Raw genomic sequence first — 72,089 nt, 5'->3', positions numbered from 1 at the left:
AAACAAAAGTTCTTCCAATATTCCACCTCATTCAATTTGGCTTTGACTTGTTCAGTATTCTGTTCAATTTCTTCCAAGTTTTGTAAATGAACTTGTAAAATTTCAGCTATTTTTTCTATCTAAAAAGAAAACTAATATTAAAAACTTTCAAACAACTAAATCTATTCTAATACATATATACAAATCAATGGAGACTAAAGATTTGTTATATATCTTAGTCTAGAAACAAAAAATATTAATTTATGTCAGTATTGACCATATTAACGTTAAATAAATTGCCTTACCCCAGGACTGGCTACAGAATTTTGTTGAATTTGGCTTGAAATCTGATCCAAACCTTGCTGTAGATTTGTTATAGTCACCTCAGTATTTTCTACTAACTTATACCTATAATACATAACTTCTGTTAGTGTATTCAAGACTTTTTGTAGGTATTATAAGAATTTGTACGTGTCCTGTCTATATAAATCAGTAAGAGCGTTTTTCATTCGTTTACAACATTCCATTTTCGGGCATTGTGCTTCAGCATTACCAATCATATCCTCGATACAACAAAGATTACATTTTACTTGGTGCAATATTAAATCGGTTTGTTTTTGAAAACTGTTTAAATTCTCTATCTTTTCTTGTAAGAGCCTTAACTGAAAATTCGGCATTAGTATATGTAGGATATAATAAAAATGGTGTGAATACTTTTTCTTGAATCCTGAGCGTTTTTGATATCAATCGGTTGGATTCTTTAGCTTGTAAACCAAACACATTTTCGTTGTCTCGAAGATTCAGTGCGTAAATATCTACGATATTATCTAAGTCACGGAATTTTAAAGTGTTAGATTTCATTAAAATAGATTTAAATTAACTGGAAATTTTAAACTATTAACTGACAATAAACGGGCTTGTCAAAATATATTTTATTCTCTTGATTTCACAGGAATTGTTTTATAATTATTTATCATAGAACTGTATTTTATTTCTAAAACTCATTTTTGCCTCTTAATAATTGAGTTAATTAGCGTTTTTGCCCATTTTTATAATTATAATAATATTTTGAATTATTTATTTACTATTGCTGTACTTGTTTGTTTTTGTTTTAGTTGTCTTTGTCTAATAATTAACCATAGATTATAGTTTAGAGTTTCTCATTTTGATTATTTTTTTCAGGACATTGGCCAAATGACCTCTATGAATTCAAGCCACTTAAAAAAATTGAAGAAGAAATAATCTTTGTCGAATCTGTGGGTGGCTATACATCGATCCATAAATATGAAAAGAAGAAGAACGTTACTCTTATTCTGTGGTTACGTTTGGCGCCATTGTGGAAAAAGTGAGAAAATTTTGAACTAAAAATGAAAATTTATTGTCAATATGTTTTGTTATGTCGCTCTTGAAATTTTTCTGATTTTTTAATGGAAAAATTGATTTTTCTGTACACGATTTGAGTGTATTCGGTTCCTTAAGGCCTGTTTAACCTCTTGAAAATGTAAGTACCCAGTATTTTGCCTGTTTTCTATAGATTTTTTCACTTGCAAATATTTCAATTACATCATCATTAAAGGCTGATACATTTTTCCTATTTTCATAATTTTCCTTTTTGAAAATCGAGTATATGGAAATAGAGATACTTTCCTTGAGGTCCCTATTGTATATTAAAGGTATAGTTACTAACAAGATTGCTCAATATTTAGAGATATTTGGTATGTTTTGAACAATTTTTTTTGTTATAGGTAAAGATGCTTTTTGTTGAATTTTTTTCCTAAATGTGGTTTTTACGTGTTTATTTGTACAGTCAAACAAGTTTTCTACGTCTTTAGGAACGAGTGAATGTTAAATATACCTAAAGGGTCCCATTCTCAATATTTATAATACTTTTAGATAAAAGAAAATAGTTTCTCGTCATTTTTTAGTTCATAATTTTGCATTGTTTTAATATATATAATGCTTTAATTATAATTTTCTTTTTAGGGGCATCATTAATAATACACCTCAGACTCCAGCGCATAGGAACCTTCCAAAAGAAGAGACCTGGATCACCGCTTGTATAATCCTGATGTTTAGCTACCATTCCGGTTTACAAAATTGATTGTTTATTATCTAATTAACAGTAAGTTTTTAAATTATTATTTAAAAATAATTTTAATAAATTTATTAAATGTTTATGAACAGACTAACCATAGTTTTTAAGATATATTTAATCTTAATATGAAACAAAAATATATAAACACAGTTGTTATAGCAAAATTATTAATAAAATGTAATGAAGGGAAGGTATTGTGAAAATCACCTTTACTCGTCTATTTTTTCTTTTTCCCATTTAAGCCTCCTGCTTTTTCTCACAGAAATATGAAGCTAAAAGAAAAATAGAAATAAAAGAGGAGAGCCAACGTCGACGACTTCTCAAGATGGAGCCACTATTTACTTTCCGGATTTATTTTTCATAACTTTGGGCTGTTTATTTAAGCGAGGGGGAAAAATCAATGGCATCAAGTCGTATGTAGTCTTATTGCAAGTTTGTTTGCACATAAAATATCTCCCTTTCCGGAATATGCACTCTTGGGTATCGATGGACTTCTTTAAAGAAAAATTCAAAGAGTTCCGCAAATCAAAAAGATGTATTTTCAAATATCTAAGTCAATATATGGACTGTCGATATTGAAAAAGTCGCTGGAAAATTTCTGAGTTTAGCAAACTTATTTGAATTGCATCGAAAGTTTTTAAAAGGGAAACGGTAATATTAATTTATACAGCAAGACATTCAGATATACAGGGTGTCCCAGGCTGAGCGTGCATTAAAAGTTTCTAGAGAACTATACTCTGTTTTTGTCTCAGGTAAGATTTCGACAGACGATGACAGAAAAAAAGCAGATGACTTCCATACCAATCCATTTATTTCACTAAAAAAAATTTCTAATATTTTTTAAGTTAACTATGGATGGGTTTATAAGTAAATACGTCATGCGTCGTCTCTTGTTGTTTTTAACCAGTCTTATTGGTTTATTTCAAAAACGACAGATCATATTTCAATATTGTTGGTTTGACGCAACGATGAACGACAAACGGACTCCGATGCGTATGAACTCGACTTAAGATTTTTGAGAGTTGTCAACTCTTGCCAGATTATAGGTTATAATTTTGTGTCAAATTATGTCAAATAGAAATGATAAATATTTTGCATTTTGCATTTTGGACTGTGTCGTTACTTGTGTTTCGTATTTTTTAGAATTAAGTGGAGGAAAACTCGAGGGAAAATTGAGTGTTGACCCAGACCATAGTTTACAGTTAATATTCGTTGTCCAGAGACCGCCAGAAACACAGTTTGCCAGAGACTATGGCCAGAGAGTTGTATTAGCCACAAATAAAATTGTATACCATTTCGTATACAATGGTACCTTTGAATAAGAAGACTAAGGAAGGAGCATATCAAAAATCTTAGGTCCACCGCGATGGGCCTCAAATATGGCCGACTTAAATTCCGGTTTATCAGTGCCGTTCTAATTTTATTTAAAAAATGTAAAACTATGATGTAGGGTAGACGTGGGGTAGACCCAATATTTTTTTTTATTTTACGTTGTGAATAAATGTTGGTAGTTATTAAAATTGTTATAAAGATATAAAATTCTAATAAAGATAGTTAAGTTATAATAATTATTTATAACCATAAACATCCTATACGCTACTGAAGCAGGTAAGTCAAATTGGCGTATCTAAATTCTTTGACATCTAATCTTTGACAAGTAGTAAATAAAAGCAAAAATGCAAGAAAAAATATATAATTAGTTAATTTAAGTGAATTTCATAAATGATCGGTTTACTACACGTATGTATATTATATAGTCACTTGCTAGCGAAAAGTTGTTCCATTATTTCACACAATTTTTGCTGAGATCTACCGCACCCTACACAATCCAACTATTTTAGAGTCTTTTTTCGATAAATCGCGATAGTGTCACTGTTAATTTAAGTTCTGCCACAATTTCCATCTAGATTTACTACCTTCATACAACTATCAGTAGTAGAATAAATAATAAATAACATAAAATAAGCTCCGTAAAGACTGACAAATCCACAAAATTTCAAATCAAATTCAAATGTGTCAAATGAGTCGTCAAACAGAACTGTCAAGGATCCCCACCCTAGAGTGCTTTTTCCGTCCACCATGCCTGAATACATGGATAGCATTATACTCCTTCCTTAGTCTTCTTATTCAAAGAATGGTACCAAAAACTGGAGTATCTGTAAAATAACATCCCACGATAGGTAAATAATACATTTTAGTACTGGCAGAAAAAATTAAGATTAAAGTTAATTAACCAAGATTTGATTTTTTCAGTTTTATACTTTAACGATACGATAGCCAAAGGGGTGCTGGGCCGGGCCGGGGGGAATTGTAATATACACTTTTTTATTTTAATTATTTTTATTCCCTATTTGCAATTTTATTTTTAAAACATATTATGTGAAACAATCACATAATATGTCTTAAAAATAAAATTACAAACGGAAACAAAAGGAATTAAATAATCTGAAAATCTACAAAGTTTATTGATAAAAAAGTTATGCTATGCAAATTGATATATTAAGTATAACCTCTTTGGTATAACATTGTTAAACAAACATTAACAAATCATAACATATCAGATCATAGAACTAAAAAAAGTACTATTACATAAAAACAGGTGATACAATACTTCAAAATTAATTTTAACATAATATCAAAACCGAAAAATCAAACTGCACACACAACCACACTTATCACAACAGAAATTAACACACAGACACACAGACTTCCACGGCATATGTCCAAGAAAGACTGATCATTCTGATTGGTCCTGGTCCGGTCGTAGCTCTCGTCGTATTGTCGGTAAGCAAAATCCTTGTACAAAAATTTTGACGATCAGCGCCATCACCCGTCATAATTGGGAAACTTTTGCTGGAACCATTTTTAATATTTCACTTACATGGCCCTGATTGTACTGTTTAAACTTCGTTTCATTCTACTCAACGCTGTTGCCAATCAGCGCCACTAACGAACATCTACAACAAATTAATCAGCGCCAAATAATTACCGAAACGACGATTGTTCCTGAAGTATCAAAAGCCGCGTCGCTTCATTAGCTCAATTTAGCCTAAACATGATTCGCCATTAGCGTATAACACTTGCGACGCTCCAGTTTACGAAGCCAATTGTAGCTGGGTCGCCGCCTGCAGTTGCCGTTTGTCGAATGCACTTTACGCCACTCTCGACAAAACAGGCTTTAATGAGATGCATTTAGAGTGGAGTAGATGGAAACGAGGGAGAGGAGTGAGGAAATTCACTTAGCAGGACGCGAAGGAGTTGTTATTTCGTGACGTGTCTGTCTTTTGTCACGACGAGTTACCTAGTTTCAAAAAGCGTCATTTAATTTTACAGTTTTAACAACTAAGATTTAAAATATTTTATAATCATCAGAAAGTTTAAAGCTTTTTTTTAAAGTAGTCGTCGAGTATAATAAGCTTAAATTGCCTTACATCTTAATTAACAAATTGCAATACTATGGTTTCAGGGGAGTGCCGCTTGAATGGCTTAAGCAAAGCTTAAGTCATATCTTGGCAACAGAAGGCAGCTTGTGAGGATTGATACGTCTATGTCTTCTTGTAAGCCTATCGAATGTGGTGTCCCTCAGGGTTCAGTACTTGGCCCTATTTTGTTTCTGGTGTTTATCAACGACATTGCAAATGTAGACATTAGCGGTGAAATCTGCCTCTTTGCGAACGATACTAGTTTCACTTGGAGCGACCCAGATCTTTCGGCACTATATGATACTATATCCAGTGACTTACGCACCATTAAATCTTGGTGCGATTCTAATCTCCTATGCCTCAACCTATCAAAAACTAAAGTTTTGTCATATAAAAGTACTATACAACCTTTTGTACTTAATAACACCACTATTGACGTGGACTCTGTGAAATTCTTAGGACTTGTAGACAACTCGTTAAAATGGGACTTTCACACCGAAGTCTGGCGAAGTCAAGCTCTAAACGTCCTTTACTGACATTTTTATATTATTAATTTTCCACATTCAGAGTTCCTTTCAAGGTAAATTTAAATCTAGCATTAATGCTGCCACTACTATACCTGCTACTACTCCTTCTAGACCATAGAGAAAGTTAATAGTTTAGAGAGTGGTGAATCGCGTGGTAAAATGTTGGGAGATTGCGCTTTTAGCGCCCTCTACTTGGCTACAGGTACGAACTATGAAAGAGTGGGAGATTTAAATTATTATTATACTTATTTTTTTAAGGCAACGCGCTGTTGCTAATCAGTGCCCTTAACCAACAACAGTGATATAAATGGAGATACCTACTCAAATTTTATATTATCATGATACTAAAGGATATAAATACAGCATTTATAATCCTTTTACCCTTTTATTCAAGTCTTACACGCTAATATAAAATTTGACTATCTCCAGTTTATTTCACTATTTTTGGTTAAGGGCACTCTTAATTTTAATTTTTCCCTTTTTATGGAAAAACGATTAAATGGGAAGCAATTAAGAATGGGAATGGAAAAGAATGACCAATTATTGTATTGTATTAATTTATAATACCCCTATTCTACTAAATATCTAGCTTCATTGTACTTACAGTTAAATAGCTACATTGTACTAGTTATATACATATTTACAATTTTATGATGGCTATTATTTCTTTTTCATCGTGCTATCAATTGATTCGCTCCGACTTGAGTACTATACCCTCGAGATGGCTCCAGAATTATTTACCTTTACAGGCCTAGAATATGAAAAATTCACAGTAGAATTTTTGGTTTTACTGCCTATTAGAAACAAACCTACCCCCCTACATCAAGGGACATACAATAAAGCTGCCTTGTTCTCGGCCATGATATTCCTTCCATTATATATCCAACATCCAACTTAGCAGACCTTCTGGTTCACAAATTGCCTAGACTGGTCGGATGATATTTTAATAGAATAGCCCATGATTATCTCTTTTCACACTTTCATTTTAATAATTAAATAGGAGGGCTGATGGTCTAATCTTCTTGAAAGAATAGCCAGTGAAATAAAAACTTAGAGTATGGACAGTACCTTTCTTACCTTTGTCTGCTATTTTTTAATAAAAAACAAATGTTTAGTTTGCAGAAAAATAAAATTAACAATCAAAAATTTCTTAAAAAATGATCAAACCTTGTATAGTGTGACCAACGGATCTGTAGCTACGGGGTATCGGCAGGGGAACGCAGTTGTAAACAAAACACGCCCAATTTCATTCATAAAATAGGCATGGGCGTACGGTGTTATATGAAAATAATGTGTATCATAAATATAATACTCAGATTAAAAATTTTTTGAAAAAACTTTATGCTGTTTGAATCGTTACTGTTGAGTTAGCAGATAAACACACTAAAAGTTTTTATTAAAGCTCCCTTAAATATTTTGAATCATTTTATTATTATGTGTTGTTAATATAATAGAAGAAATAATTACAGCTGGGGGTTGGAACCTTTGGTCTTACACAGCAAAATAAAACACTAAATCAGTACAATACACCAAAACACTTTTAATTTTACAGTGAACGCACGTTTCGCTAACCATATCTGCCATCAGCAGATGATCAAGACAGAGTCTTGAGGTATATTTATTTATATATCTGTACTAACTATATTTTTTTTCTATTATACATAATTTTAGATATAACTATTTCCAGCAAAAAAAAATCTTGAAAATAGTTAACTTTGGAAGCGCAAACAAAACATAATTTTACTCACCAGTAGATCCAATATTTTCTATTACACCAGATATGGTTCGCTCCGCCAGCACTTTTTAAAGGTTAGGTCATTGTCGACCCATATGTTTCATCCAAATAGATAATACTTGGCTATATTTTCGAATTTCGCGTATATATTTATATCTCTCTCTGCAATTTAATGGGCCGCTCCATTAATATTTATCTGTTATTTTAACATTTACGCCAAAAAAAAATCATTTGATTTTAATAACCCCTAAGCGTTTCCCTGCCAAAGAAAAATTCGATTCTTCCTGCAATTTTTTGCAAAACTTTCTAATTGTGGGGACGAGTTTGAATTCGAGATAAAATCTATTTATCAAATTCCTGACCACTTCGAAAAAAGTCGTTGAGCTTTTCGACAGCAGTCTCACGTGGTCGTTTCTTTCAGAGAATATCATTTATCGGGGTTAGTTTACAGTTCACTTTTTTTATCTTCTGTGTGAATTTTTTTATAGCCGATACGCTAACTCGGTATAAAGAAATATCCGCTCAAGTTTACGTTTAAGCGGCAACTCAAGCGAACTCTCTGTAGCTTCTTCGATAGCAAAACCTCTTATGAACACCTGAGGAAATAAGCCAAATGAGATTTCATCCACGTTTATTTATATTTTATTTTAGGCCCAGCTTCAAATATTTAGGTAAAATGGTGCTGCTTTCATTTGGCAATATTTAATTTTGAGATTTCATCCACGTTATTATTAACTTACCTATATAAATTAGCTATTATTTCTCTCTTGTCTGACTATGTAGCGTCTTACCCTTAACAAATTTATTCGTTTTAAAACACAAATATACGATCAAACTTGATATTAATAATTAAAACTACGAACGAAAAACATTATAACAAGATAACAAAACAATAAAACACAACTTAACTATCAAATATACTAAAAAATATAGGAATAAAGTTTAGGATAACCGGTATAAAATAATGAAATAAAGTAATAATGATCAAAAAGAATGACACCGCCACTGGATATTTCAATAGTATTCAATATTCCTACTCTTTTCAGAAGAGACCGTGAAGTTGGGGATAAAGCAAGCGAATAGGAAAGGCGTAAAAGCCATGACAACCGCGTGGTAACAAATCCTGTGACGTACTCTCGCCAATCATGTTCGATGAATAGGCGGCCATGCGCGCAAGCGATGCCGGTTTGCCAATGATATCGTTGAAAATCTTCAACTTTCATAATAGGCAGATTATACAGAATGAAAGAAATAAGTTATTAAATAAAACATATCGAACAATATGAACTACGTTAAAATTCCTTAGTAATATACGTCAGAATATATGCTAAACACATTGTATATAATAAAAATATATTAAATTTATAGTTCATGTCTGGCAATTTTGCAATTTTATAGATAAACGTGGCAATATCGATTTTTTTTTCTCGCATTCCTTCCGTAGCTACAGATCCGCTGGTCAAACAGTACTACGCCGCGTGCCGCTTTTTGAACAAACAACAAACAAAAGAATGAGGTTAGCGGCGTTGCCAATGTCAATTTTCTAAACTACCCAAAAATCTAAATAAAATTCGCCAATTTGGGGAGAAAAATGTCCCGATTCACCAAAAATTCCCCATATGATTATTTTAACAAAAAAAAAATAATTTTAATAAAAATACAATATTTATTATATATATGTTAGAGAGATTAAACTGTAAATTACCTCCTTGTTTTTTAATCCCTTCCCTAGTAGTCATTAAATAATTTGAGGTCACTAAATTTTCTTTCAACTGAAGCATTTGCAAAGGGAAGCACAAGTAAAAAGCAGATTATAATTTTTAAGTTGGGAAAGATATATCGTCTCGCTCCGTTTTTAAAGCTAAAAATTTTACGCCATTTTCAATCAGCAATAAAATGTTGAAACTCCCCTTATTTTCGCCCCCTATTGCTAAAATCCCCACAAAACTTCGTGGGCTCTGGATTCCCCAAAATTTGAGGGAATTCCCCACAAATTGGCAAATGGGAGTGTTAGCGTGTTCTTTTCTGAATATGCTAAGACTAACGGACTAGTGTCGAAACACAGATAGCTAGATGGACGTATTTCGGCACTTGCGTCGATGCGCTACAGGTACATTTGCCTGCGCGTCGTATGTCTTCTGGCAGTCTTTTAATTTTTCTGTTTGTCTATGTTCTAGACTCAATCTCAATACACAGCTCAGTATCTAGATGCGACACTGTCTATACCTTTTGTCTGTCATTTTATAAACATTTTCTTATCTTATTATTCTAGGAATTAAAAAATCTAAAGGAATATTTTATTTATATTTTAATTTTTTTTTTAACTGATTATATTGTCTTCATAGCCGAGCCGATTGATTCGACGTTGCCAATGTTTTCATATTTCTTCAATACACACACAAATTTTGGCAATTAATATAGCTAAAATGGCTATTAATTCAAATATAATAATGGCGTTATTATAATCATAATTATCTTTTTTGTTCTAAGAATATCAATAAACAAAAAGAATGTATTTTAGGTATTTTTAGAATTGAAATAATAATGCTAACATAAACAATATTAACAAACAACTATTAAAATTATACAATGTTCTTTATTAAAATGACAACATTAAGCAAAAATCTCTTTACAGTTCTTTAATATTTCATAACTTCAATTACAATTCTGTTTTATTTTATAATGATAGTAGTAGTAGTAAATGGGAGGTACAAGAAATGGTGTAGATTATATTAACTTTATTCAAACAAAATGTGAGTAAAATTAATAAAACTAATTTTAAAGGTTTTTAGTTTAATAAAATAGGTATTTTATTTTTACTTAAAAACTGTTATTGGATAGAAAAAAATAATTAGTATATGTAAAACCGACAACACCGCCAGAAGAATTCCCTTTGCTAGTTGCCGGCCTAGAAGAGATGTAGGGACGTATTTTATAGAAAATTATCGATATTATTTTCTTTATTTTCATATTAAAAAATTAATAGGGATTGCATTACCGGTTTACCGGGTAAAATATGCTAAAATCGCGGTAAAATATTACCGGTAAATCGTCTTTTTATACCGGAAAGTTTGGAAATCGTTAAAAAACGTACCCTTTTTTCATAAATTCCATTCAAATTTTGAACTGTCCAATTATTGGCTCCTCTATTAATTTTACAGCTTAAGTTTTTTTAAGGTTAGCCTTAAATAGGTTTTTAAATGTGCTGTTTTTTAAAAGTATGCTGAGAGATAACTAATGCAGTAAAACTAAGTAAAACTGCATCTATTTTGAAATAAAACTGAACAGGTATCAATTCAAAACCAATCAAATATCATAATATCAACATACCTTAAGTTGTCAACCTATGATTGAATGTAATTTGCTGTGCTGTTTACACTACTACATTTTAGTACCTACGCTTAGTGTCCCCGAAAGTATTTATGAAATTAAAACTGGTATTTTATAAACGTTATATGCAAATGCCTATAACGTTTAGAAAATACAATTTAACATTGACAAAATTATAGGATGACAACTTACAGTATGTTGGCATTTGTCTGGTTTTGCATTATTAAATGTTCAGTTTCAATTTAAAAATAACAGCGCTTTTAGATGGAGCGGAGCGTCCGTCGTGTTTTTTCAAGATAGCCGTCGACGAACTCATCCGGACGGAGCATATGCGACCCATGTGAAATTGTTCATACCGTGCTGGCAACTGTTACTTTTGGGTCGGCATTTATATGTGTGGAAGTAATTCGCATAGGGATCTTATTAAGTCGGAGTGAGAGAAATGCGACGGTGTGCTGTTGCGGCGTTGCCGGTACGCCTTTCTCTATCAAGTAAAGTAAAATCACGATCGCAAACCGCTTATTTTTAAAATACTTTTTTTTCAAGAGATAACTAGATAAAATCATTAGACATGTTTCTGAGCATCTGCAATGGAATTATAAGGATATCGTCAGGGTGTCATTTTTTTATAACGAGAAAACCTAGTAATGGCGATAATTTAAAAACTCGCCTTTTTAACACACAGGCCATAACTCAAAAATCACTTTAGATATTGAAACTTTTTTTTTATTTTGAAGATCGGATATTTTACAATATGTTTACATAAGAAAAAATTCGATAAGGTTGTTTTTTCCATTGAAAAGTTGTAAACAATCCAGTCATTTACTTTTAGAGCCTAGCAATTTTCAGCAATCGTGTAATTTTTTTATTGATAAAGATTTTCACATACTGTTTACGAAGAAAATACAGCAGAAATATTAACAAAGTTCTTGAAAAAACTACAATCTATTATTTCTAATAGATTTCGAGATATCGATTTTTGAATTCAGAGTTCTAATAGCGCGACCACTATCGAACACCAACTCAATTCCACTTATTTTTACCAAAAATGCAAGTGTTTCTAACTTGCACTTAAAAAAATTCAAGCTATAGGGAAAATTACGACTCGTTAATAAATAAACAAATTAAGTATCACGAGACGTAATTAAATCGTGAAGCTGAACGCATGATGTACACCTTTCCCTAGAACTTTAAGTACTGACAGAGGTATTGATTGGGTCGACCGGTCAACTGCGAGAAATCTGCTTCCACGTCTCTTAGCGATGTGCACAGTTTCTCGGTTTATTTCATACGTTTGGCAACGTGTTTACTGTCCTCTCTTTGTTCAGTACATTATAAACGCATTGTACTCTTCTTACATACGGAAATCTCGACCCAAGACTAACCTTTGCCAGCACTTAGTATAAACTCATAGTATTTGCTCGAAGTCGCGGATGGTCCGTCGCGGTCGCTTCGCTCCCTCTGAAAGCGCTGTTACAACTTCGCTGGAAAATCAATAGGGGAGCCAATATTTGTATAGTTTAAAATTTGCGTGGGATTTCCTATGTTTCCAACACCGATGCACCACCCGATAGAAAAGAATTGTGTCAGATTTCTACATATTTTTCAGGTCCAACCAAACCTAGATTTTTAGTCTCGGCCGAGACCGAGACCAAGACCGAGAGAAATTTAATTCATATAATTTATTATATGAAAAAATATTTGATAATAATGTAATAAAAACGTCATTTTCATGCAGAAACTGTTTTATTGGGATTTAATACTATAAATATACTAATACTAATAAAACTACTTTTTTAGTCTATGTTATTGGCTAAAAAAATAATTTTTCAGCATTGCATCCTTTCAAATTATGCAGTGTTTCATCATATTCTTTCTAAATAGTTGTTTGCTAGAGACACTTGTTGGTGTGCTGACTAGATTTATAAGCTGCTGGTTTCAGAACTCTGTGTGGAATAATTACACACAAAAATTTTACTTCTTAGTAGGATATACGTGTAATTCATATAAAAGCACAATTCTGTTAAATTTATAAAACTTACATTAATAAAACACTAACATCTAACATTTCGTTCATTGTTTACACATTACATACGAAGGCGATTCTATTGCCGCAGCCGTCCGGGAAATCCCTTTCGTGATTCGATCAGATCATATATAAATTCTTTTTTTTTCGGTATCGGACGAGTCTTTTATTCATCCACGCATCAATATGTGGATAGATATGCTCAAAAATAAGCTAATATGACAATCGTGAGCAGTCTCGGCCGTGGCCAATAATCTCGGCTTTTTTATGCCAAGAATGAGACCGAGTTCTCGGCCTGATTATTAGCCGAAAATGACTATAACCGAGACCGAGACCGAGATCTCAGTCGAACCTTACATATTTTAGTCTCAAAACATGTTTTACTTTAAATTAATCTTGTTTCCTCACATTTTTACATTAATTTTTGTCCGAAAAATTACGTGATATTTACCGTAAACCCCTCTATCACCCCCGTAAGATTTAATATTTGCTTGACCCCATCCATCCCCCTTTGATTCCCCCACGTAACTAATGGACATTCATTTTCGTTTAAGCAAAAAGTCATAATCTTTGTGTCGAAATATCGATGTTTCGATATATCGATAGCTCTGTATGGCCCTATATTCTGCCGGAAGAAGTCAAAGAAAAATACCACCTGTGAATACCACAACAGTTTGTTGTGCGTTTGTTGTTGGATTGGCACGTCCTGCGATAGTGAAGTGTATAATATTTTGTCCAGATCGAATTCTGGACTACTCTCCAAGATGCTATCCACACATAACAACGAAAAATTCAAAGTGTTTCAACTGCGAAGCCAGCAAATTTTACTATTTTCAACAAGGTCCTGTCCCGCTCGCGGTACTGAAGTTTTCCTCAAAAACGTACCACGAAACATACCCATCACAGACATCTTATACTTCCTGGAACAGTGCGGGGAAATCTACCAGATCCGCTTGATGATGGACTTTAGTGGTAACAACAAGGACTTTTGCTACGCATCGTACACCACCAAAGACGCCGCTAAAATATCCACTCTGGTTTTAAGCGGTTTCGAGATCAAGCCTGGATTCCCAGTACATATCCAGGTAAGTATTGGAAAAACTGGAAAGTCGTTCTTTTTTCACAGAAATTTGTATGCACGCTATTTTGATATCGTCGAGTCTTTTTTATTTGTCTTTAATTATTTTATGAAATGATTAAAATCTATGGTAATTATTGGAAAAACTGGAAATCGTCTAATTTTCACGAAAATGTATACACCCTATTTTGAAGTCGTAGACTACGACTATCCAATCTAAGACCTCCAATCTATCACTACTACCACAGAATATCTAGCTACTCTAGCTATTTTGCGTAGCTAGATATTCTGTGCTACTACGAATCTGAACTTTTTTTCTGGCGATCTCTTTCCGTTTTTCAGAAAAACCAAAAATTATTTCAACATCGATTTTTTCTTAATTTCTCATATTTTTAAGGTTTTCTATCACATATTTTGTTAGATATTCAATAAACAATGATGTTTTTGCTATTTTCTGTTACCTTTTTAACCAATTCTATGCATAATAGAGGAAAATTTGCTAAAATAAATTTGCTAAACAATCTGAAAATGTTGGATTAAAGCAACGTTGCCAATTTTAGCGTGTTTTTTTTTCGCTCATTCTGGGATCACCAAACCCGGTCGCCAGAAGAACGGCTCCTTCCAATAACTGCTATTTTACCAACGAGATCTGACTATTTATAACCACGAAGTTGCACGAAAGAGTTTTGATTGCATTGGTTACAACTTCCATGAGGAGGGCGTTAATCTTTTGTTGTTATATTATATCATAAAAAGATTAACCCCCTCCGCAAAGTAGTTGAAACCAATGCAATCAAAACTCTTTCGTGCAACTTCGTGGTTATAAATAGTCTTTATATAACTTCTTTGCGGAGGGGGTTAATCTTTTTTTTTTAATATAACAAAAAAAGATTAACCCCCTCCGCATAGATGTGGAAACCAATGCAATCAAAACTCTTCCGCGTAACTTTGTGGATGTAGGTAGGTATATTTAACTATTGTCAGATCTCATAGTAGGCAATTTATTTAAAATCCCTAATCACCCGAAAAAATATAAGATATGGCAACGTTGTAAATTTACAAATTTCTAGATTAGGTCTAGAATATATTTGTCTCTCTCATTACATAGGAGAGAGAAAGAGGGATATATGAAATGTCAAACTTCCATCTGGTCTCAATTTTTTTTGTTATTTTGTTAAGAAAAGTGTTTTTCAGTAAAATTTTGGACATTTTTCTATCCTCAATCAAGTGTGGCTTTTAGATAAACTGTAATATAATGAAAATATAGTGAAATTATTACTTTATAAGAGCCGAAATAAAGAAGAATTCAATATTGAAATTATTTTCCGTTTTTCTGAAAAACGGTAAGAGATCGCCAAGAAAAAAGTTCAGATTCGTAATCTACGACCTCAAAATAGGGTGTGTATATATTGGTGTATACCAATTTTGGTAAAAATCGGACAATTTCCAGTTTTCCCAATAATTACCAAATCTATTTTTTTCTGTAATTATTTACTACATACCGAGTGTTTCAAATTTCACTCCGACTATTGGGATTGGACGAACAACACCTACAGTTGAAATACAAATGTGTCGCTCAAAACATTGAGGTGGTTTCCAAAGAAATGGGAAGGAAATATTTTATTTTGCTTTATTTTTTGGGAGTTACTAATGGAATAATTTCATATTAATATACAGGGTGGTCGGAATTGTATTCCGGAAACTTCGGCAGCATATTCTGCAAATAAAAATAAGTAAAAAAGTTCGTATAAATATATGTCCTAAAATGTTTAGTTTCGGAGATACAGGATGTAGAAATTTCATTTTATTTCGATTTTTTCCAAATAATTTCTGAAGTAACGACAATATTTTGATGAAATTTGGTGTCTGGGAGCTTTTTGACATGAGAAATTTGGGATTTTGATGTCAATATGACTCCTGTTTGTAGAGGGCGCCACCTACATATTTTTTAAGTGGTTTGAAGAGTAATTTTTATATAGCTTTTCGTCCGTACCTGTATAAAACTACTGAGTAAAAAATATACATTTACGTTTTTTACGTAAAATCAGTCTTTTGGTAAAAATCGCTACGAGTTGTGGTTCTCGAGATTATTTGGAATCGAAATTATCAATACCTATCATCGACATCTCAATTATGTGACACACTTAGTTTATCTTTATTTGATTACGGCGATGTTGTTTATGGTACATCCATAAACGCTAGATTCTCTAGAAAAATCCAAATTCTTCAAAACTCGTGTCTACGGTTTTCTTTTAACATTCCTTTTAGAGATCATATAACGCCACATCTTAAAAATTTATCTATTTTATCCATGAGTAACAGACGACAATTTCATTTAATGACATTCATTTATCGAATTTTCACTACAGAGCAGCCTCCCTATTTGTTCTCATTGTTTCACTACGTTGACCATGATCATTGCACGTCGCAAGTGCATTATTTTAAAATTCCTCAACACCGAACAGCTAACTTCCAAAAATCTTTCACTTTCATAGCGCCACATTTGTGGAATAATATTTCTAATAAATTTAAATTTCAATCCTTTACAGATTATAAATAACAAATTAAAAATAATTTACTAAATTCGTAAAAATTATAATTTTGTCGACTGATTGTTGCTGTTCCGGTTTTTACACTGTTTCGTTATGCCTCTCTGCTTTTCTCCGCTCATCCCTGATAAAATTATATTTTCGCTTTTTTTATCTAATTTTAATTTTTGTTAATTCTGTTTATTTTTATAATTTATTTCAATTTTGTTTTTGGGGTCGCACTACTCTGGCACTTTGTATCATTGTATCGGTTTTTTAATCGCGGTGCGATCCCTTTAGACACATTTATTAATAATAATATTCTGTAAAATTTAATGGGGTCTAATAAAGAAATTTGAATTTGAATTTGAATTTGACATAAATTAAACTTGTTGACTAAATAGTTATTAGTTGACTAAATATTGTTTCGGGAGAGTTGAATATCCGGGAAAGTTGAGTTATTGAATGTTGCACCCAACAACCATGTAATTACGCGCTTCTTTACGTGTTAACATTTTTCGACAATTTTATTAACATTTGAAAGTGTCACAACACAAAGCGACGCCCAGTTCTTCTTTTTCACTTAATTTTTACTACCCGAAACAGCGTTACATCACACATCCTCGCACCTGAGTGTTTTATAGTTTCAATAACTGTACTATTAAAAACTAAAACACTTAAATATTATAACAAAACCACAATCAACTGAAATGCACCAACTCATACTTAATAGTAATCGATAATGATTAAAGACTCTACAATGAATAAACATATTTTAAGTTTTTTTTCGTTCAAATTTAAAAATCTGAACTTATAACTTATAAACATACAGAATATCAATACGTAGATAGCAGCATTGCATTCTCTGCAAGCACTAGAAACAAATTTCCGGAAATGGAACAAGCCGCACTCAAAAGTTTTTCAATATTTTCTCGAAACATTTCAACATTTTTCATTCGCAAAAAAATCCTCTGGGGTCGAACTATACTAATTAGTAAATACTACTTATTTCTGGGACACTTCGTATTTTTGCAATTTTCTGCAAAACTGTAAGAGACCACCAAAGAAAACGTTCAGATTCGTAATCTACAACCTCAAAATAAGGTGTATACAATTTTTATTCAAAAAAAAAGGACGATTTCCAGTTTTTTTTCAATAATTACCCATATATATCCAGATGTCTTTCGACAATAACAAGCTGGTGATGAAGAATATTCCTTGGAAAATGACCGACGATCAGCTAATGGAAGAATTAATGCCGGTCGTGGATGACGGGCTGATGAGCATTTCCTGGCAATCGTATGACAACAAAAAGAGTTGCGTCTTGGAGTATATGAGCCACAGACACGCTCTGGAGGCGAGGAAGAAAATCTGGCCCGGGGTGATTCTGTGGAACACGAAAATCGAGGTTGATTGGGCCGACCCAGTTATAACCAGTAAGGTAATTTGGATTTTATCATTTTATTGCATCAAAATTATTTTGTATGGTGAATAATTTAGGTATTTGTTAAAAGCACTCTTGCATCTACAAAAGTATATACAGTATTGGCCATAAGTGGATGAGCTTTGTTAAAATAATGGGGTTTTCCTAATATGCTTAAAATTAAAATTTGAGCTATATTTACTTGAAGTCTAGTGTCAGTGCTATAAAAATAAATAGCATTGGTTTTTTTAAATGTGCTTTAATAAGGTAGCAAAAAATTTAAATTGAAAAAACTATTGGACAAAAGTAGATGAACAAAATATATATTTAATAAAAAAAAATCTTATGTTAACAAAAACTGAAAAATTAACTTATAATTTACTAGTACTTAGTGTAATAACCTTTATTCTTAATTACTTTCAGACATCGCTTAGGCATGGATCCCAGAAGATTTTCAATTATAGAAAAATCGATATTTTTCCAAGACTCTTCCAAAGGTGCAAATAATTCTTGCTTATTTTTGTAGAATTTGGTCCTAATGTGTTGATCCAAACTTTCCCATAAATTTTCTAATGGATTCAGGTCTGGGGATTGCGATGGCCATTTGAGAACAGTCACCATTTCATCTTCCGAAAACCTTTTAACCAATTGTGTGGCATGTTTCGGGTCGTTATCATGTTGGAAGTAGTGTACAACTGGCATTTTTTCCTCCAAATAAGGCACTAAACGGTTTTGTAAAATGTCTCTGTAGCCAAACCGATCCACTATGCCCTCAATTTTATGGAGAGGCCCTATCCCATACCCAGAAAAACACCCCCATACCATGATTGAGCCCCCACCATGTTTTACAGTGGGTCGCGTGTACTTTGGTAGCAATCGTGTGTTGGGAGGTCTTCTTACATGTTGAATTCCATCTGATGACACCAAATTAAACTTTGATTCATCACTAAAACAAACTTTTTCCATTGTGCCACAGTCCAGTTTTGATATTCCATGGCAAATGCTAATCGGGCAGTGGTTTCTTGGCGGGTCTTCGGGAAAACAACTTCTGGTCAACTAATTTACGTCGGATCGTCCTTGTACTCACTGGTGGATAGCCCATTTCTTCAAGTTTTGCTTTTATCTTCGTTGACGGCAAAAATGGATCTTGTGAAGAAATTCGTTTTATGGCTTTTATCATATTGGGACCAACTTTTTTAGGTCGTCCTGGTTTTCTTTTTATAGAGACATCTCCTCTCTCATTATATCTCTTTAAAATATAATGTACCGCTGATTTTCCAAGGCGTAATTGCTTAGCGATTTCCGATTGCTTCAAACCATCCTTAAAAGCATTCACTACTCGCAACTTAAGATCTGCAGACAAGTTAATTCCACGTGGCATGATATATCACAAGAGCTCAAATGTTTTTAAATCGCAATTGTTCATAAAAGCAGAACAAATGAAACTAACGATTTTTAAAAATATTTGGTTCATCTACTTTTGTCCAAGACAAAAAAGCAATATTTGCCAATTCTTATCTATAAATGATAAGACTAATAGAAGAATTTATATTTGTTTGTAGTATTTTGGTGAGAATGTATTAAACTTTAAACATACAAAGGTACATAAAATAATTTTGATATTTAACACCTCAAATCTGATTTTCTTCGCAATTATTGGTATTGGTTCATCTACTTTTGGCCAATACTGTAGGTAGGTGCCGAGCAGGGATATTATTTAATATATTACACAGATGCAATTAACATTTTACCAAAACAATATTTTTTTTCTTTTTTTTAGTATGCATATTTGCGATAACTTTTATTTTACATTTTCTTCAAATGAAGGAGAAGAACGCATACTCTCTAGTAATGAACTTTCAAAGTTCATCAGAAATCATCGTAGCCGGTAGTATTCCATACATTTTTCTCCTTGGAAAATAGTAGACAAGGTCAACAAAAAAGTTTATTGAGTGCCTTACAACCATATAACCAGTGTTCACTTTTATAAACACTTTCACTAAAATGACGAATGCACGTTCTTAATTTAGTATTAATATTCAAATTCACAACTTGGCACCCAAACTCGGTATAATTTTACTTTATTCGATAAAAAATGGCATTCTGAATAAAATGACATCACATATTAACTTTTGACATTTTCGCTTAAAAAAATCGTATTTTAAACTTCAATCTAGCGTGCCATGGGTGGGTTAAAAACACTAATTTTTAATCAAGGAGCTTTGGAAAAATATATTTGATCGTCTCATGTTGTATTTTTACTCATATCTCATTTTTTTCAAATGGAACAACGGTGGCTCATTGGCATGTTTGAAAAAGCATTTTTTTACGAATAATTTGGTACCACACACTTGGTATTTCGAATTTCAAATAAACCATATGCGAAAACGTCAAAAGTTGACATATGATATGCCATTCTATTCTGAGTGTGATTTTCTATCGAATAAAGCAATGACTAAATAATACAAGGACATGTCACGCCAATATATGTGCTGCAGCAGAATTTGTGACGTTAGACGCCATTTTTTTGGAAGTAACGAATGAGTCATCAGCTGGTCATCAACGACAATAATTTTAGCGATTTTTAAGTTTGCTGTGTGTAGTGAACTTTGCATAACGTTTATTACAATGGTAATTTGTTAAGCTTTCAAGTGTAAAAGGTGCAATGATAAAAAAGAGCCAGGAGTTCTTAGGGAAATAAACAGTTTTGTACCTTTTGTTAATATTTTAATACGTTTTTTTTTCATAATTAATTAGTATGATACCACCACATACACCATAGGCGTAGTCAAGACATTTATCAAAAATTTTAATCAATTATATCAATTTTATTCCGCTAATTCTAAAGACAATAAATAATTATCGACTTTTAAACTACATTCCTAATTTAACTAACAAAATATCAAATAATCTCAATAAAATAGGATGTAAAACTATTAACGTAAATAAAAGAAATTTAGGTCAAATTTTATTAAATAATAAAGACAAAACTAATGTCAAAAATAAGTCGGGTGTATATAGGGTGGATTGCAATGATTGTGATGCCGTGTACATAGGCCAAACAGGTAGAAATTTAGATATAAGGATTAAAGAACATGTAAAGTCTATTAATCATCACCAGCATAATTCTGGTCTTGCAACTCATTGTATAGTAAATAATCACAAAATTAATGAAAACTCAATTAAGTTACTACACAGAGAAACAAAAGGTAGACGCTTAAATTACATTGAACAGTTAGAAATACTAAAATCTGTTAAAAATGAAAATAATGTTAACGACCAACAAGGATTTCTAAACAAATTTTTTATTACCCCTATGGTAAACTCTCTGAACCCACCTCCATAGCAAATATATATACAGGGTCCGGCAATAGTGCGTCGGGCATCTGTAGCTCCTAGAATAAAAAACTTGAGAATTTTGTTTAAGTGCAAACCTAAAGTATGTACCAGGATGTATTTCAGGAAAATATTGTAACTTCTATAGGGTGGCTCAAAAAAGTGTGAGTGGACCTGGATGATTTTTTTAAATGGAACACCCTGTATATTATTGCATTTTTGGCTTCCTTTCAGATCACTTTACATGACCCTAAGATGTAAATAAATATATTTCGATAGTTTCAGAGATATTAAAAAATAAACCAAAATATATATTTTTCAGCCCTTCTTAAAAAAACTATTAAAAATACAAGAACTGTTCTGAAATCAAAACTATGTTAGGTATTTACTTTAGATAGTCTGTTCTTACTTTGCTATAAATATGGTAATCGTAAATCATACAGGATGTTCAATATTCTATGCCAAACTTTCTAAAATATAAAATATTTTTTCTTTGTTATTTTAAATGGAACACCCTGTATATTATTTTTTTATTAGATGGAAAGTTAAAAAATGAACATTTTTTGTATTTAGAGTATTTCAAAATTTTTAACGGTTTCGCAGATACGCGCAGTTTTATTTCATATGGCGCTTTCAATGGCAAAATACGAGAGAAAAATCATTGGGTGGCTTTGATAAAAATTTACTGCAGAAAATGCCATATGAAATATTAACCCGCAAATATCTGCGAAACCGTTAAAAATTTTGAAATACTCTAAATACAAAAAATGTTCATTTTTTAATTCTCCGTCTATTGAAAATATAATATACAGGGTGTTCCCTTTAAAAAAACAAAGAAAAATTATTTTATATTTTAGAAAGTTTGGCGTAGAATTTTGAACATCCTGTATAATTTACGATTTTCATATTTATAGCAAAGTAAGTACAGACCATCTAAAGTAAATCCCTAATATAGTTTTGATTTCAGAACAGTTCTTGTATTTTTAATAATTTTTTTAAGAACTTTTTAAGAAGGGCTGAAAAATATATATTTTTGATTTATTTTTTAATATCTCTGAAACTATCGAAATATATTTATTCATATCTTAGGGTTATCTAAAGTGATCTGAAAGGAAGCCAAAAATGCAATAATATACAGGGTGTTCCATTTAAAAAAAAATCAGCAAGGTCCACTCACACTTTTTTGAGCCACCCTATAGAAGTTAAAATATTTTCCTGAAATACATCCTGGTACATACTTTAGGTTTGCACTTAAACAAAATACTCAAGTTTTATATTCTAAGAGCTACAGATGCCCGACGCACTATTGCCGGACCCTGTATAGTTACAGTGTATAGTTAGACGATTAGTTCTTAAAAACCTCTTGAAAAAGGCCTAACAAGCCGAAACATATATATGTAGAGTTAAAGTTACTCTTATTAAAAGTTTTTTGATACATCTAAAAGCGTGTTTTATTAAAATACTAATATTTATCAAAAATATAAATATCGCTTCAAGCGGCTATGTTAAGAAAAATATGTGCCACGGCACTGTTTGGGAGTATGGTAACAGTTTTTTTTTTCAATATCAAGGGGCCGTTCTCTGCCGGAAACACTGTGCACGTGGTAACAGTTTGGTCTCGGGTGTTATTTGTCCTTGTATTCTTTAGTCACTGGAATAAAGTAAAACAATACCGAGGGTATCATTTAAAAATCAAAAGTTGTAGTAATTTCCGTTCAAACAGCAAGTGAAAAATAATTGAATACGTCAATCAATCCTGATTTATGTCATATACTAACATACCAAATCTCGTTTTTATTTGAAAAAATAAAAAAGTTATAGGGGGTGAGTCACTTTTGAGACGCACCCGGTATAGTTATATCCTATATTAAAAATTAAATAGGTACCAGATACTAAAAATTAAATACATACCAACCAAAATAGATACCAGTAGACAATAACGTCTAAAATCATTGTATTGAACATACATAGGTGATTATTTACTATTGTTTTAGGGTAAATCCATTGTTTTTAAGAATTTACCTTCAAGCACCACACGATTGGCAATTTGTGAGAACCTAAAAGAGATTATCGACATAAACACTGTTCTGCAGATTCAGATTAAATATGGAAATGGTTACATTACATTTGTGTCTGAAGAGACCAGACAAGCAGCAATTCGAACATTTCAAGGTAACTATAAAAAACGTAAATAATAATTATAGATATCAGTAGCTCCAATAAGCGTTATCCACTGTCTACGTTTACGTTATTTTAGTATACAGGGTGATCCGAATTGTGATCCGTCATGTTTTCAAATGCTTCGTCTCGAAGATACAGGGTGTAGAATTTTCATTTTTATGTCGTTTTTTTCATCATATTATTTCTGTTAATTCAGAAATATCGTTATTTGGATGAAAATCAGTGTCTGAGTGTAATGTAAGTGTGTGTAATGTAACATCGAGTGTAACACCCTGTATGTCTTCGATCGTATCGTCTACCTATTTAATTTTTCTTGACAATCGATATTTTTTATTAAGAATTTTTGGCATTTGATATTTTTACATATTTTTATAATTAATTTTGCATTGTTCAGTTTGTATTACAACATACCTTATTTTGATTATAACAATTTAACTGATTGCATTATATAGGGTCGTCCGAACTGTATTCCAGAAACTTCGGCAGCATATTCTGCCGATAAAAATAACTAAATAGTTCGTATAAATGTATTGTTACGTTTTTCGTCGGTTCCGTGTGGATAGAAAGTCACAATTTATTTAAACACTATTTATTTAACACTAATTAACAAAAACAATAACAATTAAAAGACTTTTTACAAACGATTTATAACTAATAATTTATTTTGAATTTTAGCGCGTCAACTGTACTTGTCTATTTATAACTGCCCTCTCTAGGCCACAGCCGCCGGCTTTTATACCTACAGCTAAAGGTTACTAGAATAGTCCATAGATCGTTAGGTGCATAGAGAAGGTTTCGAATGTTCTCGTATGTACTACTCCATTCCAGTGGGACTCGATACTTCTCGAATCTTCGAATGAATCATTACGGTGTCTATGCGATGTTAAGCTCATCCGAGGGCGGGCCATATTGTTAGGTTAGGTCGAGTCCACACCGGTCCGCAACAGTATGTTCTAAAATGCTTAGTTTCAGAGATACAGGATGTAGATGTTTTTTCCAAATAATTTATGAAGTAACGTCAATATTTGAATGAAAATTAGTGTCTGTGAGTTTTTTGACATGAGAAATTTGATTTTGATATCAATATGACTCCTACTAGTAGACGGCGCTACCTACAATTTTTTAACTGGTTTGAAGAGTAATAACTTTTCGTCCGTACCTGTATAAAACTACTGAGTTAAAAAATATAAATTCACGATGTTTTTTGCGTAAAAAAGGTTTTTTGGTATAGTCTATAAAATGAATAACTTTGAATTTTGACCGTTATTTTTTACCAACATTGCAAATATAAAATCCCTCTGTCAAAAAAGTTACTGATATTCTTTAAATTGAATGCCTGAACGAATCAGATAGGTAACTCTTTTTACTTTTGTGAAATAGAAAAGGAAAATAATAAAACAAGCGACAGTTCTTCCTTTTCTTGCCAAAATCAACACAAAATGTAATAATTGTCAAAAGTAAAATGTCATCAGCTTTCGACATTTCTAAATATCAGACCAATGCCGTCTCTAATAGAACAGCTTTGGAGCGAGATTTATGACGTCACGCTAGTTAGATACTACGGATTAATAAATATGTTGTAGAATACATGGAAAACATAATTATTCCTCGTATTTTTGGTTTGTATTTTAAAAATGATATAGTTTACATGAAATATACATAATATACAGTTAATAAATACAATATATATATACGATCTAATTTAACAAAAAACATTCATCACTAATAGTGATGTATTATTATTTGCATTCACAAAATTTATATGTATATTTTGCAAGTATTAATGTTTGAAAAATTATATTTGCAAATAATACAATATCATAAAAAAGGCGTCAGCGATGGCTATGAAATAAAGATCGCTGTCATTTTATATGTAAAATTATTCTAAAATATTTGATTTTTTTGGGATTTATGTTAGGGAAAAACGCTAATTAAGTTTTTATTTGCGTTTTCATTATATTTTTTGGTTTAAAAAAACGTTTCGGCTAACATTATAGCCTTCATCAGTGTTGTGTCATATGAAAAAAATTGTGTCAAATATAATCCAAAAAATTACATATAAAATATTCACAATCTAACCTAACACCACATAATATTTACTGCAATTAATAAATTAATATAAACTTGTCAAAAGATGACCACATATTTTTTAAAATTATTATTCTTCACACTAAAACTATCTACATTGACTATGGAGTACGATTTCAGCCATAATCAATGTAACCAAAAATACGAGGATTAATTATATTTTCCATGTATTCTACAACATATTTATTAATCCGTAGTATCTAACTAGCGTGACGTCATAAATCTCGCTCCGAGGCTGTTCTATTAGAGACGGCATTGCGTCAGCATGGCCGCCAGTTGCTAACCTCTTAGACAAGGAAAGAGAGGGGACGGCTAACACGCATATTCTCCCGTGATCGGTTAGTGAGGCCAAAATTCGATCGGCGGCCATACTTTGGTGACAAGATTTCGAGGTGACACCGAGAGAATTTTTATGTTTTTTGTGACAACTGTTTTGTTTTAAATTTGTAAACTGTATTGTTTAGTATGGTGAGATGTTCAGCGTATGGCTGCAAAGGCCGAAACGAGAAAAAAGTGGCTGGAATTACATTTCACAGGTAAAAATCGATACACAACTTTTGTTATGTGGTCATAAAATGTACATTTTTTCATTATAGCAGTAAAAATATGTAAAATGCTTTTAATATGTTTTGTACCACATCCAAACCAAACTATTTTTAATAATTCCAAGTAATATTTTCAATATCCTTTATTATAATTAATGTTTGAAACTATAAATAATGCTACTCAGCATGGATTTCTCCAGTGGCGTAGGGAATTATAATCAGAGAAATACAATTTCTGCAATAAACTTTTTTTTATATATTTTACATGTAAAAAAATGTATAAAGTATTGTTATCAAATATGTAAAATAATTGTAAACTATAAAAAAAATTAAAAATTCTAGTGATAAAAAATCTATATGTATAGTTGTTATATAAAACTTAAATTTACCTGCCAAGATTTGCTCGGGGTGGACAAACTTGTGGTGGGCTTCTTGTTCCTACATATATTTTTATAAATATTCTTTCAAAAAATTTGCTAATTTAGGTGTATAATAATAGTCTCAGTGAGTAATTAATAAAAATTTAAAAATAAATAAAATAACACAAAGCTTCTAGAATTGTTTATTTTTTGTGGAAAATTAGGATATTCTTATGATTGAAGGTAACAAATATTAAAAATTACATTATTTATTGAATCCGTACGCAAGTGTGAAGGGGAATGGCTAGATTCATTATTATACCCTATGGTCGAAAAGAAAACGATGTCTAGTTGGCTTGTAAATGACGATCGACGACATTCCCTATATAATTTTACATATAAAATGACAGCGATCTTCATTTCATAGCTATCGCTGACGCCGTCCTTTTTCGATGTCGTTTTGTATAGTTTTTATGTCATTTTATATGCATAATTATATGGGGAATATCATCGATCGTAATTTACAATCCAACTGGACGTCGTTTTTTTCTCGATTATACAGTATAATAATGAATCTAGTCAATTCCCTTCACACTTGCTTACGGATTCAATGAATAATGTAATTTTTAATATTCATTTGTGAAATTGTCATTTCCAAACAAACAAGACCCCGTTTTTTTCGATCATACAGTATATATGTATATACACGTTTAAAACATATGTTATTACATTATTTTTTATTATTCACGCGTTAATAAGTTTTATTATACACACGTTATTATACATTATACACACGTTATTATACATTATACACACGTTAATAAATAAATAATTGTCTTGATAATCAGTCCCTTGTGACTGTTAAATAAATTTTGCATTATCGACTTAGATATTCTATTATTATAAAGGTGAGACTATAAAATACAAAATTGTATAAACATTACTCAAAAATGAACGATATATTAGTTAACGTTTTAATAAATATTTTGTACCGTCTAGGTACAAGCTAATTCCTGATGCTACGCCATTGGAGAATTTCGCGTGGTGACAACTTGCCTCACTTTCAGCTGCCGTGTTACCTGTCCCCTCTCTTTCCTTCTCTAAGGCTAACCTAATAAAATTAACACTAGAAAAGCCCGCGGGAACTGTCAAATTCAAAGTTATTCGTTTCACAGACTATAGAAATCGCTATGAGTAATGGTTCTCGAGATTTTTGGAATCGCAATTATCAAAACCTATCATTATTGACATAAATTAAACATGTTGACTGGAAATCATAAATTTGAAATGTTTTTCTGTCAAAAGTTTTATGATTTTTTCGCAGAAAAAAAAAATTAATTTAAAAAAATATAACTTTCCCAAATTTATTATTTCAGTCAAATAACTATCTACTCAACGTGTCTCTTTTTTGTCATAATGACACCAACATGTATTGACTATTTCTATTCTAAATATCTTGAGAACGGTTGTTCGTAGCGATTTTACAAGGATATTTTTTTACATAAAAAGTCACGGAAATGTATATTTTTTCACTAAGTAGTGGTGTCACAAATAGGGGTCATATTGCTATCAAAATCAAATTTATCATGTCAAAAAACTCCCAGACACCACACCAGTCAAATATTGACGTTACTTCAGAAATTATTTGGAAAAAATCGAAATAAAAATGAAATTTCTACACCCTGTATCTCCGAAACTAAGCATTTTAGGACATACATATACGAACTTTTTTACTTAATTTTATCTGCAGAATATGCTGCCGGAATACAGTTTAGACCACCCTGTATATTATTATGTATTTACTCCCCCGAACTTTTTTTTTACATCTGCCACCTGACATCTTCACTGATAGATACTTTATTTCTTAATAAACAGTCTATATTTGCTTTTCACAATCAGTTAGCCAATTCTCTCTTTATCTCTAATGATTAAATTTTTTGTTTTGCAAGTTTGATTTGTGTAATAATATACCTATCACGGATGTGGACCATTTTTAATATTTTTATACATGGGATCTGTACAGGCTGGTACAGGGTAATGATAATTTGAAATTCTGATAGATAAACTTGCATCATTAGATGGTGGTCAATAATTGCCTGTCATAAAAACCCCTACTTATTCGATTCTAATAGTTAAAAAAATGAAATTTTCGTGATTTATAATAAAATAACTAAAGTAACATTACTCCTCTGTGATTTTGTACTAATTGTACTTTCCCTATTTTACTAGTATTTTTTATTTTACAGAAAAACCACTCCTAGGGCGCAAAGGAGTATTTGTAGAGAAGAAATTAGAATAATTAAAAATGTATTAAACTTTTTTGTTAAAATTACCAAGTAATAAATATCTTTCATCATACTTATATAAGGTTTTATTTCACACCTGGTAATCCTTAAGAGGTAGGAATATTATTGCACAATATACAGGGTGGTCCGAATTGTATTCGAGAAACTTCGGCAGCAAATTCTGCAGATAAAAATAAATAAAAAAGTTTGTATAAACGTGTGTCCTAAAATGCTTCGTTTCGGATATACAGGGCGTAGAAGTTTCATTTTTATTTCGATTTTTCTCAAAATAATTTCTGAATTACCTAATTATTGGATGAAAACTGGGTGTTTTTTGTCATGAGAAATTCGATTTCCATTCTAGTATGACTCTTACCTGTAGAGGACGCTACCTACATATTTTTTCATAGTGTTTTCATTCGTGTTTTGAAGAGTAATAACTTTTCGTCCGTACCTGAGTTAACAGTACTAAATGAAAAAATCAGTGGCGGCTCGTGAGTATATAGGAAGGTGAGGCTACATGAGGTTAATAATTTTGTTTAAACACGAATAAATTTTCTCACCTATGAAGTGTTATTCTGCGACGCGTTATCCTTTTTTTTAAATGGTACGAAACCTATTAAGGTGCGTATTCATTATCCGCACGAACGAACGAACGAATGTTCGCTAGTGGTATGGACGGGGACCGCACGAGAAGACCGGAGGCATTTGTTGGCGAACGCCTTTGATGTACCGACTCGAAATGGATGGTCGAGCGAACGAACGAACGAACGGCCGCATGCGTTCGGTCCCCGTCTAAATATACCGCACTTTCATTCGTTCGTTCGTTCGTTCGTTCGGATAATGAATACGCACCTTTACGATTAAAACCAAGATATTTGAAAAACCTATTGTCTACCTTGCCCCTTATCATTATTGCTATATTTACCAATGACATCGAAATAAATTTATTAATAAATAATATTTTCTTGCCTTTAGCTGTGTATTTTTTCTAATTTCGAAAAATCGAAAGTAGAGAAAAAAAATAAAATATGAAAAGAAAATTGTTTTGCTTGTCGTAAATGGGGAACCAAGCCCCACTCCCACAACCAGTTTCTGGGCCTACCCTTCATCAATGTGGAAAGCTGTAAGAATTTTGTTCATTTCATATATATTTGAGCGGGCACGCTCTTTACCATCTTCTGACGAGAGACGGGAGATGCACTAATATCTCACCGACACTTTACGACATCGTCTGTTGATATTGAAAAAGTTTTGCTTGCCGTATCGGTGAGAACCAGCCCCTGGACAGCCCACCTGATGAAGGGTAGACCCAGAAACCGGTTGTGGGAGTGGAGCTTGGTTCTCCCCTTTACGACAAGCAAAACAATTTTCTTTTTACTTTTTATTTTGTTTTCTCTACTTTCGATTTTTCGAAATTAGATAAAATACACAGCTAAAGGCAAGAAAATATTTATTAATATACACTAAAGCTGTGTATTTTGTTCATTTCAAATAAATTTATTTAGAGGTCATTGATATTTACTATAAACTAACTAAATATTTTTGAATATTATTTTTATTCTTTTATTCTTTGACATTGTAAACATTTATAAATGTTTATTTTAAATAATAACACTGACAATGTTATTTGTATAATGTTTTGTATTCTCTTTTGTTTGTTTGTTTGTTTAGTTTACCTTTGTCTACAAATTGTAAATTTTTTTGACAATAAAGGCATTTACTTATTTATAAATATTGCGGGAATTTTTGAGACGCGCTTTAGAGACGGTATTTATACGAATTTTTTTACTAATTTTTAGCTGTAGAATATGCTGCCGTAGTTAACAACTCCGTCCACCCTCTATATAATAGTAAAAAGTCTCAGCTAGAATGAAAATAACATAATATATAAAACTCATTAATTTTATATGTTGTAACAATATTTCTTGCAAATAAAACTTAAAAATATACAAATAACATAATTTGTCGCACGAGTCACTTGTTATCTTGTTATTACCATATTTCTGTTTTAATATTAGATATAAACAATGGTACTTTAAGTGCACACTAAAAGATAATATTTATTATTTATTTATACACATTGTAATATGATACAAATTCAAGTAAATAATTTTGAGTTATTTACTGCCTTAGTTTTTTAAGGTCTATTAAGAGATGTGCTGATGCGGTTCGTTAATGCGTCGATTTGATGCGACAACGCGATAGGTTGTTCGGCTGAATGTCGGTTTATGAGATAACCATCAACAGAATATCAACAAAATGGGCGAATTTACAAATCGACGCGACGAACCGCATCGAGTCATAACGAACTGCATCATACTATGCGACGCATAGTATGCGTGCATGGACGCATCAGCTCATAGTGAGAATGAGACTTTAACAACTCAAGAATTGGTCAATTTAAAAGATATAATTTAGTATATTTTTGGAAGCCTCTATGCAGAGTGTATATTAGCTAACTGGAATAAATTTGATAATAAATAATTGGGGCATGATTGCCAGGTCTGAGGAATTTTCCCTAGATCTAGGGAAAATCAAGCTTGTGGAGGGATATTTGAAGAGAGAAATACCATACCGCCATTACTCGCTGACGAGTATTTGACACGCATCAGAAGATGGTCACGCAAGGCGTTTTCTTTCATGAGCTTTTCTGTGACTGAAAAGCCCGATACGTGATGTTATCTGTCTACCGCACTCCAGACATTCAAAAATCTCATTGCTTTGTTGCCTCTTACTTTTTGGTTGTCGCTCTTAACTGAAATTACAATTCTTCTCCATTCCGTTCTATTGTGAGCTGCCTCTTCCCACACATTCTGCTTGTTAATTCCCTTTAAGTTTTCGTGGAAAATATCCTTGAACCTTTTGAGTTGTCCACCCGGCCTCCTCTTACCGTCTACAAGCTCACTGTAAAGCAGCGATTTTGGTATGCGGTTTTCTGCATGATGTGCGCATTCTGCATACGTGACCAGCCCATCTCAAACGGACCTTTGTAATCATGACTTCAATACTCTCGCAGTTAGCTTTTTCAAGGACCGATACGTTTGAGATATGATGGAACCATTTTATTCTTAAGAGTTGTCTAACATGTCTTTGTTGCAACTTGTTTAATGCGTTCATGTGTCGGCGGTACGGCACCCAGGTTTCGCTTCCATATAACATGGTGGGAATTATTATCGCTCGGTACACCGCAAGTTTCGTTTTTGTGCTCAAGTCATGATTGTAGAAAACCCTGTCTTTTAAATTCCAGAATGCTCTTGAGGCGCTGCTAATCCTGTGCTGAATTTCAGAGTCGATATTGGCCTTTTCCGAAATCAAACTGCCGAGGTAATTGAATTCCGCTACATATTCTAACAGCTCATCTCCGATTTTTATAGCATTGTTGTGATCTTCCGGGGGAGTGCACATGATTTTAGTTTTATCGATGTTCAGCGTCAGTCCCAAGGCCTCGTGTGCCCATGTATATGTGTTCAACATTTCTTGCAATTGCTGTAACGTATTTGCAACTAGAGCACAGTCATCAGCGTATTGAAGTTCTGTGATGAATTTTGTACGTGTTCTTGTCCTGAGTCTTTTTATGTTGAACAGACCGCCATCGTATCTGTATCTAATGCCCAAACCTCTCTCCTGCAGTTTGCTGTCCACTATAATGGAGAGCGCTGCCATGAATATATTGAATAGGAGAGGCGCTAAGACACAACCCTGTCTAACGCCTGTGTTTGTTAGGAAGGGATCGTTCAGTGATCCATAATATGACACTCTTGATTTGTTGTTGTTATGGAGGCTTTTACACACTGTGAGAAATTTGATGGGTACTCCGAACTTTTTCATAATTGCCCAAAGTGCTCTCTGTTCACAGAAGAAGTGAAGAGAGAAATAAATTTTATGAAACGTATTTTTACACAAAATTGCACAAAAACAATTCGACAGATGACTGGTTGTGTGAATTTCTTATTCCTTTTTGCGGTCAAGGCTTAAACATATCTTATGTTTTACGCAAAGCTCTCAATCGGTATATGTCGAACATGCTACGTGGCAATTCCACGCGTGTTGTTATACTTAATTAGATTTGTTCTAATAATGTAATATGTTACTGCTAAAATGGACACTTCGCTGGTTTTAAAACTAGCCAGCAATTTTGCAAACCTAAAAGCGCTTTATAAAGTTTTACCAGGAGTATTTATAATATACGAAATTCAAATAATTAGTTTTTTGACAGAAGGAAATAAATTGTCTGATGGTTTGACACTTAATGTCAATGGAAGCTAGATAAAATCAAGAAAAAAATACGCTTTGAAACTAAATCTTAAATAACTTAAAAACGATTTATTTTAAGTATAGGAACATGTGTAGTCAAAAAGCAACAAATTGAAAAGCCTTTTCACTAGTGAAAAAAAAAGTTAACGAACTTTTGGTTAGGTTAGATTAGGTTTCTCAAAAACGTTTAATGTTAGGTATAGAGTGTTTGATATCAAAATTCATAAAATTTTGCAGAGAATTTAAGTATGCAATAAAAAATGGAGGTACCCATTTAAAATAAGAAAGTTGCTGTCAACTTCCGGTATTTCCCGAAGTGCCGCCATATTGAAAATATTTTTAATCGTTGTGAAACAGTACTGTGCAAAAAATCTCCGATCTAGATATTATAGTTCTCTAGAAACTTCTAATGCACGCTCAACCTGGGACACCCTGTATACCTTTGTGGTGTATCAATATTAATTTCTTCAAAAAGAACTTCTGGGTTTTTCGCTCTGGGTTAAAACTTTGCATTTGTGTGGTGAACCAAGCCTGTCACAGGCCAAATCCCCAGACTTGATCTGTCAAAATAGAATTGCTTTAAAAAAAAGAACGAAAGATATAGTCAGCGGACTTGTCAGTTGTAACGCTCTTTTTTTCTAAGCCACAGTTTTTATTCCGATAAACATTTATCTGCTCTGCCTGTCACAGACCTGGTCTGCCACACAAACACGAGGTTTTTAAGTCATGTACCGTCACGTACCAACGACAGGCCAAGTCCGCGGACTAAATCCCCAGGCCAAATCTTCTGGTGTATGGGGGGCTATTCTTATTCTAGTTAAAAATTTAATTCACTAAAAAATATGACAAAAAACACCCTATACATAGATTTTAATAATAAAACTATTAAATAGTAAAAATGAGTGAAGATAACTTACTTGATAAACTAGGTACGACGATGGGTACGACGTATATAATGACGTATATTTATTATTTACGATATAGGTTGTAACTTTTTAGTAATTTAAAAAAATTATGTTGTTAAAATACTTCATAATTACTGTATATATAATAATTTAATATTGGAAAATTACACGTTGTAAAAATGGGGTTATAGTTGGAAATATAATATGTAAACTATAAAGATATTCAATCATGAGTTTATTCAAATTTGGTAACAAGTATATATATTTGCATACAATTACATGTAACCAGAAATTTTAGTTTTGTAGATCAAGCAGGTAAAGGAAATTTTATATACAAATAATTATTTATAATTGTTATATCTTAAAAATCTGAACAGTTTAATTTTCATATTAAGGTAAGGTATGTATTCTAGAAAAAATGGGTATATTTTAAATATGCTACTTTTCTTATACAGGGCGAGTCTTAAATGATGAGTCTTAGTGCAAATATTTTTAAGGGTGGTATATTTCGACCTCAGAAACAGGTATTTGAGGTTTTTTCGCGAAAAGAAAGATTTTCGAAGTTTTGTATTTTTCGAAAAAAAATTAGCCTTTGATCAAAATATACACCAAGATACTTTTGTTTCTTTGTGATTTTAGGCTTTTTGGTAAAGTTGATTTTTGTTTTTTTTTGCACCATTTGTATAATTTATTTAGGCCTTGCCTTATTCTTCCTGATGCCATCTCGACAAACCTGCCACTTACTACAATCACAATATCGTCTGCATTTCTTGGGCTATCAAAGTCTTATTTGGACAGACTGTTGAGGAGGTCATTTACTCAGGTTGCCCAAAGTAGAGGAGACTAGGAGACAACACCCCTCCTTGTGGACAACCTATTGGGATTACCGTTTGATGCAACAGCTACAAGGTATAGCTTCAGCAACAAATTTAATATAATCATACCAGGAAGGGAAGATTGGTGTTAAGGTGTACCCATTCAAGCTGAGGCAACCTGGTATACAGATGGCTCAAGAATGTCGGAAGGCGTAGGAGCTGGAATAGTGCGACCGAAACAAGGCAGATCTTTCCATGTAAGCCTATGGATGTCACAATTTTCCAGGCAGAAATAACGGCAATCCACTGTTGCGTAGAAGAAATAATAAGGCAATAAAAAACACATCGTTCTGTGGCGATCTTGACAGATAGCCAAGCAGCGCTAAAGGCACTCGGCATCGCGGATGTCAATTAGACTTGTGTGGGACTGGGTGTGTGCTCTAAATACTTTAGGTGAACGTAGCATTGTTACATTGGCCTGGGTACCAGGGCACGGGGGTCACAAGGGAAACGAAATGGCAGATGAAAAGGCCAAGCAAGTCTCATCAATGCCATTCATAGGCCCAGAACCCTTCAGCGGCGTTACAAAGGCAGTCACGAAATGGCCACGGAACGATGGGTGGCCAACAAATCTCTAGAATGGTGGAGAAACACACCAGGGCAGAGACAGGCGAAAAAGTTCATTGTAGAACATTCGCCAAAATTCACGGTAGACATGATAAGCAAGGACAGAAAGTCAGTCAAAGCTGTAGTGGGTCTACTAACAGGGCATTGTAAGCTGAATACACATCTAAAGACAATCTGATTGATGGACGAAGCTATGTGTAGGCAGTGACGGACAAGGGGGGGGGCGGAAGGGGCGGTCAGCCCCGGGCCCCGTCTTTTAGGGGGCCTCCGAATCTTAATAAGTAATTTTTTATTCAACTGGCAAACAAGGCCAATATGTGTTCAGTAGTAGTTATAAAGCAGTCTGTAGGTGGAGTATGCAAACCCTACGTACACTCCAACTATAAACAGTATAAATTGAAGCAGATATTTACTTAATTATCAATTATCATGCCCCAGTAATTGTCAATGGCATTTTCTATTTAGGAAGTTAAATCAAGGGGTAATTTTCTTTGTTTAAAATATCGAATAATTATTATTTTTTTATATATATTGAGACTGAATTTATTTATTTTAGCTTTTAAGTTATTTTTCAATGGTTTCATTACTTACATTTTTACTGAATAAACATTTTAAATTACAACCAATGCAGAGCATAACTTGTATTCTAGCTTCATTACTGATGATGAGCAGTGAAGTAGTGAAGTCTTTAGTATAACGGGGGCCACGGGCCTGAGACAGCGAAGGGGCCCTTCGGATCTCGGAGGACTTACAAAATCTAGATCTAGATATTTTGTCGCGGTATTTCCCTGGACGCATTTTTAAGAAAAAAATATTTAACATTTTTGGACGAAAATAATTACTTGTCAAAAAAAATTGTACAGTCTAAAAGTCAAATTTAGTGATATCACAGCCCCTGTGACATAAAGAAAAGACATGTGGCTATCTATTTCAAAAATTACATTGTTCAAATGTCATATAATAATGGCGGTAGCTATCATGGAATTGAGCGATTAAAAAATTATCATAAATATTTTTTTTTCAAATGGAAACCCACTTTTTTTATTTCACTAGTGAAAAGGTTTTCCAATTCGTTACGTTTTAACTAGACATATTCCTATACCTAAAATAACTCGTTTTTAAGTTATTTAAGATTTAGTTTGAAAACGTATATTTTTTTTGATTTTATCTAGCTTCCTTTGACATTAAGTGTCAAACAGTCACACAATTTAATTCCATCTGTCAGAAAATTAATTATTTGAATTTCCTATATTATAACTAATAACTACTGCCTACTGCTGCTTAAAAGTTTAGAAAGTGTATTTATATAAATATATCTGGTATTTTCTTCTGTAGTGATATCTAATAGTTGATATTTTAATAATATATCGTACGATCGAAAAAAAACAGCGCAAAGTTAGCTTGGAAATGATGATCGATAATATTTATACTGTCGGCTACTGGTTAAAATCAAGAAAAATATACTAAATCTTAAATAACTTAAAAACGATTTATTTTAGGTACAGGAACATGTATAGTCAAGAAGTAAAAAATTTTAAAAATGATAAAGTAACGAAAGCCTTTTCACGAGTGAAATAAAAAAAGTGGATATCCATTTGAAAAAAAATGATTTATGATAAATTTTTAATGACTCAATTCCATGACAGCTGCGGCCATTATTATATGACATTCGGACAATTTAATTTTTAACATAGATAGCCACATGTTTTCTCTTTATGGCACAGTGACTGTGACAATCACCAAATTTGACGTTTAGGCTATATACATATTTTTGACAGGCAGTTTTTTTCCTCCAAAAATTATAAATATTTTTTTTTCTCAAAAATGGTTAACGTTAGGTATAGAGTGTTTAATATCCAAATTCATAAAATTTTACAGAGAATTTAAGTATGTAATAAAAAACGGGGTCACCCATTTAAAATAAGAAAGTAGCTGACACCTTCCTGTACTTCCGAAAGTGCCACCATATTGAAAATATTTTTAATCGATAGATCTCATTGTAAAACAATGATATGCACAAAATCTCGTATCTATATATTGTAGTTCTCTAGTAACTTCTAATGCAGGCTCAGCCTGCGACACCCTGTATAAATACTTGAATTTTGTCATCCATTATATATACGTCATTCAATTTTTACTAAATGTGCATTAGAAGTATATCATTATCTAAAAGGGCCGGGGGCCACATTTAGCTTTGCCGCCCCAGGCCCCCGACAGGCTTAGTCCGCCACTGTGTGTAGGTTCTGCCAACCTGAAGAAGAAACGTCAGAACACATTTTATGTCAGTGCGACAGCCTCGGCAAATGTACGTTTCTTCAATATCCAAGTTGTTAAACTTTGCGAAAAGGATAGGATTGGAAAATGTAACCTAAGAATCAGAAGAGGACCACAATAGATCTGAGAAGGTCGCAGTGGATCAGGCCGAGAGCCACCTCTAGGAATCTGATCTAGTCTAATATGTGGACAACCTCCACCCACTACTACCTTGATGTAGTTTGTCCCAGAGTGAATGTCACTGCCTTGTTCTCTAAGGCGAACTTTATCAATTTCCTTAGTACTGCGGGAAACTACAACCTCTTCTACTTATTGCATTTACTAGTGGGTTGTTAGTAGCATTATTGAATGATCGATATCTAAAAAAACGGCCATTGCTCTCTCTATACCCTACGTATATGAATATGTCCTTTATCGACTTTGATATAAGCCTAGTTATTAACTCATCTAAAACAGACAGTCGTATCTGAGTTTTCAGTAAAAGGGATAGGCTTATGGGTCTATATGACTTTGGTGTTAGGTCCAATATCTTGCCTAACTTAGGAAGAGATATGACTTTAACCTTTTACCATGCTAGGCTAGCTTTAAAGAGATTACATATATGCGGCATTAATACCTCAATCCCCATCTGTAAACAGGGTCGGACTGGGCCAGACTGTCCAGGATGGTATTGTGGCTTTAAGGCATCTTCTCAACCCTGGGGCAATGGTAGATGGGAAACTATAGGTTAAAAATAAGATAAATTAATAATTTGCAATTATGTCCTTCTTTTAAGTTATTTCCAAATTTCCAAACCAAACTAAACTAAGATGTGTATTTTGTAGGAGCGTTGACATTTTTTTTTATTTATCCGAGCATACTATCCCGGAATTTAACTATAACAATCTGGCAACTCTAACTGAAGGGTATACAAACTAGTACGGATATTCAATCAAAATAACCAAACTATTTTTAAGCCTTTATTTACTAAAAAATACTTACTGCCATTACTCTCTGACGAGTACTTGACACGCATCAGAAAACGGTTACGTAAGGCGTTTTCTTTCATGAGCTTTTCTTTGACTGAAAAGCCCGATACGTTAAGTTATCTCTCTTCCGCAATCCGGGCATTCAAAAATCTCACTACTTTGTTGCCTCTTTACTTTTTGGTTGTCGCTCTTAACTGACTTTACCATTCTTCTCCATTCCGTTCTATTGTGCGCTGCTTCCTCCCACTGATGCTGCATACTTATCCCCTTTAAGTTTTCATGGAAAATATCTTTGTACCTCTTGAGTTTTCCACCCGGTTTCCTCTTATCCTCTACAAGCTCACCGTAAAGAAGAGAATTTCTGTAGACGGTTTTCTTGCATCCTGCATACGTGGTTGTAATTTATCGTATTCCAGATATTCCGAGAGAAGACAGCCAGATAAACGCATATTTCGGAAAATACAGAGCAACCTAATTCAATGTGGATGTTTTAACAAACCCATGCAGATTAAAAACATATAACAATGAAAATGAAGAATCTGAGGTAAATGTTTTGGTATCAGTTCAAGCCAGACCAGAGACATCTTGTAGATGCATAGAGGAAGATGTGGGTGTATCTAAAACCAAAGTGCAAAAAAATTTAAAACAATTTAAATTCAATCTTTGCAAAATAAAATTACACTAAATCACCACAATACACCAAAACACTGCTAACCATGTTAGCATCATCAGCAGATGATTATAAACTACAGTTACCAAAACACTTTTATTTTTACACTGGACGCGCGTTTCGCTAACCATGTTAGCATCATCAGCAGATGATTATAAACTGTAGTTATCATTGTTTATAATCATCTGCTGATGATGCTAACATGGTTAGCGAAACGCGCGTCCAGTGTAAAAGTAAAAGTGTTTTGGTGTATTGTGGTGATTTAGTGTCATTTTATTTTGCTGTGTAACACCAAAGGTTCCAACCCTCAACTGTAAAATTCAATCTTTATTAATATAAACTTGTGCATTATCTTTACCCTGGGAATCCTGCGCGTAGAGTCGAGTTTTGCAACTTGTATATCGACATGTGTGTCAGAGAACATGTGTGCCACAAGAGGATCATTTGGTCGGACGAAGCGTATTTTATTAGTACGGGTATCCGAAATAGGCAGAATTCAAGATTTCGGAGCCAGGAAAATGAATATGTTATTTTTCCTTGGCAACCCCAAGGTTGTTTCGGTTTTCAACGTTTTTTTCTTCATGACTTCAGCGCTTTCGCAGATTGTTTTTTCAAGGACTGACACGTTGGTACCATTTGATACTTAACAGTTTTCTAAGGTGTCTCTGTTGCAACTTGTTTAACGCGCTCCTGTGTCGGCGGTACGGCACCCAGGTTTCGCTTCTATATAACATGGTGGGGATTATTATTGCTCTGTACACTGCAAGTTTTGTTTTTTTGCTCAAGTCATGATTGTAGAAAACCCTGTCTTTTAATTTCCAGAATTCTCTTGAGGCGCTGCTAATTCTGTGCTGAATTTCAGAGTCGATATTGGGCTTTTCCGAAATCAAATTGCCGAGGTAATTGAATTCCACTACGTATTCCAATAGTTCTTCTCCGATTTTTATAGCACTGTTATGATTTTTCGGGGGAGTGCACATTGCACATAATTTTAGTTTTATCGATGTTCAGCTTAAGGCCCAAAGTCTCGTATGCCCAGGTATATGTGTTCAGCGTTTCCTGTAATTGCTGTAACGTTTTTGCAACTAGAGCGCAGTCATCAGCGTATTGAAGTTCTGGGATAAATTTTATACGTGTTTTTGCCCTGAATATTTTTATGTTGAACAGACCGCCGTCATACCAGTATCTAACACCCGTTCCTCTTTTCTGCAGTTTGCTGTCCACTATAATAGAGAGCGCTGCCATGAATATGTTGAATAGGAGAGGAGCTAGGACACATTCCTGTCTAACTCCTGTATTTGTCTGGAAGGGATCGTTCAGTGATCCATGATATGACACTCCCGATTTGTTGTTATGGAGGCTTTTACACACTATAAACTAGTCATGGCCGGAACAGCGATTTTTTAATAACAGGTACAAGCTGTTCCAGTTGCAAAAGATACCTGTTCCAAGAAACCTGTTCCAGTTCCAAACTGTTCCAAAACGAAAATTAATACCGTACTTGCGTCATTCTGATTCGGTTGCTATTTTTCTTTTTAAATTTATATTAAAGAATATTTTTTGCTTAAATAATGAAAACTACTGGGGATTTTTCTGTTTTCTCTAAATTTAATCTACTATGTTGCTATATTACCAAGATATAAGGTTTTTTAACTAAAAATTAAAAAAAAACTATCAAATTTTCGTAAAATATAAACTTTTCAAAAACATGTTTTCCCGAAAAAAACTCATGAGAATCGAAATATACAACCCTAAAAATATGTGCACTTATTTAAGATCCACCCTGTATAAGCACTAATGAATAAATATAGATATATAATTTTGTTATATACTTAAAAAGTAAATTCCTGGAAGAGTTTAATTTTTTTTAATATCTACTATATTTATAATACAAAACAATAACCGACTGTTCTTACACTGTATTAAAAAAAAAATTAGAATGCGATAATTATATTACATTTGGCAACATCGCCAGCATTTTTTTATAATAAAAAATGTTCCATACCTATTCTGTTTCTGTTTATATTAAAAAAATTATTATAAATTGAAAATTTATAATAAGAATTTGGTTGAATTTTAATTAAATATTTTAAATAACGGCAACAGCCACACTTGTTTTTTACGCCCCTGTATCCCGATAACAGATAACACCTGAACGGTCGCGTCCCCTAGACTTGGCTAGACTAGCGAAACCGATATACGACCTCGATTATCAGCTCAAACCAGTTCTTTTTACTTAACTGTTTCAAACAGTTCCAAGTTCCTAACTGTTCCAAGCCTTAAACTGTTCCAGGTCGCAAACTGTTCCAAGTCTCAAACAGTTCCAAGTCCCTAACTGTTCCAAGCCCTAAACTGTTCCAAGTTTCAAACTTGGGACGGTTAAGTAAAAAGGGACTTGGAACTTGGAACAGTTAAGTAAAAAGAACTAGTTTCAGTTGAGAAACGAGGTAGTATATTGCTTTACCGACGCGGTCGCTTGGCGTTATATTATCGAGATTGAGTGCGAGTGCATAGATGTAAAAAAAACAAGGGTGACGGTTTTCGCAGCGTTGCCGATATTTGATATATTTAATTAATATTCAAGTACAATTTTTATTATAAATTTTAAATAGGAAATCAATATTTAAAAATGCAAAAAGAAAAGAATATCTAATATTTACTATTTTATATATGTAAAATAGTAAAATACATATATAAAATAAAAATAACTTACATTCCTAGATAATAAAAACTAGCGGTTCCTTTGTCGGTATGTATACATTTTTTACGCCGAGTTTTTTTTAATGTAAACAGAATAGGCGAAGAGAATTTCTTACCATCAAAAAAACGTACTGGCGATGTTGCCAAATGCAATATAATATATAATTATCTAATTTTGAAAAATACACTATTAAGAATCTAGTATCACAAATATAGTAGATAACATAATTTAAACAATTCCAAGAATTTATTTCTTTAAGTATTTAATTTAAGTTGTAGTGTTTTGAAACAGCTGGAACAGTTGGAACTGGAACTGCTATAGGATAGCACATAAACCTGTTCCAAGCCAGTTCCAAAACAAACCTGTTTCGAAAATAACAGATCCTGTTCCAAAGCGTCATCACTACTGTAAACAAGAAATTTGTTGGGAACTTTTGCATAATTGCCCAAAGTGGATCTCTGTTTACAGAGTCGTTGGGTCGAGGGTATTGTTTTAGATATTAATTTTGCATAACATTAGTAATCAAATATTTTTGGGAATAACTTTATACCTATTTTGTATTTTCTAGTTACGCTACTGTAGAATATAATTACATAAGCCGATAAGACTATTTTAGGACATCTTTTATTTTGCAAGTCCAGTCATTTTTATTGTTTTAATTGCTAGCATTAAGGAAATTACATTTTTATGACAATGAGATATCCGGTTATCACGCCGAAACAAAAACGTATAACAAATTATAACAATAAATCTCTTTAATACTTAACACAAATATAACAATATATCACAAATATTAATACAGTTTAAATTTTAAATTAAAAAAATATGTTTGACTTTCTAATATAAATGGATCCACGCGTCTCGTAGCCAGACAAAACAAAACTTTTGTTTTTTTTATAAAATAATTACTTGAATTTTAAATTTTAGTACGCCTATGGATTTACGAATCAAAAATTCATTTAAGAAACTTGTAGATCCGCCGAAAATCATTCATTGCTTCGCTTTGTTTTTCCTGGTTTCCTTCTCTGGCTGGTTAGTAACTTTCAGTTTTTTCGATTAGTTTGCTTTTTGTACAGGGTGAGTCAAAAGTAGAGTAAATTTCATTAGCTCGTTTAACGGAAAAGTTTTAGGGAATGTTATACGTTAGAAAATGGTACACAATTAAAAATTATATTTGAGTATACAGGGTGCTTCAAAGAAATGTCACGAGTATATTTTATATTTTTAGATTTTGCGTAAAATTCTATAACTTTTTTATATACCGGGTGCGTCTCAAAAGTGGTTCACCCCTATAACTTTTTTGGTTTGGGAAATTTGGTATGTTCTATCAGAGTGTGTTAAAAACACTAATTTTTAATCAAAGCGCCTTGGAAAAATAGATTTGATCGTCTAATGTTTTTCGTGTCTTGTCCTGGCGGGTAAAAATATTCCCAAATCGTAATTTTAATCATATCTCGATTTTTTTCGAATGCAACAAGGGTGGCTCATTAGCATATTTAGAAAAAAACATTTTTTTACGAATAATTTGGTACCGCACACTTGGTATTTCGAGTCAAATTGTCGTTTCGAACCACATGTTACAATTTCAAATAAATCATATGCGAAAATGTCAAAAGTTGACATATGATACGTCATTCTATTCAGAGTATCATTTTCTATCAAATAAAGTAAAAAAATACGAGGATGTCATTTAAAAATCAAAATTTGTAGTAATTTCCGGTCAAAGAGGAAATGACGAAAAACTATTAAATATGTCATTTAATCCCAATTTATGTCATATACTAACAACAAAATCTCGTATTTTTATTGAAAAAAAATAAAAAAGTTATGGGAGTGAGCCACTTTTGAGACGCACCCGGTATACTTAAAAACTAGTAGTTTTTATAATATTTCATTTTATTTAAAACAATGGTAGTTCTTGGTATAAAAAACTACTAAAAAACTATTTAACTATTTTTTACTGAAAATACAATATAGTGAAAAATTGTCATTTAAAGAAATTCTAATTTTTTTTCGAAAAGTGCAAAATTAAAACCAATTCGCCAAAAAAATTAATAGACACGTGTTCGTGGCATAGAAATATATCACCCCCAAAAAATATTCGTATTTATTTAAGACACACCCTATACTTATTTTTTTATTTTTCTATTATATTAGTTATTGTTAAAGCCTAATTTGTATCAAAATATATATAGAAAAAAAGAAAGTTAGGTATACAAGTATACAGTCCAAATGATCACATATCCATAAAAATATCCATAAAAAATAGATAATATTTCCAAGAGTTCTTTCGTTTCAAAAATATTCTTTTAATAAATAAAAACATGTATACACTATGGTATAAATATATTTGTGTCAAAATTTTAGATAAGACTAAAATCATTGATAAAAGCTATCATTTTCTCCACTTAATGTATGTATAAATTATGTATTAATTAAAGGTATATAAAGATCAGCATTAGTATTTTTTTATAATTTTGAAACTCGCCTTTTTGTGATTTAATTTGTTTACACAGACGATGTCCTTCTCGGCTTGTGGTTGTGAATCAGCCTGGATAGGTCCATCCATAGATGACATCTGTTCAGGAAGCCAATATGTTGCATTTATGACCTTAGTCGACTTGATTATCAGGTAATACTGATTTTTTAAACTTAGATTGTCTCTTAATAATTAGTAATATATGTAGTTCAATATACAGGGTTGGCGCCTTTCATATGCCGCGGAGGCTCTAAGGTGAACGACAGTTTGTATTGAAATGAAATTTTGTAAGCACATGTAGGTTAATTTAGAGCATTGTTTTAAAAATAGGAAGTTCTATGGAGTGACCCCAAAAAAAGGTACATATCAAAGTTGGGTTTTTTGTAATGGAACACCCTATATTTTAATTGATTTTCGGATTCTAGGTAAAAAATAAATTGAGTTTCATTAGAGAAGTATATTACTAAAATATAAGGTTTATGACATATTTAACATTTTCTAAAAATAAAAAACAAATTTTAAATTTCACTAAAAGCTAATATAATCAATTACTTAACTATTGTACTTTAAATCAAATTAAGACTTGGCCCAAAAAGTTATACAGGTTGAGACAAAATTAATATTGAACATTGATTACCTTGAAAAGCAAGTTACTCTTTTATTTTAAATGGAACACCCAGTATATTATTCCAATATTCAGTGAAAAACGCATGTCTTTTCAAAATAATATTAAGGTTACCTACCCCTTAGACAAACATTTTCCTAGATATTTTTATTTTTATGATTTAGTGCTTATTTAGTGTCCGTAGATTTTTATTTGATAAAATCTAGGTGGCTGTGGTATGTCTGACGTTACTTTAATGCAGCTATCAAATTAGTTCAACTTTAATAACTAGTTACCATTTTCTGTCAGTTAAAACAAAAATAATCTCAGTAATTTGCCGAAAATGGAAACTTATCCTACATCAGAGTGAATTGACATGATTCCATTAGTTGTGATTAGTTCAACTTTGATAACTAGATATAATTTTCTGTCAGTTAAAACAAAAATAATCTCAGTAATTTGCCGAAAATGGAAACTTATCCTACATCAGAGTGAATTGACATGATTCCATTAGTTGGTGAATGTAGTGTGCATTCGCCAATTAATAGAATGCTTAAATGCTCGTGATTTATGTAGTAGTTTTTTTTTATGAGGATATGTTAAAAAGAGTGTTACAAAACCCGACGAAATATTGTCGACAGCATGAGAGAAATTACTGTGGCTGCTTTTCGAAGTAGAACTCCACATAATACCGCTTAACATGAAAAGATCTTTTGAAAAGTGAATCATTTTATGCAGTGAACAGGAAAGGAAGTATTTTGAGTATTTCATTTCATCTAGCTAATTTTTGTTACATAATTATACATTTAATTCTATTTTTAATTCTGTAACAATTAAAATATGTTTTAAACGTGTACCTTTTTATTACCGTTCAATATTTTATTCTACATCCTTTAATTTTTATGAAATTAACAAAAGGTATCTCACGGCCGCGGCCGCCTAGATATACTGACGCAAAATCACATAAATGAAAATATCTAGGAAAATCTTTGTCTAAGGGGTAGGCAACCTTAATAGTATTTTGAAGAGACATGAATTTCACATTGAATATCGGATTAATATACTGGGTGATCCATTTAAAATAAAAGAGTAACTTGCTTTTAAATGTAACCAATGTTCAATATTAATTTTTTCCAACCTGTATAACTTTTTGGGTCAAGTTTTAACTTAATTTAAAATACAATAGTTAGTTTAACTACATACTAGGCTGTACCGGGTCAATTCCAATTTAGGTAGATTTTATTGAAATTTACAATTTGTTCTTCATTTTTAGAAAATGATAAATATGTCAAAAACATTACATTTTAGACATATACTTCTCTAATGAAACTCATCTTTATTGTTCTCCTAGAATCCGAAAATCAGTTAATATATACGGTGTTCCATTACAAAAAACACAACTTTGATGTTTAACTTTTTTTGTGGACACCCTGTAGAACTCTCTATATTTTTAAAAAAATGCTCTAAATTAACCTGCATATGCTCAAAAAATGTTGTTTCAATACAAACTGTCGTTCCCCTTGGAGCCTCCGCGGCGTATGAGAGTCCAGTTGAGGTCTTTCAATAAGGCAGACTGTGGATGCTGGAAGGATCAACTGCAACAAATGAAAGAAAATTTAGTATATTATTTGTTAAATTTTCTCAACGATCCACAATTAGCTTATAATTGCTAATTGTGGATCGATAAGATTATTCTATACTGCTAAAAAAACGAAAAAGATGTGACTGATAAAATTGATCTTTCAGAGCTATTCGAAAGATGGACGATGGGCTACACTAAAAAAAGAAGTGCTGAGTACTGATTCCTCAATGAATTAACTGGAATTTCGTGATTATTTTATTAGTTATATCCTTGTATACGAATTCTTAGTAGTTAAACAAATACATTATCATCATCTTCAGCTTATTCAGCATTGTTGTCTATTGTAGGCTATGCGGGCCCAAGTTATCCCTGCTAAATTTCTAATATCATGGTCCCATCTCAGGTTTGGCATTCTTCTTCTAGGTCTCTTAATTCCTCGTGGGTACCATGCTGTATTTTTTGTGGTCCCTCTGTTGTCCGTCCTTCTTGCCAGGTGTCCTGCCTATTGCCACTTGAGGGATTTGATTCTGTGGATGACATCTATTACCTGTGTCTTTTGTCGTAGCCACTCTATTCTTTTACGGCCTTTTTGGGTTATTCCCAGCATATTTTTTTCCATTGAGTGTTGTGCGACCAGCAGTTTCCTTATAACGTCCGTTTTAAGTGTCCAGGTTTCGCATGCATAGGTCATGACTGGTAGTACGCATTGGTTGAATGTTTTATTCTTTTGATAAATTAGCATTCAAGATTTGTATATGTTTCTTCCATAAGTAACTAAAAAAGTAAATAAATATATAGATACCATTTTCTATATCTACGAATTTATTATTTTAATCTAGATAATGTTTTATATCTCCCAAATCAATCTGGATCATTTTTATACTTACTATTAAAACTACTTCGATTGTTTAAAATTTACCAAACAAAATAGTGGGGAAATTGAACAGGCCTGAGTTAGGAAATTGAACTTAAGTGCCCTTGCTACACTGAAAAAAAGGATCTCTCAGTCGAAATGAATATGACTTTGACCCAAAAGATTGACGCTTTTCAATAGGGCCAAGAACGACGTTTCTTTGCCCAAAGCATTAACTATCTTTTCATAAGCTTTAAAAAATTACTTTAGAGAATAGAAGAATCTGTCCAAAGTATTTCTCTCTTGACCCAGAATGAATATGCAAAGAAGTTCTTGCTACAAGAACAATAGTCTCTTTGATTCATGCAAAAATTCTTGAAAAGGGACATTTCCTGATTAAAGAGACACTTTCTTAAACCAATAGCGAATACTATTGACTCAACTAAAATTTATTTTGATCTAAGAGAAGTCTATACATCATATACAGGCATATTACGAGGTATATTATTTTCTGATAAATTTAGGTTTTCCTGGTCTGTAGTAAGTAAAGTGATATTATTTTCCTCGATGGTAGTTATTCCTGCTTCTTCACTCCTTGGTATTTTTTTGGGGTGGTTCATCACTCTACAAATTACTAAGAAATGTTACATCACGATTTCAAAGTAAAGCAAATAAATTATTAAAATTATAAGCTTAGGTCACATTTTGAATTTTTTAATACGACGAATTGAAATTCTAAAATTTTTGTAATTATTTGCATAAAAAAATCGATACTTATATTCTTATTCTATCTATAGTCACACATGCATTATCTAGACAGGTGCATTAGATGAATGTCTCTTACCTTCAAATATAGCAAATAAGTGCTCTAATTTCCATTTTTTTAGAAACTCCTTTAAAGAATCCATATATCCTAAAATTTGTCCATAAAAAATGACAAATGCATGTTAATAACGATCACTAATTTGTTATACGATATGCGTTTAAAAAGCAAATTATGCAAAATTCCAAGTGGAAAATTCCAAGCAACAAAACCCGTACGCACCATGATGTACGCCTGATCGGACTGCCGACTGATTGTATATAGCGTCCTTCGTCATCGTCTTTGCGTATTGTTATTATTTTTCATCAAAAGAGTATTTAGCTATTGGAAAAATGGTCATGTTTTTTGAATGAAGTACTTCCTAGCATATATATATTTTCTTATTATCTTAAAACAAAGTAACTTGCACTTGGTTGAATGAAAATAGATTCAAGAGAAATTTTCAAATTTTTCAAGAGAACCAGTTTTCTTGAGTTAAGAGAGTTTTTCTTCAGGCAAAATATTTTCTTTTACGCTAAAATAAATTCTCTTGCCACTAATTTTTTTTTCAAGAACGATGACGACTTTAGTTCAAGTCTATCTTTTTTATCAGTGTACGCCTCTGGGTTTGTGATTGTCGAATTTATAATCAATTTTATTCTATATTTGATAGATATGCCTGTGACGTTTCCGACCCTTGCGGACGCATAGTCCCAAAACTCCAACCCGATCCAGAGTACGACTTCATAGTCATCGGAGCTGGCAGCGGTGGTTCCACTGCCGCCGGTCGCCTGGCCGAAGTATCCGGCTGGAAGATCCTGCTTCTGGAAGCGGGCATGGACGAACCACCTGCCACCCAAGTGCCGGCCGTACCCGCCTTTAATAATACCATCCTCGACTGGAACTACACCACCACGGAGACGACGGCTTGTTTGAGCAACGGAGGAATATGTACTTGGCCCAGAGGGAAGGTTTTGGGAGGGTCTAGTGTGTTTAATGGGATGATGTACACGAGAGGAACGAAGGCTGATTATGATAGATGGGTAAATATTTGTATCTTGCGTTGATTGGGTTGTTCGACTGTAAGATTGTATTGGAGAGGGGAAGTTAACCACCGCTACCTTAAGGGGCGTCCAGGCCGCATATTCATATTCTGCCAACGTAATACGATATTCGGCTAAAGTCGCAAGCGTTCGAGTCTAACGTTGGCAAAATATGATTACATTGAACTAACGTTGGCAGTTTATTTGCCGTCCGACACAGTTTGTTGTTTAGTCTTCAAATTATTCATTTAAAAATTTGGCTTTGCATGTTGTTAGCTATTAAAAATTGTTTAAAAATTGACCATTATGGCAATCCAAAGGCCTCAAGAGTACAATTATTTTGATGTCAGCCAGAACGAGTTCAGAATTAACATTGATACTAAAAAAGAAGTAGATGTAAGTTGACTTTTATTAATTACTTTTAACATAAGCTCACTATATGTGGTATGATAGAAATCACGAATGTTTACGCGTGATTCAGCCCTTTTTACCATCCAAACTAAGCTGTTGGAAGGTCACACGGACCTTGATTCCAGTGGCATACTGTTGCAAGCGGAGTGATACTCAATTTATTTCTTAAGTTATTAAGATTATTTCTGTTTAAGTTAAGTTATTTCTGTTTTACGTTAGAAGCATAGTGCCGTTTGAGGAGATGAATTAGGTGAAAAGATTCATGTTTTTTGCCATCATAGTGTTTTCCTTATATCAATTTGATTTAATGTTGCACGTGAAATCACTGTAGATTAAATAACCGAAATTAAATTCTATTGATAATATTATGATTGGAATATTCGTGGCTAATTTGTTCACTAGTTTTTTTTTGCTATGGAAAGTTATATTAGGTTATAACGTTTACTGCAGCGAAAGACATAGAGTTTATGTTTTTTTTCATAATCGGAGCAATTATCCTTCTCCAAAGTTGGGAAATGGAAACCTATCTAAAAGGGGAAACTGATGGCGCTTAGGTTGCGTCGCTAGTGAAAATAATACAAAAATAGATTAAATTATGTTATAAAGCAAATTAGCTAACTCTAAACGATTACATGTTCATTTGTTCACGATCTTTTGTGAATATTTTTGATGCCATTTTTTTTGTCTCAAGGGCTATATTATAACATTTTGAAAACATATCGAAGAGTATAACTTTATGCGACTCTCTACTCAAAAAATGTTATATTAGGTATTAAAACTTAAAAAAATTATTACAGAAATGGGTAACCGAATTAGGAGATTTAACAAAAATTACTTGGCAAGCTACCACGACTGTTAGAACACCGTTGGAAAAATCTAAAAAAAACATATTTAAGACACAGTCTACAGCAGGAGGCATTCCATTTCAAGAAGTTTGGAACCGTTCTCATATCACTTTTTGTTCTTTTCCTTCAAATACTAAGCATTTACGCATCTAATCATCAAATTATTTAAATTACACCTAGTGCTTAAACAGGCATTAAGTGCCAACGGGCAGTTGCGATGCTCATAATTTGCTAACGCTTCACGGCGCCCGGTCAGAATCCAGCCAAAGTCGTATTACGTTGGCAGAATATGAATATACGTCCAGCCCTGACAAAACGACGGCGAGACAAGAGCAAGACGAGAGCGAGACATCTTCTATCCGTTTTTTTGTGGCAAGCCTGCCATGAGACAAGCCCTAGTTGGATCATAGTGAAAGGAAACCAAACACATATTAAATTTAATTGGATATAACAAACGATGACCAAATAATAACGCATACAGTAATATTTTTTTTTATCTTTAACATGGTATTTGGTTGGTCGTATTTTATTCACGGTCGGTTTTTTTCCTATTGGTTGTTTTCCCCTTTTTAACCCTTCATTTGTTTCGAGACACGACGTCTTTTACAAGATACGTTTTTTAACTTTTTTTAGAACAAAATGTTAAACAGAAAAGTTATAGGGAAGGTTAAGAAGCTAATTCAATTTGTTTCAAGAAATCTTGGAACTCAGTGACGCAAAATTTGTAGATTCTATCAGAAAAAATGATAATACATACAGTGTGCCGTTAAAAAATTTGATTATTTAGTTATAAATAGTCGAAATTCATAAATCAGAACTAATATCTCGAAGTCGAGCGAGCCAACCAAAAACACGTACAGACTGTGCCGCAAGCTTTCTGTGATCGGCCGTCGCAAAACCGACAGAGAACGGATAGCAACGAGGCTCCGTAGGTTGTCTTGAGCCGCGTCCACACTTGGCAAATTTGGAATGTCTCTCGCTCGTCTCCCTCTCGTCTCGTCAAGTAAGTCTGGACGCACCTTTATAGATCTATTGTGTCCTCTTGTCTTGATTTTTAACTCATTATACAACCTCAGGGCTTTGACAAAAGCCACTATCTGAGACGGTTTTACAGAGGTTCGTTCTCCATCTCCGATATCAGTCGTACCAAAATTTATGGCACGAATGATTGTCGTCTCGGCGCACTTAGTGTTGAGGTGTTCTGGTCTTTCCCCATCTTCCCCATAAAATCTGCTTTCGCTGTTGTTTCTTAGCTTTAGTGTACTAAGGTGTTTATTGATGAAACAGTATCGTGTTAAAAACCCCATGACAATTCGAAGATTCTCAATTCTTCAATTCGAAGATAGTGGTTCTTAAATCGAGGAAAGTCTTTAATTTTTCTCGGTCGTAGGTTCTGAGAAATTTCTTCGAGTGCCTTAGACCGGGAATATTCCACATGTGAAACAGAACGGTTCTATTTTCAGTTAGTGGAGCGTTCGCTCCTTTTCAAAATAGATCGTTTGCTTGTTCATTACCTTCTATCCCTTGGTGGCTGGCACCCAGAGTAAGAGGACTTTATTTTCTTTGCCTAAGAGCTAAATAAAACACTAATTTACGACAATACACTACATGGTTGAATGTGCGTTTCGCTATCTGTGTTAATATCATCAACAGATGATTCAAACACTTAAACTAGTTTGGAAGTACTAATGCCATCCATACGAATAACGATATACTTTCTCAAATTAGATACTTAGCATACTTCAGCGCCATATGTAAGTGTGCTCTTTGCTCTTAACTAGAGTGTCATATATGCGAGTTTTTGTTGCAATATTTATATTTTTTTGCCAAAGAATAGAATTTAGTGCCCATGTAATGGTGTTTTTTCGATTCTCACCTTTCTCAAAAATGATATCGCAAAACTCCAGGGTGGGACTGGCCATATAGCCAGGGTGGTGATTGCCAGCTGGGCTCCAGCCTTCGCGGGCCCCCCTGTCTTAGGGCCTATATGTAAAATAGTTCATTATTTATTATTAAATAAAAATGAAAGAGAAAAAAGTGACAGTAATATTCTGAGGTTATCCCCAACACTGTTTTTTGAATTAACAATATTTACATTTGCATTGCATTTTGGTTTGCATTGCATTACGGGTAGTTCCCTGATTTGTTCCGGTACGGGTAGTTTCCTGATTTATTCCGGTTTTTTTGATAGTTTTCTGAACACTAACAACGAATCAATAGGGAAAAATTAATCAAAACATAACCCAGTGTGTAAAGTTTTTTTTAAGTAAGGATAATGCCATTGTTTATCTTTAGGTTGCAGCGGGTAACACCGAGTGGAGTCTTGAAAAACTAATCCCCGTTTTCAAATATACGGAAAACAACACTCAGATTGGCTCGCTAGTTTCCGAAGAGTACCACGGTACCGGAGGCCCATTGACAATCGAAAGATACAACGAGGCACCCGAACTGGCCTACGACATTTTGACAGCTGCCAAACAGACCGGATTTCCCGTTAGTGACGATCTCAATGGAGATAAATTTCTAGGATTTGCTATTCCTCAATTTAACACTAGGTAAAATTTATATTTTAGATTTTGTTTTTAGATTTGTATATCGTCAGTTAAAATTTCGCCATACACATACAGGCCGTCGAAAATCAATTACCTTTGTTCAAATAACGTACAGACAGTAATAACGTAATGACAGTAAATAGTATTGATGTCACTAGTTTAAAAAATGAGCAATTCGGAAAGTATTCCCTTTGGCATTGAAGAAGAGGCATTCAGAGCCATTTCTGGATTGCTTCCAGCAAGATCGAAACAGAAGTATGATTATACATACTCTAAGTATAAGAAGCTCTTAACTCACTCAAAATGCGTGAGTTAAGAGCTTCTTAACTCACTGACGTAGATAAAACTGTTGATATAACTATGTAAATACAAGAATAAACAATTTTCAAAGTGCTTTCCGGAAAGAACTTAAAAAGCGCAAATATTAAGAGCTTAACCATCTTTAAAAGTTTACTAAAACATGTGTCATTCATTCTAAGTTAGTTTTTAAGATCATCTGTTGCACTAGTTCTTAATTTTTGCACGTCAAATGAGATAATGTATCACGTTGTAACAACCAATCTTTCACCCAGAAACGCTTTTTTGTTTTTGTAATTGGCTCTTGCAGTAACAAAAGCACGAGAAGTGTATTTTTTGTATTCAAAAACATGATTTACTTCATTCAGATCATTCGCTTAAAACTGACGATATGTGTGTGTGTGTGGTGAAAGCACAGTTTTCCTTCAGTTCAAAAACTGACAGTCACAAAACTGAAGATCGCATCGTTCGACGTAACTGCATTGTGTGTGGCCTGACAAAGTTTAGATCTTCAGTTCAAATACAAGAACAGTTCAGGTACAGAACAGTTTAGGTTTAAGAAAAAACATGGTATTTTACTACAAAATTGTATATGTATTGTATCTATGGTTTAAATTTTAATTATAAACATGCTAAGTTAATTTTTGGGTAATAATTATTAAATATCTCTAACAATCTTGTAACATTGCAAAACAAGTGACAGTAAAGTAAAATGGAGTGCAAAAAGTATATACTACCAACGATACTACTAAATGCAGAAACTTGTGCACTGAATGGAAGAAGATAAATAATAAAAATAAATAAAGAACATAATAATAATAAAGTGTACTTCTTATTTTAGAGATGGCGTACGTCTTAGTCTGGCTAAGGCGTTTGTGCGGCCCCATAAAGACAATCCAAACTTTCATGTGATGCTCAATTCTACAGTCACAAAAATTATTATCAGCGAAATCAACGGAACAAAGAGGGCAAGTGCAGTCGAATTTGTCTATGGTGGCCAAAAATTCACTGTAAATGTGTCTAAGGAAGTAATTTTATCTGCAGGTATACAAAATTCTTTTAAGTAATTAACGTTAAGAATACAATGTTTGTTTAGTTTATAATAATATGTTTTTATAAGTATGTACAGCTGGTTCAAAAAAAATGAATACGATTCTTTACACATTTTTTTCGAATATTTGAGCAGTGTAAATTATGTATTTGTGTATATTAATGTGAAGGTTATTGTGACATTGTATAAAACAATCTTTGCTTTTGACAAAGTGACAAATAATTTTTTCAGAACATCAGCATGACATTCGTAGAGAAATGGGGAACTGGTATCATAGAATATACTGCCCGAAATAATAAAAATATGTTTTAAATCGTACTCAATTTTATTGGAACCAGCTGTACCTGAAGGTATAAGGGAAAATCCGCTATACCATGCCGTACCGAAATGTATTCCGGAAACTTCGACAGCATATTCTGCAGATAAAAGTAAGTAAAAAAGTTCGTATAAATGTATGTCCTAAAATGCTTAGTTTCGGAGATACAGGGTGTAGAAATTTAATTTTTATTTCGATTTTTTCCAAATAATTTCTAAAGTAACGTCAATATTTGGATGAAAATTGGTAGATGGGTGTTTTTTGGCAAGAGAAAATTGATTTTGATGTCAATATGACTCCCATTTGTAGGTGGCGCCACCTACATGTGTTTTCGCTGTTTTGAAGAGAAATAACTTTTCGTCGGTACCTGCATAAAACTACTGAGCAAAAAAATATACATTTACGACTTTTTTTACATAAAAAAGGTCTCTTGGTAAAAATCGCTACGAGTAATGGTTCTCGAGATATTTGGAATCGAAATTATCAATACCTGTCATCAATGACATAAATTACACATGCTGACTAAATAGTTATTAGACTGAAATCATAAATTTGAAATCTTTTTGTGTCAAAAGTTCACAAGAAACTGTTTAATCATCATTTTTTCGCAGAAAAACTTATGATTAATTTATTAAAATAAAAATTTATTATTTCAGTCAAATAACTATACTCAACATGTGCTTATTTTTTGCCAATAATGACATGTATTGACTATTTCCATTCTAAATATCTTGAGAACGGTTGCTCGATTTTTACCAAGAGACAATTTTTACATAAAAAGTCATGGAAATGTATATTTTTTTAGTCAGTGGTTTTATACAGGTACGGTCGAAAAGTTATTACTCTTCAAAACAGTTAAAACACATGTACGTGGCGCCCCCTACAAATAGGAGTAATTTTAACATCAAAATCAAATTTCTCGTGTCACAAAACTCCCAGATACCAATTTTCATCCAAATATTGACGTTACTTCAGAAATTATCTGGAAAAAATCGAAATAAAAATGAAATTTCTACACCCTGTATCTCCGAAACTAAGCATTTTAGGAACATACATTTATACGATCTTTTTACTTATTTTATCTGCAGAATATGCTGCCGAAGTTTCGGAATGTCAGTTCGACCACCCTGTATATTGTAAAAAGGGGGTAAAGGTCTCAAGAGGTTCGAAATTGTTTTCCTGTTATTATCGATTCCGAATCGTCCTAGAACTCTCCAGCGCATGCGCAAATGAAATAATGTCTTCATATTTCCTTCTGCGCATACGCATCACAATTCTAGGACGGTTCAGAATCGGTAATAACAGGAAAACGAAAAAAGCTAAGATAGATCCTTGTGAAACTTCACAACTAATAACTTTCCTCGGTGACTCCCCTGTAGTGTATTTTTACAAATTGCATTCTATTACTTAAATAATTTTCAATTAGACCGACTGCATTTTCCGAGAAGCCTACATAATGTAGTATAGATAGAAGTAGTTTATGACTTATTCTGTCAAAGGCATTTGAATAATCTAATAGCACCAGTACAGAGTTTTTGCCCAAGTCACAGGATTTAATAATGTCATCAACTATGTTTAAAAGTGCCGTTGTGCAACTATAGCCTTTGCGAAAACCAGATTGATTTATTGGTAAAATGTCGTTGCATTGCAAAAAATCACGTATTTGATTCTCCATAATTCTCTCCAACAATTTAGACAAACAAGGCAAGATACTAATTGGCCGAAGCTCATTTACAGAAGTTATATGATCAATTTTAGGCAAAGGTGTTATTCGCGCAAGTTTCCACGAATCAGGAAAAATATTTTCTAGAATACATGAGTTATCGTTGTTTTATCTGAAAAAATAAAAAAGTTATAGGGGGTGAGCCACTTTTGAGACGCACCCGGTATAGTAATATTATTTCCATTTATCTTTGTTTCAATTTAGGAGCTATTGCCACTCCACAAATTCTTTTGCTATCCGGCATTGGCGACAAGGCTGTGCTTGACGAAGTTGGTATTGAACAGGTCCATAATTTAACTGGTGTTGGTAAAGGTAAGTTTATTACGGTATTTTTTCTATAAATAATTTATTTTTTATTTTGATTTTTTTGCAGGTATTAAAAATCATGTCTCCTTTTATATTGATCTAAAAATTAATGAGCCCAACTATGTTGACTTAAACAATGTAACTCTTGATGAATATTTGAAATTGAAGAATGGACCGCTCAGTTCTACAGGATTGGGTCAGGTAATCATAAATTTAAATAAATTAGATTTAAAAAAAACTATAGCCTTTTCGAAAGCCCTGGATTATTTTAATTCTAAAATTTTAAAACTAATGGAGGTTTCAAACAGGAAAATAAGATATAATAATTAAAAAAATTAAATAGCAAATAAGAAAATTTTATTTGTTAACTCTCAAACAGCGATATAAGAAAATATACATTTATACATATTGTGGAGTGCCCAAAGACTTTTACCTCGGAATTCAATTACTGTGAATGTATTGATGTGAAACCTTCTGTATTGTGTTTTATAGATAAAATGCTAAAATGTTTACCCATTTTTTTTCGTTGCTTTTAATTTTATATTTTAGTAATTTTAGTAAATTCTTAATTATTTCCTTCTTAATATTTTGATTTTTTTAATTCTTTTTCTAAGTAAATTTATTGAAATAAATAAATCTAATGCATATTGTGCACCTATATTGTTTATATTCTAATCATTGAAATTTTGATTGAAATTGAATTATACAGGATGGCGCGTCATATGTGACGCGGTTTTTGCAAGGAGAACAAAAGGTTGTATGTAAAGTGAAATTTTCTGAGCTTATGTAAGTCAATTTTAAGTATTTTCTAAAATTATGTAAAGTTCTACAGGGTGTCCCCAAAAAAAGTTATACATCAAAATTATGTTTTTTGTAAAAGAACACCCTATATATTAATTGATTTTTGAATTCTAGTAAAAAAATAAAGGTTTGTTTCATTAGAAAATTATATGACTAAAATGTATAGTTTTTGAAATACATTCACCGGCACGAAAAATGGGCACCTTAAAACTTTGATGTATTTTAAAGGTTAATATATTTTATTTTAATGGGCCGATTTTGATAATTTTTTAAGCAATGTGTTGCCAAATTATTTGACTTCTTAGTATCTTTTTCTAAATTAAAAATGAAACTCCCCATCTGTTAATTATACGAGGGAAACCAAAATGTTGATATTTTTGATGAAAGTTTGAAACACCCTGTAAAATATGTTAAAACAGCAAGAAATTTAAAAATTATGTTATCATCTAGATACATCCTTTCTCGATGGTTTGTTTTTTGCTTCATCTCATTAGCTTTATTTTTGTTGGAAATATTCGGTTTTAAAGAAGGCACTAACATTTTTCGTAATTTTTACATTAAGACCATGCCTTTGCTTTTGGGCCTAGTCAACATATCTAGCAAGTTCTGGTCCCGTAGCAGGCCTACTTGACATAAGATTTGCTTCATTTAGTATTCTTCTTGTAGTCCGTTACTTAATATGTACGGTTCTTAAGTGCAATTCATTATCAATTTGAAAAGCTGGCAAACGGCGGTTTCTTAGCGATAAACTTACAATAAGTCGATCGTCTCGATTAGAAGTTCTCATACGAAGGTTCCTGGACGTCTATATTGACGTCCTCATGGACGTGGTCATAATTCAAAGACCATTTAATATACTCTATGGTATTAAGGTATTTTTGGAACCAGAATTTTATAGGAAATTCACTAAACTCGAATAAATAAATGATATATATTTGACTCACCCTGTATATCTATAAATATATTTTTGAAATGTGAACTACCATTAAACATATATTTTGTAAAAGGTTTGGAGTGAAAATCTCAAATAGGAATCCTGATACAGAGCTTTTCCGGAAAACGGAGCCATCTTGTATGTATGCATTTATACAGTACGTCTGTCCGTTCTGTAGCTACGGGGTATCCGTGAGAGGGGAAACGATATTCTCTCCATGTTTTTCGTAAAAAATTAGACGACGCGTCCCATCAATAAAAATTCGACAAATTTGCAAGTAGCCAATAAAATGAGTGGGCGGAGCGATTTGCGGTGACGTACTCGTCAAGTCGACGTATAAAATATATTGTTGTTTATTTAAATGTTTTTGTCCGCATTCCTTTCATTGGCACAGATCCAGCAGACGAACTGTATATGTGTGTGTTTATTTAAATACTAAAGTGAAAGCAACGAATTTAAATAGGTAAACTTTATAATATATCTTATTAACAATACAATGCAAAAAGTTTTATAAAAATTCGTTCACAATAAATGAATTCCGAGGTTTGTACCTCATAAGGGCTTAAAGCACTCCACTAATGCTGCCAAGTGCGCTGAAGTAGGATAAAAATTGACTTTTAATGATTACAGTAATTTTACTATTTACAGTATTTGTTGTTTCCTCGTCTTGATAAAAAAATTATTTTAAAAAAATGATGAACATTTCTGCTCGCATATAGCGGTTAACTCCTATAATATTAATAATTTACCTGGCTATTTGTTGTTATAATCAGCTCACCGGCAGACTCTGGAGCAACTACACAACACCAGATGACCCAGACATTCAAATTTTCTTTAAAGGATACGTCAACACCTGCGCATACACTGGCGCACCAGATTCACCTGTTGATCCAAGTGATCCGGATGAAAGACGTACCGTAAGGATTGCCCCTGTTGTCACGCATTCGAAAAGCAGTGGGTACGACTTTTTTAATTATTTCATTTGTAATATTTCAATTTATTTAAAAAAAATATTTGGTTTCAGCACTGTAAAAAATTGTAAGCGGTGCTATTGTTTTTGAAGTTGTCTTATTCCCTGACATTGTCATTAAACCACACCCAAAATTCCAAACACACGTGCTTTGATTAAGTCTTGATTAAGCTTTGCAGAGCTTCAGTATTTGCCATAAAATAACGAACAATTTATTACAAAACCATATAAATTATATATCACTGTAATCACACAAGTTCAATCTATTTCCGTATTGTAACGGAATTTTAAATTATGTCTTTATTTTCGAGAAAATTTAGTCCAAACAAAAGGCATATTTTGTTGATGTTTGAGAATCAAAATCTTAAAAATAAAGAAGTTGTCTGAAAATGTGCTACAATACAGATATAGTATAATCCTTTATCTTTAATTTCCTTCTTCATTTGTCTAAAAATACCTAGCCAGTTTTATCTAAAACATTAAATGCCGAACGCTTATTTTGCTACTTTTTCGCACTAGTGAAATGGACTCTTATGTTAACAAACAATTGAATTGATATATTCTATTATGATTATTTTTCTTTCAGAACTGTTAGTTTAGCTTCCAGTAATCCCTTCGATAAACCCAAGATTGTTGCTAATTACTTGACACATCCAGATGACATGAAGGTTTTGATCAGCGGTCTCAGGCATATTCAACGGTTACTACAAGCTCCTATTTTAATCGAAAAATACAACGCGACATGGCAGAAGTATAGCTACGGAAATTGTTCATCTCAATATGAGTAAGTATATTAAAGTTAAAATTATTTTAGATAATTCATGCGCCTCGGTTGATTATACGGAAACGGAAAGATGTAGAAACAAAATAGTTTATTGGTATATATGGGAAGGTACGTGCACTTAAAATTACAGTAAAACTTCCATATAGCGGCCACAAAATTTTTCAAAGGAATGTGGTCGTTGGCGAAGTGGCCACTATTGGGAACAATAAAATACAGATACCAATGTAAAATGCCTTTATTTTGAAACGTGCAAAGTAATTAAAATTAAGTACGAGACATGTAGTACAAACACACAATAAGTGTTAATAAATGATCTTCAGTTTTAGATTTTTGGCACAAAAAATAATCTAGTTGTTACAAAAAACTTTATTATATACAAGAATTTTTGAAAAAACTTACAATGTATACATATGTATTTTACACATAGGTATTCTTTATATACATATGTACAATTGACTTTAAAAGTTACAAAATGATAATCCTTTATTTTATATGGTGAAAAACTGATTAATGGTAGTCTGCTTTAAATTTTTAATTTTGATTTTTGTAATTTCACTTTCAAATTTCATCAAAGTATGGGCAATATCAACCGCTAGTTCGTCTTTGTTTTGAATCACCAAAAAATTCTGAATGTCTCTTAATTTTTCACATACTTCACTCATATTATTTATAGATGAACACAGAATGTCTTGGCCTTCATCTTCTTCCTCTTCGGCTTGAGTGGAGTCCTGTCTGTCCTTGTTGTTTGTAAATTCCTGGATTATTCCCTGCATCTCTAAACTAGGATTTTCCGTAGGGACATCTGAATCGACTGTCAGATATTCTTTAAGATCTGGACTTCCTGGCATGTTTTTTAAAATTGAAGATAACTGACTTAAAGGAATGTCGTCCTCTTCGTCAAATGCATCGTCCCCTTTGACGGTTGCAAATCCCGCTTTTTGGAAACATTTTTTTATAGTGTTCGATGTAACATTTTTCCATGCTGTACTTATCCACACCATAGTACTTGCCAAATTTATGCTCTCTTTAGCCTTTTCCATCGTTTCTTCGGTATTAGTAAAAGTCAAAAGTCTTTTAATAAAAAATTGACGATATTTTAATTTAAAATTTTGAATAATTCCTTGGTCCAACGGCTGGCAATGAGATGTCGTATTTGGAGGAAAAAAAATTATACGAACATTTTCAAGTTCTATTTTTGGGTGAGACGTGGCATTATCCAAAAATAAAAGAACTTTTCTACCCTGCCGTTTCATTTTGGTGTCAAAGGTTTTGAGCCAAGATGTCATTATATCTGTCGTCATCCAAGCTTTTTTGTTGGATACCCATTCTATCGGCAATTTATCTACATGCGCTCCTTTAAAACATCTCGGGTTTTTGCTCTTACCTATAACTAGCGGATTTTCCTTCTCACCATGCATGCTGCAACAGAAAAGCAGTGTCACTCGTTGTTTAGCTGATTTTTTGCCAGCACATTTATCATTCTTTAAAGCAAAGGTTTTGTTTGGCATTGCCATATAATAAAGCCCTGTTTCGTCTGCATTAAAAATGTCTTTAGTGTCGTATTCCTTAATGATTGCTGTTAATTTTGTTTTCCAGTCTTCAACAGTCACTTCATCCACATCTGCAGACTCACCACAAATTGTTTTGAAGTTAATATTATGTCTCTTGCAAAACTTATTTAACCAGCCAGTTGAAGCCTTAAATTCACTAAGTTTCAAGGATGTAGATACCTCAAGAGCTTTTTCCCGAATTAAGGTTCCCGATATGGGTATGTTTTTGTTCCTTGCCTTACAAAACCATTCGTAAACTAGTTGATCGATTGCAAATCCTTCTGTTTTAGGAAACTTTCGTTTTTTATCTGCATTGCATCCTTCTTCTTCAAACATTTTTTTTAATTCCACTTTGTTTTTTAAAATGTCGTTCACTTGCGTTCTTCCAACACCAAACTTTTCCGCCAACTTTCGAGCACTGCTGTTATATTTTTCACTTTCCGCGACAATATTTAATTTCTCTTTAATAGACAAACGTTTACGTTTCAAAGACATGGTTGCTGTTCTTTCAGAGTAAGAAACTAAACTGATTCTATATCTCCCAAAAATTTCAGCAAACTCTGACGAATTCCAGTAATCCCTTCGATAAACCCAAGATTGTTGCTAATTACTTGACACATCCAGATGACATGAAGGTTTTGATCAGCGGTCTCAGGCATATTCAACGGTTACTACAAGCTCCTATTTTAATCGAAAAATACAACGCGACATGGCAGAAGTATAGCTACGGAAATTGTTCATCTCAATATGAGTAAGTATAGCTAAAGTTAAAATTATTTTAGATAATTCTTTAAAAATCTTAGGACAATTGACAACAGATATAATAACCTAAAAGACATTCGATAAACAATGCTCATATACAGGGTGGCGCACCTCATGCGCTTCGGTTGATTATACGAAAACGGAAAGATGTAGAAAGAAAATAGTTTATTGGTATATACGGGAAGGCAATGTGCATAATTTAAAATTATTTTGAAATGTACAGGGTCTGTCAGAACTAAGATCCATACCAAAGTTATATTTTTTACCTATGGAACACCCGGTATTTTATTTCATTTTTGGATTCTTGGACATAAAATAAGGCATTTATTATAAGGGTTTAATATGTTTAAAAGCTTTGAGTTTTGAGACATTTAAAGGTATTTAAATATGCATGCTATAATCAAAGAGTTTGTCAACACCTTGTACATAACTTTTCAGAATTAATTCTTGTGCTGACTTTTAAGCCAGAGAAATAAACTTTCCTAAAAAATTTGACTGCTTTCTTAAATGTATATAGGGGTATCAAATATTGCTGGCCTATATTAAATATTTATTTTACATAAAAACTTTGGTATTTCAAATGCAACACTATGTATTTTGTAAAATAAGTCAAAGCAGATTTAAATGCTCTTTTAAACTATATTAGAGTTTCCTATACCTATCTGGCTCAGGTTTTGAATAAAAAGCGATTGTCCAATAAAATTGTAATCAAGATGGCTGGTGTCGAGATGGCAATTTTTTAGTGACAGTAGCAATTTTCAAAATCCACATTAGTTTATGGACTTTATTTAAATTTATAACAGGTTATTTTTATTTAATTTACCTACAATAAGGTTAATAAGTAAGTATTTATCGAGGGGTGTCTCACTATTGGAATTACATGTACATTTTCTTGGCAGTCGCTGGCAGTCATTGGCAGTCTTATGGCAGTCACCTATAATAATTACATGGCAGTCATAGACAGTCTTCTTCATAGTCATTGGCAGTCGCTTAGCAGTGGAAGGATATTTTGGCAGTACGTGTACATTTTTTACCCGAGTGAGACACCCCTCGGTATTTATTATTTTATCAAGAAAAATGAAGCAATATCTCCTAGCGGAAGGAATGGATATGTTACTAGTGATTTTATTTTGTGATGACAATTGCTTGTTGGCCTGAAGGATTTAAGCTCAAAGATATCTAAATTGGAATTTTCTTGACAAGCGTTCCTTTGACAAACTACTTTTTCTATTTCACAGAGTTGATAGTGTGGTATATGAAAAATATGTGAAAAACCTATTAGGCAGAAACCTATCGTTGGAAGTGAAAAAAAAATCCATAATTGGTTCTTTTAATGTACAGGGTGTTGACAAACTTTTTTTATAGCATGCTTTAAATATCTCAAAAACCAAAGCATTTAAACATATTAAACCCTTATAATAAATGTCTTATTTTATGCTCAAGAATCGAAAAATGAAATAAAATTCTGGGTGTTCCATAAGAAAAAATATAACTTTGGTATGGATCTTAGTTCTGACACACCCTGTACGTTTGAAAATAATTTTAAATTATGCACATTGCCTCTCTACACATACTCATAAAACAAAATTTTTGTTTCTAAATCTTTCCGCTTTCGTTTAATCAACCGAGGCGAGGCGAATGAGGTGCGCCACCCTGTATATAGTATGACGTTTACAACGCACATTCATATGAAGTTCACCCCCTTAAATATTAGCATATGTCATTAACACCCTGTATATCTTTTATCTATACTATAGTCTAGATCTTTTAAAACTTCTTGATTAAGAGTTAAATATAATAATTTTAATTATTTTTTTTTAGGTACGACACTGACGAATTCTGGGACTGTGCCATAAGGTACGATACCTACCCAGAAAACCACCAGGGCTGTTCCTGTAAAATGGGCCTTGAATCCGACCCAGAAACTTGCGTGAACCAACGGTTACAGTTGCACGGGATTCCCAACATCAGGATTGCAGATGCCTCGCCTATAGTAGACCTGCCATCTGCTAATGTCCAAGGCATAATCCTAGCTATTGCAGAACGGTCAGTTCTTTACATTAAAGAACAATATCTTGGTATAAAAGCATTTTGAAGGATATATAGATAAAATATAATCAAATGTAAAATTTATAATGTAAGTAATAATAATGCTCACATAAAACACAATAAATTTTAAAGTTGAGAGTAAATAGTTAAGATATAAAGCAATAAATAAAATTTAATATTTTAAGATATTTTATTGTTTTATTACAACTCAAAATAAAAACACTAAATCACCACAATACACCAAAACACTTTTACTTTTGCACTGGACGCGCGTTTCGCTAACCATGTTAGCATCATCAGCAGATGATTATACACTGAGTCAGTTTATAATCATCTGCTGATGATGCTAACATGGTTAGCGAAACGCGCGTCCAGTGCAAAAGTAAAAGTGTTTTGGTGTATTGTGGTGATTTAGTGTTTTTATTTTGCTGTGTAACACCAAAGGTTCCAACCCTCAAATCATAAATTTAAAATGTTTTTGTGCCAAAAGTTCAACAAAAACTGTTTTACCATCATTTTTTCGAAGACAAATTTACGATTAATTTAAAAAAATAAGAAGTTCCCAAATTGATCATTTCAGTCAAAAAACTATCTACTCAACATGTTTATTTTATCTCAATAAAGACTATGTAAAGAATATTGACTATTTTCATTCTAAATAATTTGAGAACAGTTGCTTTTTTAGGGATTTTTACCAAGAGACATTTTTACGTAAAAAATCACGGAAATGTATATTCTTTCACTCAGTGGTTTTATACGGGTACGGACAAAAAGTTATTACTCTTCAAAACAGTTAAAACACATGTAGGTGGCGTCCCCTACAAATAGGAATTATATTGACATCAAATTCAAATTTCTCATGTCAAAAAACTCCCAGACACCAATTTTCATCCAAATATTGACGTTGCTTCAGAAATTATTTGGAAAAAAATCGAAACTAAGCATTTTAGGACATACACATTAAATACGCACTCTTTTACTTATTTTTTTGTGCTGCCGAAGTTTCCGGAATACAGTTCGGACCACCCTGTATAATGACTTTAGAAACTTGACTTTTTAAAAAATTACTTTTAAATCATTTTATATTATTTGGAACGTTTGAAATTGTTTAAAAACATATTTGTGATGTTTGAAAAAAAATAGCATATTCTATTCGGAGTAAAAATGACTTTTTGAGGTTCGAATGTATGTCATTTGTGTACGTCATGTGTCATTTTTACTCCTAATAATACTATATACTATTATTTTACAAACAATTTAAATAATACTCGTGATAAAGAAATTAATAAAAGTTAAAATATCAACACGTGCATTTCCGCGTTTTAATCTTTAAACTAGGTACTATAACTAGAATAATTTAAGTAGTACTTATTAGTTTAAGTATGTATGTACCTATTACATTTAACGTATATATTATGCTTATTTATCAACTACAAGTCAAAATAAACATTCGATTTCGAGTAATTCACTTTCTATCGATACGTGAGTTAACAAATTTTCAAATTACTTTTAATCTCTTGTGAATATAAAAATGAGAAAAATACTTAAGGTTGAGAAAAGATGTCAAATAAAGTATGGTAGTAAATTTCTGTATGTAGTTTCTGTTTATTTTTATTTATCAACTACAAGTCAAAATAAAGGTGCAAATTAAAGATAACCGGTAACTATCGGTACGTGAGTTAACATGTTTTAGCGATTGCTGTCAATGGCTTCTGAATATAAAACTGAAAGTAATAGCACAGATCATACAGATTATAAACTTTGTTTTTTCTTTATAGTTTTTCGTGGTTCCAATTTTCGGAATCGGGCACTAGTTAGGTTACTAGTTTGCGCACACAGCACGTCCACTTATGGCCTCTAAAATTGTGCACAGCGCCTGACCGGCACAGTTATTAGAGAAATATCGCAAAACCTAATAGCGTCATATAGTATTTACGCGTACCTTATCATGGTTACGATATGCGCGAGTCAATTTTTAACGCAATACCCGCTAATAGCGTTACCGCCTGACGTAATTTGCGGATCAAGCACTATTTCTAAATAACGTTTAAAAATTGCTTAAATGGGCATGTGCGGGTACATTTGACAACCGGGGCCGGCCGGCGAGCGGCGAGATCTTTTATTTTAGGTTATGTTTGAATTGTTTTGAATTATTACTTTAGTTTTATTAGGTAATTTGGTATTTAAGTAGCTGGGATTAGTTTTAATTAAATAAATATGGCCCAAAATATGGATTCCACCTATTCCAATATTAAAGAACCTATAAAGAGGCTTAGGTTTACAGCAGATGACGACTTAGCCCTTCTAAGAGAATTTGTTGCTTTAAGCCCTAAACCCACTGGCAGACGTTTAACTTAGCCCTTTAGTTTTAAAATACCTAGTAAGCAAAACAATTTCAAAGTTTTAAATTCAAAGTTAGGTTAAGTTTAAATAGCGGACGCGACGCGAACAGAACTCTTTCTGATCCCATAACTATAAATGAAGAGAGTTAATACCACCTCACGTAAAGGAAATAACACCTGGCCTTATTAACGTCCATACACGCTATTCGGTTTAGCGATATCTCTCTATTACGCTGTTTATTATTATTTTACGCGAGTTTATTTTTGCGCACAGGAAATTTTACTCGTTTACACATCGTCATAAAAACAATTTTCGTACCACGAATTAGGGATAAGATTTTTATCTGTATACATATAGTATACCTAATCTGTGGTAATAGATCCTAATATCTTTATCTAGATCTTTACATAAGTTGCTAAATTAGTTTAAATAAAAAAAAAGCAGCAAACTAAGGTGGAGGGCAATAGGGGTTTAATATAGATGAATATAATGATAATATACTTACTTCCATTAGCCATAGCCTTTATAGACTTGAGAAGGTTTTTGACTCGATATATCCTAAGGCAATAATAGAAGCCCTAGCGAAACAAGGTATTGACAGGCCTTATATAGAAACTCTCGCCAATATATACAAACAAGCCAGAGCAAGAGTAATGATATACAAAACAACCCCAGAGGCAAAGGAGTATGACAGGGAGACGCGATATATCCAGAACTGTTTCCTGCAACACTAGAAGAAATCTTCCGTCAACTGGACTGGACCAACAAAAAATAGATGAAGAATATCTTAACCATCTTAGATTCGCTGATGACATAGTTCTAATTGCCAATAGTCCTGAAGAACTACAAGCACAAATTAATGAACTAAATAGAGCAAGCAACAAAGTGCTTCTCAAAATAAATTCAGCAAAACCTAAAGTAATGTACAACGAACTAGTGGAAAGAAAAGTCATTCTAATAAATAGCACAACACTGGTAATAGTAGAAAAATATATATATTTGGACAACTAATACACAGCTCGGGTTCTCTACTACCAGAAATCAACCAACAGAAGAATTAAGTTGGCATGGAGTACTTATGGATGAAACTCAATCATATTCAAATCTAAAATGCCGCTCTATCTAAAGAAGAAAGCATTCGAGCAATGTGCATACATAGATCATGACTGGTAGAGGCATGACCTTGAAATCTGTCTGTATTGGCTATCACAAAATTTGTTAAATGGAGCTGCTTGGTTAATGCAGCTACTGTTTCAATTGTAGTTAATTGTGCCTTTTTTTAATACGGCAGTATACCGCATGGAGTATCTCTCTTTAGTAATAAATAATGATACCATCACTTGATTGTATTTGTTCAATGTCTAATGCAAATATAAAAATCTAAATGACTGGCGCTATAACTTAAAAAAAAGATACATAATAGGATCTTGTTTTGATACTTCAAGTGATCTTACTACTTCGCTCCTTTTCTTGGTATTTCCTGATATAAAATATTTTTTAAGGTCTATACGAATATTTGCATTGTCACTATATCGCGTATCACGTTTAGATGAATTTTGACGTAATTTTGACGTATGTTTAATGATATATTTGTTTCTAAGAGCAAGATAAAGCTATGCGATCTAGGGATTAATTTCCCTTCAAGCGAGTTAGTTCTCTCTCACTTATCAAGTCTCACTTAAGCAGTATGACTGATTTAGTGTTTCATTTCAGTATGACTGATTCACACGATTCATTTACCTAGTTGAATACATTCAGTTGGTTTGGCATCTGTCGTTGACCTCTTGAAGTGTCTACAAAATTACCACAAGTGTTTTTTCAAATTAACATATGAGTTACGAAATATGAAAATATCTGAGATGGTGGGTCAGGCAGAAATAAATGGGGTAAATTCTGTCAATACTTCTTCAAAACTTGAAAAACTGTAAAAAAACGTTCTCATACTTCAGTTTGTATTCATTGTTCAGTCTTCTTCTGCTTCTTTTTCCTACTCTATAATAGGCAGATTGCCTGTTCATTCTTCACATCATGCCTACAGTTTTTCAATCGATGCCGCGATGGTAAGGTTATCACACCATCTTTTTCTTGGCCTTCCCGTACTTCTTCCCAGTGGTGATTTGTCTCGAGCTAACCTTACTATTCTTCCCTCGTCCATTCAGCTTATATATTCATTCCATTCGCGTCTTCTGCTCAATACCCAATATTAATGCTATCCACCTTGCATGTTTGCCTTATATTTTTGCTTCGTTCTCTATCTAGCAGCGTTTACTTTTCCAAGAATATTTTTGTTTGTGCTGTATCCGGTCTGGTTTCTGCTGTGTAGGCCATTATGGGTCTGACGACAGCCTTGTATATTCTTGTATGGTGTCGTTCAGACATCCAGCTACTCTCATTGCTTTTGTTGTTTGTTGTCTTACCTCTGTTTCGATATTGCCATAACCGGATAACTCTATACCGAGATATTTACATTTCATTTCTTGCTGTATTATTGTGTTATCCATGACAATCTTGCATCTGATAGGTATTTTTGATGTTGTCATTCAAAAATTGTTCAGTTGAATAAAATTAGAACTAACTTTCAGTTTTACTGAAAAAATGAATATACCTCGGAATCAAGCTCGGAATATACTGAAAACACTAAGCAGTTTATTGAATAAAAACATAATTATCATAAAAAAATTATTGCTTCAGTGATTCTCACCTATCCGCTTTTACAGTCAACATTCAACACTCTGCTAACGAAAAAATACATATTAGAACGATATTTACTTTTAACACAGATAACACATAATTATGTGTTATCTGTGCTTTTAACATGAAATTTTCAACTGGAAACAAAAAATCTGGAACAACAAGATAAAACCATTATTGATTTGTATGCAACTCTTACTAATATCTGCAACCTTGCCAGTAATACCAAAATTTCAATCCAGTTGACTGCAGTTGGCTTGGAAATGACGATCGAAGACATTTCCTATACAGGGTGATAGTCTTAAATATATACAGGGTTGTTCACCACATACGACACGGAGTATTGTAGCTAAACGATTATATTTTTACAAATTTCAAGTTTTGGGTTCGATGAAGGACTATTAGAGGTACAATTTAAAAATAATTTACAAGATACAGAGTGTCCCAAATAAGTAAAAAATATCAAAGTTGTATTTTTTAAATGGAACACCCTGTATTATTACATTTTTAGTTTCTACGATTAAAATAAAGGTAAATTTGGTTTATTATACTTAAACCTTACTGTTTTTGAAATTTTTTTTTTGTGAAATTGCAGTAAAATTTTAAGGCTTCATTTCTCCAAGGGTATCAAAGTTTTTAATACTAAATATTTACTGAAGTTTATTTATTAATCAGTTATTGTGTTGCAATAATAAAAATAATACTACCTTATACAGAGTGTCTAAAATTTTTTATTAAATAATTACTAGCTTTAAACGCCAATAACTTGTTTAATTTAAATGGAACACCCTGTATATTTTACGAGAATCAGATGCACAATTTAATTGTCTATCAAATTGTATTATACCATTTTTACCTATCCCTTCAAGTTTTCGTAGAAAATGCATTTTCTTATTATTTAGACCTCATTCATCAATATACCCATGGAATATTGACATTTTATTATTGACACCCATGAAATATTGACATCATATATTGACATTCTAGTAATATAAAAAGAAAACTATTTAAATCTTTATAAAATAGTATACCATTAATTAAATATAGCACCATTATTTCCGCCCATATACTAATTAATTACATACTTAATTGTATTCGTTAATAAATTATTCTAAATAAATGTGGAATTGAGTCAGAAATCAATATAATAATAAGTTATCAAAATTAAAGTCCCTGTTGTTATAAATAAGCATTTATTAAAAAATGAAATATCATTTTTAAGGTGTTACTTTTTATCACACTGTCTAATACCCACACAAAATTCAGTTTTTTTAGTATTTGGAACAATTATTATTAATCAATGCAGTCAGTTAATGTAGTTTGAATACTGGAATCATATTAATTGGTCCTCTTTAACAAATATTTAAACAGTTTTTTTTTTATTTTTTAATGAAATAAACGAATTATATCCACAATATTAGTATCTGTAGTCTTTAAAAATTTGGTACATCTTTAAAAATAATCTAAAATGTTAATATTCCATGGGTATATTGATAAATAAATTCTAAATTACAAGAAAATGCATTTTCTACGGAAACTTAAAGAGATAGGTAAAAAATGGTATAATATAATTTGATAGACAATTAAATTGTGCATCTGATTTCGTAAAATATACAGGGTGTTCCATTTAAATTAAACAAGTTATTGCCGTTTGAAGGTAATAATTATTTAAAAAAATTTTTAGACACTCTGTATAAGGTAGTATTATTTTTATTATTGCAACACAATAACTGATCAATAAATAAACTTCAGTAAATATTTAGTATTAACTAACTTTGGTACCCTTGGAGAAATGAAGCCTTAAAATTTTTACTGCAATTTCACAAAATTGAAAATATTTCAAAAACGGTAAGGTTTAAGTATAATAAACCTAATCAAACTTACCTTTATTTTAATCGTAGAAACTAAAAATGCAATAATATACAGGGTGTTCCATTTAAAAAAATACAACTTTGATATTTTTTACTTATTTGGGACACTCTGTATCTTGTAAAATTAATTTTTAAGTGCAAATATGCAAATATTTTCAAGGCTGGTATATTTCGACCCCAGTAACACGTCTATGAGTTTTTTTTTGCAAAAAAAAGATGTTGAAAATCGTGCATTTTCTTAGAAATTTCCCTGTATATTTTTCGAATACTTTTTAGAACTGCCTGTTTACCGCAAATTTTCCAACGGTATAATCTC

The 72,089-nt window shown here is 32.5% G+C and overlaps 3 protein-coding genes across 5 annotated transcripts in view; 2 read left to right on the top strand and 1 right to left on the bottom strand.

Moving 5' to 3' along the window:
- The window catches only part of LOC115884142, a 1,095-nt gene extending 184 nt beyond the window's left edge, over positions 1 to 911 (bottom strand). The window contains exons 1-4 of the mRNA XM_030902649.1: positions 694 to 911; positions 451 to 641; positions 285 to 387; positions 1 to 119 (exon numbers count right to left, since the gene is read on the bottom strand). The exon at positions 1 to 119 is cut by the window's left edge and continues 184 nt beyond it. Coding sequence (XP_030758509.1) covers positions 1 to 119; positions 285 to 387; positions 451 to 641; positions 694 to 840 — 560 coding nt within the window. The 5' untranslated portion in view covers positions 841 to 911. The remainder of the gene's footprint in view (positions 120 to 284; positions 388 to 450; positions 642 to 693) is intronic.
- A 12,874-nt stretch (positions 912 to 13,785) lies between these two features.
- LOC115884146 (probable RNA-binding protein 46) lies at positions 13,786 to 29,004 on the top strand. The gene is made up of 4 exons (XM_030902655.1): positions 13,786 to 14,199; positions 17,898 to 18,161; positions 23,474 to 23,651; positions 28,899 to 29,004. The coding sequence occupies exons 1-4, from the start codon at positions 13,879 to 13,881 to the stop codon at positions 28,949 to 28,951; spliced, it is 816 nt and encodes a 271-aa protein (XP_030758515.1). The 5' UTR covers positions 13,786 to 13,878; the 3' UTR covers positions 28,952 to 29,004.
- A 5,266-nt stretch (positions 29,005 to 34,270) lies between these two features.
- Positions 34,271 to 65,004, top strand: LOC115884134 (glucose dehydrogenase [FAD, quinone]-like). 3 transcript variants are annotated; one of them, XM_030902639.1, is made up of 10 exons: positions 34,271 to 34,414; positions 44,671 to 44,786; positions 49,148 to 49,517; positions 53,069 to 53,328; positions 54,464 to 54,666; positions 56,917 to 57,024; positions 57,086 to 57,219; positions 59,527 to 59,711; positions 60,310 to 60,507; positions 64,641 to 65,004. In XM_030902639.1, exons 2-10 carry the CDS (start codon positions 44,674 to 44,676, stop codon positions 64,912 to 64,914), a joined length of 1,845 nt encoding a protein of 614 aa, XP_030758499.1. In that variant the 5' UTR covers positions 34,271 to 34,414; positions 44,671 to 44,673; the 3' UTR covers positions 64,915 to 65,004. The 3 variants fall into 3 exon arrangements, with proteins under 3 accessions (XP_030758499.1, XP_030758497.1, XP_030758496.1); XM_030902637.1 differs by lacking the exon at positions 34,271 to 34,414 and adding an exon at positions 43,104 to 43,186; XM_030902636.1 differs by lacking the exon at positions 34,271 to 34,414 and adding an exon at positions 43,156 to 43,231.
- The last annotated feature ends 7,085 nt before the right edge of the window (positions 65,005 to 72,089 follow it).

This window comes from Sitophilus oryzae, unplaced genomic scaffold (assembly GCF_002938485.1).
Source record: "Sitophilus oryzae breed Bouriz unplaced genomic scaffold, Soryzae_2.0 scaffold_2017_pilon_pilon, whole genome shotgun sequence".
Lineage (NCBI taxonomy): Eukaryota > Metazoa > Arthropoda > Insecta > Coleoptera > Curculionidae > Sitophilus > Sitophilus oryzae.
Note: the sequence above shows the minus strand (reverse complement) of the source record. Positions and strands in the feature narration are given on the sequence as shown.

What these genes read in the sequence shown, in the direction of transcription:
- LOC115884146 (XM_030902655.1), top strand. Translation starts at nt 13,879, where the DNA reads ATGCTATCCACACATAACAACGAAAAATTCAAAGTGTTTCAACTGCGA. An exon ending in ACCCAGTTATAACCAGTAAG is followed by an intron (nt 18,162 to 23,473) that starts GTAATTTGGATT and finishes CTATTGTTTTAG; the next exon opens with GGTAAATCCATTGTTTTTAA. An exon ending in AGCAATTCGAACATTTCAAG is followed by an intron (nt 23,652 to 28,898) that starts GTAACTATAAAA and finishes TTTATTTTACAG; the next exon opens with AAAAACCACTCCTAGGGCGC.
- LOC115884134 (XM_030902639.1), top strand. Translation starts at nt 44,674, where the DNA reads ATGTCCTTCTCGGCTTGTGGTTGTGAATCAGCCTGGATAGGTCCATCC. An exon ending in AGGCTGATTATGATAGATGG is followed by an intron (nt 49,518 to 53,068) that starts GTAAATATTTGT and finishes GTTTATCTTTAG; the next exon opens with GTTGCAGCGGGTAACACCGA. An exon ending in AATTGTTCATCTCAATATGA is followed by an intron (nt 60,508 to 64,640) that starts GTAAGTATATTA and finishes ATTTTTTTTTAG; the next exon opens with GTACGACACTGACGAATTCT.